Source organism: Sturnus vulgaris, chromosome 6 (assembly GCF_052056855.1).
Source record: "Sturnus vulgaris isolate bStuVul1 chromosome 6, bStuVul1.hap1, whole genome shotgun sequence".
NCBI lineage: Eukaryota > Metazoa > Chordata > Aves > Passeriformes > Sturnidae > Sturnus > Sturnus vulgaris.
The window spans coordinates 4,469,488-4,530,783 of record NC_142248.1 but is presented as its reverse complement, the minus strand read 5'-3'; the positions used below and the strand labels follow the sequence as shown (position 1 = coordinate 4,530,783).

The window sequence follows — 61,296 nt, the reverse complement described above, 5'->3', positions numbered from 1 at the left end:
GAATTAATTGCAAGAAGTGTTACAGCACCAAGCACACGTGGTCTATGCTGATGATACTCATAATTTTTTTTTTTTTTTAGAAATTAAAAATAGAGCAATTAAAGGGAAAAAATTGAGTAAACTTTGCTGAGCAGTGCAAGGTTGCTACAAAAAAGCAGGCCATGCTGCAGGCAAGCAGAAAATTGCAGTTGCAGCCACGGGCATCAGAATCACCTTGTATCTTATCACCTTCTTAGCTGAAGAAACACAGTTAGGAGAGGAGATAGAGCATTTCAGCAGTGCCTTCCACCACAAGAGAAGGCAGAAAATGTTCTGATGAGGTTGTTCTTACAGAACTACCCAACTGGCTTCTGTGGGTTAATGGGTGAATAGAGCCTGACCTAGATGTCAGTGTCAGGACCAGGCAGGATTATCTGTGATGTTTACACTTGCCTGCTAAACAGAGCCAAGTCAGGTTTAGCTAAGTTGCAACCATCACAGCTTTACATAGTTTTCATGTCTTTACTAAGGTTATCTGCAGAGGACTTAATCATGTTGAGTAAGCTCTCTGTCTTGATGCTTCCTAATTCATTACAGCTCACACAATTATTTGGAGAACAAAATAATTAACATCAGCTTACGTTCTCAGCTGACTGATACTCTCCTGATTTCATGTGTAGATGAAAACAAGGACTGGAGACGAAGATATGTACACAGGTACTGGTAGAATGAACAAAGGCAGATTTGTTCTTTTATGTTCTTTTCTTTTTATACAAATACCTTGATAGCAAAAGGCAAGATACAATAAAAAGATACCTAACAAGACATTTTAGGCTGCCTTTGTGCCTAATGAAAAACACATAGATGATTTTTCCCACCCAGTTACCTTCTTGTAACTGTCCACCTTACATTCCTATCCACTATTCCTATTCTAGCCAGACATATGTAGATATGAGTGCTGCTGATGGCTGTAGCTGATTTATTCTTTTGTTTTCTTTCTCTCTCTGCTGATATTAATAGATCTAAACGCTTCTGCTTTTTCCTCTCCTCGCCTTGTTTTTTGCTAGGTTTTACATTTCCTTCTGAAAGAATAACAACTTGAAATTGCATCATCAGGCATACAACACTAGAAGGGAAAATTCTGACCAGAAGTGGGGGTTTATTTGCATTGACACTGCATGATCTTCAGTAAGGGAAAGATTTAGTCTGTCGTGTCCATGCTTCTGGATTTGGTCCCATTTGTGGATTTGGAAGCTTTCAGCCACATCCTGGAAATTGCAGCAGGAAGGATTGCATGGCCGGGTGGGTGTGCCCACAAGGGAAAAATGTAGGAATCCCAGCTCTTAGCAGTTCAAAGAAGACTCTGTACTGACACCACTGTAGTCAGACAGGCCATGACCTACCTCCTTCTGGGACAGAGTAGTCTTCCAGCTGCTATCATGCTAAAATCAAACAAAGCATCTGATATCCAAGCTCTTGAAAGTGGCAAGTTCATTATAAATTCACAAACTAGTCATTTACAAACTGGCTGCCATTCTGCCCCGAGACTGGCACCTTTGCATTTTAATTACTTCCATGATTTTGCGTTTTTAAAAGAATCCAGTCGCTTTTACTGAGATGTATTGAGTGTACTTATTTCCCTCAGATCCCAGTATTTGCTGGAGCAGAGTGGACTGGCTGGTCCTCCCCAGGGGGGGCTACGTTGGCTGCGTGCTGGGGCTCCCATACAGAAGGGGAGTCCCATAGGGGACTGAAAGCTCTTGCTGGCGCTCCCCGGGGCTCTGCCCTTGTAAGGATATCGCTCACCTAATGCCCTGCGCCAGGCAGAACCCAGGCTCAAAAGACAAAACTCAGATGAAAGACCCTCCAGCCAGGGCTCCCGAGCAAAAGGAACCAGGAGGGAGAGCTGCCGCTGTCCTGCGCCTTCCCTTGGAAGCTCCTTCACACCCCCATCTGCACTTGCTCCGAGATGTGACCCCATTCTTGCCAGAGCCCAGGAGAGCCATTGCCTTGGGCTCACAGAGGGGGCTGGGGGCAAATCTCAGCTTTCCTCGGCGGTGCCTCCACCAGCAAACAGGTGCCCTAGGCGCACTCCTCCTCCACGGAGAGCACGCATCTCCCCGCCCCGTTCCCAGCCCCGGCTCCTCTCCTCGCAGCCCCCGAAGCTTCTTTTCCGCGGACGCTCGCCAGGCCGGTGGGACGGGAAACACACAGCGACGGCGTTTCCCGGCTCCTGTCGCAACCCCGGCATCGCTTCCCCGTGGGTCCCGGCTTCCTGCAGCCAGGCTCCCCCGCCGGCCCGGCCCAGCCCAGGCCTCCCCGCCCAGCTGCGCTCCGCCTCCGCGGGGCGTGCAGGGGAGCGGCCGCCGTCCCATCGCTGCTTGCCTTGCCGAGCGGCCGCCGCGGCGCCCGGCCCGCTCAGCGCCCGTCCCCGCCGGTCTCTGCAGGTGAGCGGCACGGGCTGCGGGCTGGGGCAGGGGTCGGCGGGGGTGCCGGCCGTGTGCCCGCCGTGTGTCCGGCTGATTCACCGCCGGCTGCCGCTCCCCTCCCCCTTCAGCCGGGACGCTCCCGCAGCGCGCCACCGTCCGCCTTCCTTGGGGCTGGGGAAGGAAGGGCAGCATCGGCGACAGGCGGACGGGCTCGCTTGGTGCGGTTTTAGCCTAAGTATTGTTTCCATTAGGTGGAGCACGAAGTTCCGTGGTGCGTGTGCGAGCGTGCCGGGCGCCGCTTCCTAAGCGCGGCTCGTCCGTGCTGGAGGAAAGGGTGGTGGGCGCGGTGCTGGAGAGTCCTGGAAAGGCGCGGTGTCCTTGGCATCGTGCTCGCCATTCGCCCCGGCTTGAGGAGTAGTGCCTTAGTGCTGCAGATGGGGGCAGGGGAGCGGTGTGACACACGTACACCGGGAGATTGGCTGGATCTGTGCCGCCGCCGAAACAAAGGTGACACCGGTCAAACCCGGCTTCGTGGGTTTGACTCGCAAGCGGGAGGAGTTCCGCGTCTGTGGAAGGGTCCACGCGGCGTGGCATCGGTGGTGGGTTTTCAAGTGCGGAAACGAATTTATTGTCTATGTGTGTGTGTGAGAGAGAGAGAGAGAAACTAGTCTATGTGTCCGTGTGATTCCAGCCTGTAAAACCTATAAAAACCGCAGTCACTACAAACTGCTGGAACAACAAATACAGGAAATGTAGTATCTTGTTCAAGGCGTGACAGGTTTACTGCATGAGAATGCTAATTAGACTTCTTGTAAAAAGATAGATCAAGATTCTTGCAGCATCACGGAATTACATTTTCTCGCCTCGTATTCCCGCAGCTTTGGTCTTTGCGCTATGTTCTCTGGTTTAAAATAGAAAACTGAACCTAAAATATTACTTGGGCTGTGATCCAGTTATAATAGATGTGTACTAGTGTTGATGAAACTGTAACAGGAAGCACCTTTTTTGGAAAGAGAAAAGTACAAAGTAGGACCAAGACAAACGTCTCATTCTTTGAACCTGGCAGTTCGTCAGCACTTAGAGGACAATCTGCAGTCTGAAGGAAATTGCAGTACAGAAAACTCTCGTTTCCTTTTCACGTGTGTGTAGGAGATTAGCACTGAAAATGGAGATCTAATGCCTTCGTTCTTCTTTCATTATGTTTTCCGGAGTGTCTGACGCGTTCGGTTTCCAGACCTGCTGACTCCTTTACGCTTTTTCTGGCCATCAGGACTGAATGCTACTTAAAACGAGTGTTGTGGGCTTCCCTGGTAACTAGCAGGTTCTTTTCCTCTTGTAAGCATATCAATATAAACTAATGATTGCCAGTTTACAACAGCACAGGTGCTGGTGTGTGGAGCTTTGTTATCCTTGGAAATGTAACTTCCCATGTTTACACAGGTATCGGGCTCTGTCACGGCCGTGACTTAGTTTGAAAGTTAAGTTGATCGGGGTGCTTTTTAACATTTTGGGGTGTTTCAGCCCCGACTGAAGAGCTTCTTCCAGGAAGAAATGGCTATTCCTTGTTCAAGAAAAGCCTAACCCTGAACAACTGAGGCTGGAAATCGAGCGCACCCTTTTCCCCGGCTCGCCGAGAGATGCGCTTGGCTTCTTTCACGCCTTGCGGTCCTTTTCTCTGGGAACTTTTGTTTGGCAGCGCCTTCCCGGCGCGCGTGGAAAGGCCTGGAGCGGCCGGGGGCGCGCGGGCGGGGCGGGGCCGCGGCGGCGCGACCTTTCACCCACTTCTGGCGGCGTCACGTGAGCGCGCCCGGGCAGCGGCAGCGCGCCGGGAGCGCGCCGGGGGCGGGGGCGCGCCCGCAGCTCGGGGACGGCCCCGGCTGCCCGCGGTGCGCGCTGGGGAGCGCGGAGAGGCTGGAGCGGCCGCGGGCAGAGAGGGGGGTCCTGTGCCCCCCGAGACAGCGAGCAAAGTCCTGTGCCCCCCCCGGGCAGAGAGATGGGTGCTGTGCCCCCCCCACCCCGGGCAGTGAGATGGGTGCTGTGCCCCCCCACCCCCGGGCAGAGAGATGGGTGCTGTGCCCCCCCCCCACCCCCGGGCAGAGAGATGGGTGCTGTGCCCCCCCCACCCCGGGCAGTGAGATGGGTGCTGTGCCCCCCCCACCCCGGACAGAGAGATGGGTGCTGTGCCCCCACCTCGGGCAGAGAGATGGGTGCTGTGCCCCCCCCACCCCGGGCAGTGAGATGGGTGCTGTGCTCCAGGATAACGAGCTCGGTCCTGTGCCCCCAGGACAGAGCGGCAGGGTGGTGAATCCCAAGTCTTATCTCAAAAGTCTGGGGTGAAAGGCTAAGATTTAAACAAATGTTTGTACTAAAAAGAGAAACAAATAGCACCCCCACCCCCCGAAGAAAATCCGCTAACAAAACCCCAGCCCGTCAATAAAACTCCAAAGCTATGCTTTTTTTTTTTTTTTAAAACATTTCAAGCCCGTTGTCTTTGCCCTGCAGCATGCTTGTGTCATAGTCCTCAACTCCACACATGTTTGGAAAAACACAATCCAAATGACTGAATCCACCTTCTTCAAGTCTGAACTTCAAGTTAACTTTAATGTGAATGTCAGTTTGAATATTTTTGCAAATCTTTGGAACCGGTTCTTCAGTCTTAGCTTCGTGCAAGCTGAAAGATCTTATTGAGATCTTTCAGCCTTGTGCAGTAAATGGCCATTGAGAGCAATTAACTCAGCTTGGTTTTTCATCACCACACATTGTTGTCCATCTTCCAGCATCTCCTAAGTCCTAAAATGTGACATCTTTTATGTCTCGTAAGTCCTGCCACTCCAGAAACATTTGTTGTCATAGGGAAGATATAATTCTTGTTTACTACAAGAGCACAGAAGCTCATTAAGTTCAAAGAGAGAGAGAAGGGTTCAATAATCTCGTATAATCTGAATGCCTTTTATAGCAGTTAAAAATAAATACCCAAGTCTAGAGCCTAGTTTTTATAAAGTGGGGAGTTTTCTGCATGGTATGATAACTATGCAGTGTTTTAGCAGAGTATGCTTCTCTCTTAGTCAGATTATTCTGGATTTCTAGAAGGTCAGAGGATGTAGCTTGCTGGGATGTGGACAACATAACGTGTATTGCAGTAGAGGCTAGAATGATCTAAGGGGCCTAGGAACAAAATAGTCCTGTGTAAGGAAAAAAAAATCCCTAGAAATAATCCAACAGTTGTAAAAGTTTCTGTTTTGATTTTGGAGAATGTTGGTGGTTTGTGTTCATTGGGGCGTTTTGGGAGGGTTGTTTGTTTATTCGTTGAAGTGTGCATTTCCATCTTCTACAGGAGCATGCTATTGGGAAGAGGAGAGAGATCATATGATCCAGAAATTGTAGGGATTAATATACCTTAGGGTTAGCCTAGTAATTAATTAACAGATTGTTTCCAAATCTCTGCTTTGCCTGTTTCCAGATCAGGTGAGAAGAACAACTTACTCACTATGGCTTTTCTCCTTGAAGTGCCAGTGAAAACAGTCCGTTCTCTGAACACCTCTCTGAGAAATCTTGATGGCATCTGTGTTGAGTCCAATGGGAGTTTAAAGCCTGCAGACAAACAATTGGTTGGATGTCTTAAACTGAACACTGAGCCTAACATTGGAGTCTGGCCCCTGAAATTAACTTGCTTGTCACAGGAGCTGGCAGTCACTACTGGAACCCTCAGAAATAAATGAGTGGGGAGCACATGAACTCTCTGTCACTCCACAGTTCCTCACCATCCTGGACATGTTCAGTGTAAACAGTGCCTTTCAGTGGAATGGAAAATAGTGTTTCAGAGCCACTGTCTGTGACTATTTTCTCCATTGGCATCAGTTGTTCTGAAATGGTTCCAATCTGATCCAGCCCCTCTGAGCTGTGTGTGAATCAAAGCTCAGAGTGCTTTTCTTGACTTTCTGTTTGAGAGCTGCAGCTGAGCGATTGCCATTGCTGTGCTGTGGTGCCTGTGAGGAGCTAGCAGCACTGGGCTGGGTCTGCCTCCTGTGGTGTCCTAACTTATTCAGGATCCCAGGGGCAGTGAGCTTCTGGGATGGAAGGTTTGTGTGTGACAAATAGATCTCAAGGCTGCTTTTGGGGAAAACAGCTGTTTGGGTATGTTTGTGTTGCATTCATTGGCCTCTTTGTCATTATCTCTTTCCATCCATATAGACCTGTTGCTCCAGTTTACCACCGAGGAAGGGAATAAGAAAATTGGCCCAAGATTCCAAAAGAGATATCTGCAGAGGTTAGTGGATATATTCACCCACAGTTGATCTTGGAAAACTGCTGAGGTCAGGATGTAAACTAATAGTGGGACAGCAAGTTACTGAAGACTTCTTAGCTGTTCTGATTTCAAACTCTCTCCAGTGGGTGAGGCTTGCTGTGGGTCCCAGTGTTGCTGTAGCTGGGCAGATACATGTATTCAGTTCTCCACCTTGGCTTGAACCACAGCATTTGTTCATCTCTTAGTTGTGAGAAATCCCTAAAGACATTTGCAATTCCAAGAGACCACACCTGTCAGGTGTAGGTGAGGATGGGAAGGATTGGAGCCAATGATTAGCAATAACCAAATATGAGAACTTGTCCCAACTAAAGTGTCATGAGAACCTGTCAGGTTAATTTTGTTTTCATCAGTGGTATGTTAATTCAGCTTTTAAAGGAGAGTGACTCTTTGGTTTCTGTTTTATTTGTATGCCATAGTCATTAGGTTCACCTGAGAAGCCTTGAGTGAGCTTAATTCTTGTGGCTAATTTTTGCACAGATATGATTTGGCTTCATTCCTCTCATATTTCTCGTGAAGATTTTGTGTCTGTAAAATATGATTAGTCATTGTAAGATAGCTGAGTTCTTGGTAAGACTTGAAAGCAGCGAGTATCTGTGTCATCCTGTATACTGAGGCATGATTAGACATTACTGAAGGTTAGTAGGCAAGAAGCCTAATTTAGAAGCAGAAATTCTCAAGTGAATAACTGCATCTGGTTAATCTTTATAGTAAGTTCAGAAGTCAGCACCTTGTGGAATGTTGCATGAGCTAAGTATAAACTCAATAAACTGCTCTTTTTAAGGCTTTGGTATCTTGATACCTTTTTTCATAAGTGCAGTATACAGGGAGGTGCCATTACCTAAGAGAATATCCAAGAAACAGAAATGAAAGGTCAGGCAGTCTTTTTGTTCATATGTTTAAATGTTTCAACTGCATATTTCATACTGTTTACTGAAGATTCTATAGAACAAGACCTGAATTTCCTTGGAAAGGCATAGAACTCTAGACAAATTTGCTGCCTATTTAGATTTCCCTTAAACTGAATACTTTTTCTATAGCTTTAATTTTGTTCAGCTATGCATCAAAGGAGCACCACATGCACACAAGTAAAAGCATTTTTGGCATCCTTTTGGCATTCCCTGGTTAGCTGCCATACCTTATTGATCCTCTTGCAGTAGGGCAGAATTTTGGCATTTGTGTGAGTGGCTGCCTCCCCACCACTGTTTGACCCAAGAGTGGATGGGACCTGGAGTTACTGAGTCAGTGCTGGATGCTGTTGTACAGTATATACTTCAGTGCCTGAAATCATTGTTTTTATAGCAAACCCCATGAAAAACCTCCTTATATTTTACTGAAGCCACATCCATTTTATTATTGATAATACAGTCATTTTTAGTTTGATAGGAGCAGTCAGTGTTTTCTCTAGAAAGGGGTATAAACATGTAACGTTGAATTTCAAGCTTATTTCTTTGTTAGGAGCTGTCAACTCTGGAAATCTACCTGCTGCCTCAAGACTGGCAGACTTTCACTGGGCAAGGCAGTGGTGTTCAAAATACCAATATGCATTTGAAAACCTTGTGTAATGGCACTTGGTGCCATTCAGCAAAGGCAAATTTACTGGAGTAATGTTGAAAAGCTGAGATGAATCATTTTCTGAATGGTTCATTCTTCAAAGACCAGCTTTTTTTATCCTCCAAACTACTAGCATATTTTTGTCAGTTGCAGAAAACTTGTTCTTTTTGAATATTTGGCTGCTACTACCAATTTGAATTTCAAGGAATGCTGTTCATTTAAAGCAATTGAAGCACGAGACTTCTTGTTCAGGCCTTAGTGCTCTGTAAGTTTATTTTTTGCAGCAGATATCTTATGAAAACTCCTACTTTAAATTTCTTAAAGCATCTCTGCAGGTTTGCTTCAAGCCCTTAATCCTCTTACTGGCTCTTCACTGGGCTCTCTCCAGTAGTTTCATTTCTCTCATTGGAGAGCCCAGAATTGGGCAGAGTTTTTGAGATGGGGCCTCAACAGCCCTGAGTGGAATGACAGAGTCACTTCCCTCAACCTGGTGGCAAGAGCCCCCCTAGTGCCCCCCAGGATTCTGTCAGCATCCTGTGCAGGTGTGCCACTTGCTGAGCTTTCCTCTCCAGCCGTCAGTGCCTGGTGTGTGGGGCTGTCCTCCCCACATGCAGGACTTTGCACTTCTCCTTGTCGAGCTTCACAAGCTTCCAGCCAGCCTGTTGCTCCACCCTGTCAAGGTCCATGTGGATGGCAGTGAAAACCTTTAATTTATCAGCCACTGCTCCCAGCTGCAGTCCCTGTGCTTCGCCAGTTTCAGTTTGGGGTTTTTTTACCTCTGGTGGCTGGGGGGTTTTTGTTGGTTTTATTTTTTTTTGCATCCACTTTCTGGGATGACTGTATAAGCCAGTTAAACTGTGGAAATAAACTAACAGGCTAGGAAGTTGAGGATGTTGGCACTGGCTTTGTTGTGCTTCACTATATATCATTTCACTGCAAGCACACTGTCCAGGCAAAGCCAGCTGCTTTTTAGTTTGTCTGAATACTTTGTGTAGGTGGTACTGAAGGCTTGGACTGACAGGACCATCAATAACAAAAATCCAACTGAAACATGTAATAAATAACGTGTGGAGAGATTGCATAGACATCCCAGTGTTTGGAATTCTCTTTCTTTTGATTTAGTGCCTTTTATGAAATCAACAGATAGGAGCATACAGAGTTCTTTATAAAGAACTGTATAAAACAAAACTGATCTGTATAAAGCAAAATACATTCATAGTTTTGTCTTTTTGAGAGATAGAAAATGCAAATTTCCATAGTAATGGCTTACCCAGCTCAGAGAAAATACTTGGTCACTGTCTCAGCACAAACACAGCGCTGCTGTTCAAGTGTTTAAATGCTGGCTTTAATTTCATTATGTCTGTCCTCAGACTCTTAAAATTCAGTGACCTACCCTAAAGTCAAAATATGTTATCACTAAACATACAAAATCAATCTTTTAAGTGTTTTCTTTTAAAAGCTGTAGCAAGCTCACCTCCTGAAGAGAGATCTAATGTGTGGACAGCAAGATACTGGATAAAATGTCTTCAATATTTTCAATATTTAGAGAGGTTTCAGACTTAAAGTTTTTTTTACTAGACCTTTTGGGAGCTCCAGAATTATTTTCTAGTTCTCTGTGGCTGCTTTTAACATTCAAACAGTAACTCTTACTGATTTGCATGTTAATAGAAATAGATTCCCTCTCCTTCACTTTTCTCTTTTAAATAAAGTGGTTTGGGGTCAGACCAAGACTTTGGGGTACTTGCTTGGTTTTCCAAAACGATTCTTCAATCAAGGTGTCTAGCTTTAAATGGAAATTTTAATATAGTTTTAAGTATGTTTACTTATTAAAATTGAGTTTAATGTACTCTCATGTGATATTTTTCTCCACTGTCATCTTGAAAGCTTCCTTAAAAAATGTCATTTTAAATAATTTAGATCACACTTTTCTCCTCCCCAGTCTCTATTTGAAACCATAGTGCCAAGCTAAAATTTGAAGTTGTAAGCTTATTTTAAGAAACGTATGAAAAATTCTTCTGGGTCAAGTTTCTGTTGCAGTTCATTGGGGTTTCAATTTCGTTTTGGGTTGGGTTTTGTTTTTTTTTTTTCCTTCTAAGATTGCCTAGTAGGAATTTGGCAGGAGTCAGAAGACAGAGCCTTTGTCATAAGATGCTTTTCCTTGCTTTATTGGTGGTGCCTTGTATCTGCCTGAGGATATGAGGACTTCCAGGTAATTTTGAATTTGGAAATGCCAAGGTACAGGTAATTCTGATTTCAGAACTGCCATGATAGCTGTAATTCTGCACGTCTACCCACCATCTATGAACACTGTGGCTTTGATGTTTGAGGGCTCTGACAGTATCAAACCTGTGTGTGCTGGTTCATAGACAATTCCTCAGAGAAACGATATGCAGCAGCCATTGCTTTTTGTAGAAAACTGTCGATTTTTGATTATCCAGGTAGAATAATTGGAGAGAATTGTTTTGTGAGCTTCGTTTGGTTACTGGCAGTCATATGCTCTGCATATTAAAGCTAATCTATAAATAGGTGTCAGAAACCTGGGAGGAGAAACTAAATTATCAATGTACCTTGGAAGTCAGAGTCATAGAATTAAGTCTTTCATCAAGGTTGTTTGGGATCAAGTGAATGAGATCTCTTCAGTTTTCCTCTGTGTTTGTTAACTTCCTTTGCAGGAAAAGAAACTATCTATGGGAAAACCGTTTTTAAGTAATATGTCTCTTTTTGTTAGATGTTTAGAATCCTGACAAGGAGAAGTGGCAGGGGTTTTCTATTCAAGAGGAAGAGGGCACGGGGGAAAAAGTGAATTGCATGATCCAAGCAATGTATAGGAAGCATGTGACATCTTCTTAAACATTTGTTTTGAGGCGTAGGTGGTAACTTTATTCTTTTTAACACTATCACTTTATCCATGTGAAGTGTATGAAATCTACAGAAAAATAAAAATATTCATACTCAATAGCGGTTTCCAGGAGTAAGTGCTTGAGGAATTAATACCTGGTTTTGTGCAGTGTAATGTAATGCAGTTAGCTTTTGTAAAAAAGCTTGCTGCTTTTTAAAATGCACATGGCAGTTCTTTTACCGTGCTTCAGAGACATTGCCACTGGTAACTTCTTGCATGCCTGACTTAAATGGAAGCATCCTGCACACAGGAGCTCTCATAGCCTCAGATTTTCCAGAGCTGAAGCCTTTATCTCCTTTTGGGATTGCAGGAGCATGTAAACCCTAACATTGACTGTTCAGTGCCTGCAACCTGAAGTCATAAGGTCTGTGAGTTAAACCTCAGTCTTTGTGCTGTAAATGTCCTGAAACTGCAAAAATAACAACGTGAGGATGCTTTCTGCATGGTAGATGTAGCAGCATTATTTTGCAGACCATCAGCAAAAAGGCTTTCTAGCGTGCAGTGTGTTTTCTTGGCTTAAAAGTGACATCCAGCCTAGCAGTGCTTGTTTATAACAATGAGGAAAAAATTGTGCTTAGTTTAGTTTGGCTCAAGCAGAGGTATGAAAAAGGAAGAGGAGAAACATCTGCAACTGTTACAGCATGTTTGAATTTAAATAAAACCAGATAAGAGCAAGGAGCAGGCAGCTTTCTTCTTTAAATAAAAGAAAAACTCGCAAACAATCAATAAACCAAATTTTAAGGGGCAAACCCGTGGGGTTTTTTTTAAGGTACAAGAGAACACTGAAAGGAACGAAAGCAGCCATTTCAGATTAGTTGTAGAAATTACTGTGCTGAGGTTGTTTGGTTGGTTTGTTTTTTTTCCCCTTTGAGTAAGTCTCTGCTAGCAAAGTCCAAATCTGCTGCTCTGTCGGGAAGGAGTTTAACGAGCGCACGCTGCGCAGCAATGCGCGGTCAGAAGGCGCGGTGGCGGTGGCGGATGCTGCCTGGGGGCCGCTGGCCAGTGGGATTTAGGAGCCCAAGGCTCCGCCCGTGCCCTTTCCCCCAGTTCGCTGGCGAGCACGTGGCGGCGCAGGAATGCGGCCAGGGGAAGCGCGGCTTGTGATTAAACCCGGCCTTAGCCCAGCCAAAACAAGCGCTCAAAGGCGAGCGGAGCTCGGCAAAGCCTTTGGTGTCCCGCCCTCGTCGTTCAGGGCACTTCTAAAAGATTTTTCTTAAGTAAAGGGAAAGGATATGAAAATAAACAAGCCGTTTTATTGTTTCGCCTCTTAACGTCAAGCAATACAGTCCTAGAACTGGACAGGGCTCGTTTGCTAAATTTTAATTCATTAAAATGTCGGGCTGACTGTTGATGCTTGATGCTGTTTATAAAATTTTTCTGCCTCGGGATCGTAAAAAAAGCACATGCTTAAAAACGAAAGGGTTCCTGAAATTCTTTCCATTCAGAAACAAAGAGGAGGTTAATTATAAATTTCTAGGCTGAGGAGTCACAGGGGAGTTGAAGGGTAAGGGAAACTAGCTGATCTTGTACTTGAGACACTGGCATTCCAGAATACAAAATTGCAGGAGTGAACTGAGCAGAACCTGTTGGTCTTCTTGAGACAAATCCAGGTGCCCGATTCTCTGCATGCAAATACAGTTGCATTCTTTGTATGTGTTATTTGGTGTTTTATCATCCCCGTCTTAACAGTGCCGCTAAACGTATGATAAAGTCTTAAACTTTGCAAACCCTGTTGAGTTCAGGTATATATCCTGTATTGCTGCTGCCTCTGCCTGTTTTATTGCTCTCTTGTCAGCTGGTGATGAGCAGTATGAATGAAAGAATGAATGGATGGACAGCTGGCTTTGACTTCCTCATACTTGCCTACAGCAGAGCCCATATAAGCAGTTGTTAGTGAAGGAGTCATTAAGCACTACAAATTGCAGCTGTTACTCGGGCACACAGGGCTTGTGTTAAAGCTTTTGAAACTGGAGCTCAAAGCCGGTTTGCATTGTTGCCCTTTGTTCTTCTTTGTTATTCTAATCACACACTACACACACATAAATCAATTGCGTGCTATCTGTAGGATACTGTGAGCTTCAGGTGCCTTGATTGACCCAGCACACAGCTTATAAAACCTGAGCAGTGGCTAATCTGTGAATTGCCATTAGGCACTGCAGCAGTAGTTGTATTGCAGAGGTGGATCACTGTAGGCTGCTCCAGGAACAGGCACATTAAATATTGTAAAGGATCCGTGCCTCTTGGCCAGCAACCTTAATGCATGATGTGCAACAGCACTTAGCTCATTCATCTCTGCCGAGTATTCCTTCTCTTTCTATATTGTGTATTTATTTCCTAAACCTGCTGTTGCTGCTGCATTCCAAGTGCCTGGTTGTCTGCTCATACAGCTTGGCACCCATTCTTTGTGTTTCTGATTAATTTGGTTGAGTATTTACAGACTTGAGGAGCAGCACTCCAGTCAGAACTAACTGCTTTTGAAATGCCCACCTAAATTGCACTGGTTAGTCCTCAGGTGTTGTTCAACAGGGGATGACAGTCTACCAGAATTTAATTACTAGCTTAAGGTTTGCAAACAAAACGTAATTTTCAGCTTTTAGGATTTTAAAAGGGTAAAGTAGTTGTACTTTTTTTTTATTTTGCCTACTGAGAAATGCCAGTGCCACCTTAAAACATTTGGTATTGATAATGTGTTTTGTACCAGTGAAAATCTCAATCTAAAACTTGCTCTTGAATCCTGACCTACAGATGGGGTAATAAATTCCACTACCGTTTAGTCATACTTCTAGGAGGATATTGGTTTTAGGGCTATGCGTGGATGTTTTGGTGAGCTAATAAATTAAGTTGGGCAAGAGACTTTGGAATCATGATGGTCTCCTCAGGAGTGCATAGTTTTGACCATTTCCATGTTATACATAGAGTCTGACTGCAGAAATCTACTTTCTATTTGTAAGTGCTCAAAAAACATTAGTCTGAATCAATAATTAGTGGGAATGACTTCCACGGTGTTTATGTATAAACATTGGCATGGTTGTTGATATTTGTTTTGGCAGTTAAACAGAGCTGCATTTCCATGAAATTTCATCATAATTTCAGATGTCTTTGGGAAGGTAATTTTGCTGACAGCTGTGATTTGTTTTCCTCAGCTCTGCATAGTTTTGATTTTTGCAGTTATTTGCCAGTCATGGCACTGAGCCACAGGGAGTATAGCCTCTTATTGCTTTGAGTAATCATAATGAAACTAGGATATGAAAAAAAAATCGGGAGAAGATATGGCCAGAAACAGCTTTGTTTTTCTAGCTGAGGTGAAAACTTTAGATACCTTTTGTTTCAAATAAAACATTTTCTGAATCTTCTTTGAAATCTAAGATGCTCTGTGATATGCTTTTTCTAAATGTTTTGGCTTCCTGTTCTGTTCTGATTTTTTTGATGTATTGCATATATAGGTGATATGCAGCTGTGATGCTTCCAAAATGCCTGAGTTACATGTGTGGGTTTTTTTTATTCCATTTGCAGGTGTTCTGGTTAAAAGTGGTGCCTTAAATTAACCTTCAGGACACTCAGACTGAAGTGCAAGCAGAGCCTGTAAGGAAAAGGCAAGTACTATATGTAAATGTTTTATACTTAGAAATCTTTGCCGAAATTACGGTGTAGAAAATATCTTGCTAGAAATGGACTAGTTCCCAATTCCTTTGGACAAGAAGGAAATATACTCTTTTTAAACTTTGTTTTTTTGACAGAACTCTCTCTGAAAATGGCGGAAGCTCATCAGGCAGTAGCTTTTCAATTCACAGTAACTCCAGATGGGATTGACCTGCGTATGAGCCATGAGGCACTCAAACAGATTTACCTGTCTGGTGTCTATTCATGGAAGAAGAAGTTCATCAGATTCAAGGTATGCTTCACTAGTCCAGTCCACCAAACTTCGGGGTTATTTAATGTTTTATGAATTTATTGAAGTTTTTTTAGGGAAAACTGATTTTTTTTCCCTTATGGTAAATAAAGTTCCTCATTGTGAAAGGGATTTTATTTAAGACTAGGGGGGCTGAGGAAGGTGGCACAGGGTGATACTGCAGAGACTGAAAGGGTACATATTTTTGATTTATTCTATGGAAGCAAGATGAAGCAGATACAGAAATTAACTCGAGCATCTTCATTCTCTTCATAATGCACCACATAATTATGTAATCTTTTAGCAGAAGTCAAAAATACGACTAGTTGTGATTTTTAGAGTCCTATGTCTTAGAGGTACAAGGCTACACTCTTTATTATAGCTAAGTATTACTGTTTCTGATGAGGTGTTTGATGTAGATTGCTATGAATTTATTGTTCTATTCATGGAATTATAATTCTAAATATCTGTTTAATTAGTAGCAAACTACATAACCTACAGGCTATCTTCAACATCTCTTTCAAAAACATAAACATATTAACAGAAATCTTACTAAATTTTACTTACAAAGCCATGAGAAGAACTGTTTAAATTACATAAAAAACATTAATGCTGGTTCTCAGTGTCTTATTCAGTGGAATATTTTTGTCATGTATTCCTGTAGAAACGTCTCAGTGTAAATCGAAATTATTGAAACAGCATTTGTTTTTAGAGTTGTTAGTTAGTTTCAGTATTTTTAGTAGGACTTGCAGCAGGATCAGTGGTGTCTGCAAGAGAATGTAAAAGTTCCTTTCCCTATCGATATCATTGTTACAATTTTCTGTAGTAATCAAACTTAAGTAAATCCATTCCCTACTGTTGAGATATGTACGAAAATGTTGGACAATCTTAAGTATTTATTTATAACTAGATGACTTCAGTACGTTGATTTTTGTTTCTTTCTGTGGTAATATGAAGTCAGTCACTTTGGTATGAAAAAAATTATGTGAAGGCTTTTCTTTCCAGAATGGAATTATCACCGGCGTTTATCCTGCTAGCCCATCCAGCTGGCTTATTGTAGTTGTGGGTGTGATGTCAACCATGTATGCCAAAATTGATCCTTCCCTAGGAATAATAGCCAAGATCAACAGAACACTTGATACAACGTAAGTAGAGTGTTCCTCTGGAGGGAAATCAGCTTTATTTGCAGCTACTCTTAAAGCTATTCCTGTTAAAATGTATCGGTTTTGGAACAGCAACTTTGCGGCATGGCAAGACAAATTGACAGATGTGGGAGGGTGTGAAATAGGGAGCTTGTTGTACCAGTATTGCTGCAGTTCTGGGTATTTGGGAAGCACATTTGGGAACTTTTATGGCCTTTGATGTTGCTGCATGAAAAGGTGTTTGGAAAGGAATTTATGAAAGCAAGCTAAGCAGACATAAAGCTTGTGTAAAGCCTGTCTGTACTACTGTTTTTTTATGTTTGCAATACCAGCCTCTCTTTGGAACTTAGGTGGACACTGACTGGCATGTGCTGGCTTTTGTTTTAAGCAGTGGCTATATGTCAAACCAAACACAGAACATTGTGAGTGGAGTGCTTTTTGGCACGGGGCTTTGGGTTGCCCTTATCGTCACGATGCGCTACTCCCTGAAAATGCTGCTCTCCTACCATGGCTGGATGTTCTCCGAGCACGGCAAGCTTAGTGCTGGCACCAAGTTTTGGATGGTAAGGCTTTGTTCTGTCTTAACTTCTACCTGATCAGTGTTCCAAAGCCTTAAAAGAAAATTTTGTAATTTTTGTTCCTTTCTTGTGTTTTTTGTGTCATGGGACGGGGGGCTGTCAGGTAGCTATTTCTGCTGTCACCCTTCTAATGCTGTAATGAAACTATTCATCATGGCCTTCTGGAAGGAAGAGTAAACACTTCAAGAATAACTTGTTAATTTGCCAGCACCTTGGGCCTGTGTGACTCAATGCCTACTTTTACTCTGTGTGCAAGTACAGCTTTAAGAACTGTGGCTGCAGCACCAAAGAATATTGTTCTCACAGAAAGTGCTCCCCTAATTCTTTGTTGTAATGTTAGGATTTCTAGTCATCCATTATAAAATTATTCTTATGCTTGAAGAAAATATTGCTGAGTGTCCTTTCAACTGACTTATTGGCATGCCTCCAAAAAGAGTTGGGGGAGAAGCATAAGGTGTAGGTAGGATGTTATGCAGTTTTCAGATAAGGGTGAGGTGAGAGTGGTATGTCACCTGTGGGCTGTCGTGGTGCTTTGGAAAAGGATTCTTGAAGGATATGATAAGGTATAAAGTGAGGAGATGTAGATGTTGGTGCTGCAAGAGATGAAGTGGGGTTTTGCTACTTGGACTCAGTCCTTTCATCTCACTTTTGCCTGTATTGTGGTAGAAATAGCTTAGTTTCTGTAGTGTGATAAAATAAAATCTCTGCGGCCTCAAAAATTCATGGATGTGTGTTAAACTAAGCCCGGGTCATGATTTACTCTGGGAGCTATTCAAGGACAGTTATCCAGAATGGTGTACACTAAAATAGAGTTTAATGTTTGTCTGTTACAAATGAAATTTCTAATTGCTGGTTTCTCCTGGAAGTGGTATCAGCCTCATGACTCAAATTGGTACCATCCAGAGGCTCTGAATGGTAAGGCTTTCTGTCAATTGCTTGGAGCTGTAGCTGCCTTGGTTTTTAGCATGTCCTACCAGATAGATACTTCAAAGCTCTTAATATTGCCTTATCAACCTTAAAACAGTATGAACTGTGATGCTACTTACCGTGCTGTGTTGCATATTGTATTTATCAATTTTAGTCTATCATATATGTTGCATATGTATTTTGTTGTGTATTGTATATTTTTAGAAGTGGAGAACACTGAAGGTGTATGCCCAACAGTGTCTCATCTACACCTACTATGAAGGTCTATTTAACTAGACCCAGCAAAAGAGAAGACTGGTTTCACTAGTGAAACACCTCCAACTACCTTAGCTTTCTAGATTTTTATAATCCTGTTTTCTCTTCAAATGATCATGCAGATCAAAAACATGAGCTCTAATTTTAGTCACAGTACAAAGTGATTTTTCAGACTGGTTGGAAGTCTGGTGGCACTTTTAATCAGGATATTTCACCTTGTAAAGTCAAATTTCCTGTACCAGTGTTAGGGAGGGAAATCCAAATATTAGTTGCCATTTAAAAAAAATTGAATTAAAAAATGGTAATTATGTGTGAACAGATGCAACATATGTTAGAATGACATTATTTGCTGTGTCTGCCTATGAAATCAGAGATGTAATGAAATGTGTGTGTCTGTCAGAGCACTTTATTGGCCTCACGCTATTATAAATTCTCTATTACAAGTTTTCTTAAGAGATAAATACTGTGAAATGTGTTTCCTGGTTTTTGTCAGTTGAGCAGGTACTCTCTTAAAATAATTTTAGCCTTTTCTGGCTTAAGAGTTTTTGGAATGAAATTGTCTCCACGTATGAAATTAGATTTCCAGATGAAAAGCTGAGCTTTTTCTTTCCCACCTGTTTCCAAAATTATCTTGTCCTGAAGCACGACTGGATTTCATGGGGCAGATCACTGTGGTGCTGCCCACGTACATCTGATGGTTCTCATGCACATCCATTTGCAGGGAGGTCTTAGTTGCTGGTAATACTCTGCAATTCCTAGTTGTTCTGTGCTGCCTAAAATTGTCTCCTCTGCCTGTGCTGACCCAGGAAAGTGAGAGGGAGGAAAAGCTTTACATCCTAACAGTTTTGTTAGGAGAAGTTTTCAGAGTTTAGTAGTGAAATGACATCCTTTGTTTTATTGTGTCTTGTCTCTTGGCTTGTATACACTATCCTGTGAACTGGAGCAAGATTACACTCAAACAGTGAAAATTCCACTGGATTGTTGGTGTAACACTTCACTGGACTTTGGTGCTGGAATGGGGTGGCAGTGTCCACGTCCTCTCATGAGTAGCCTTGAAGTTGCATGGTCTAGAATTTCAGCTTAGTGTGTGCTGCAACTGAAAAGTTGAGGTGGACAGAAAATCTGCTTCTGTTTGCACTCCCCTGTGGAACACAGGAGATTCTCTATTATCTGAAGCTAAGTTCTCTCTGGCTTTTTTGGTTTGTTGCTGGGGTTTTTTTATGTAACACAAGCACTGAGTATAACACTGGCATGCTTGCACAATTTGGTATGTTCAAATCATGCAGTAAACTACCTGAGATGGATTCATGCTTGAATTAACTCCTTGTAACATTGGCCCTGTTATTGATCTTGAGCTGTAACTTTTGGAAAACATTAAACCATGATAAAAAAGCATAATTATTATTCTTCAAGGTTACTGTAGTTATCTAGAAACCTTAGCTGAGTCACAGGCTTGATAATGATTGTGTTTTGAAGCACAATTTAGATATGTTTCTAGTATCTACAATGTAATATAGTAAAAGGTCAGCTGTAAACGTGGTCTTTTTAATCTTTCCAGGGGGGAATGTCTGAAGAAAAGTGCTAAGTACCTGTATTTGTGTTGAGATCAAGGTGTGCCCTTGCATAAACAGCAGTATTGCCTGTGACAGGATGATGACTGGGATGTCAGGAATGACCATGCCTATCTTGCTCTTCCAATGACATGGTGCTTAACATTTAGGAAGTTAGTTTCTGTCCAAGTCGTTTTTTTACTTGTGAAACCATGATAAATTTGGTAGCTTCCTAAATCTAGTACAGTATAATTTACCAGTGAAAAGGACTGTGAGTTACATTACACGTTTACTCTGGCATTTTTCTTTCATTGGACCTAATAATTTGGTGTGTTTATTTTATTTTTGCTTTTCTTCAGACCCTTGTAAAGCTTTTCTCAGGGCGAAAACCCATGTTATACAGTTTCCAGACATCTTTACCACGACTGCCAGTTCCAGCTGTTAAAGACACAGTTACCAGGGTATGTACACTCACCAATTCCTTTTCTTTAGTAGCACAGCATCCATACCTCGATGCCTTTTGGGGTGTTTTTGCCATGCCTCATGAGAAACTGCAGAGTGGTATTAAAATGGTGGAACAGATTCAAACTTCTGCGTGGAAATTAAAATAAAGGCTGTGACAAACCAGTGAAACTGGGGACAGTTTGGAGCCAGTGTGATTCACGTTGGATGACACGGTGCCTATTGCTGGAATGCTGTGCCACAAAGTGTGATTTCCAGGGTTTTTGAAGCAGACCACTTTTATTATCCTCCCCAGCTGTACAGTGTTATTAAACGTGTGTATTAAAACACAAAACCTTGTAGCAAAGTGTGTAAATATGGCGGTATGTCACAGAAACTGAAGGTTGGACTTTTAGAGGAGAAAAAAATAAATCTGTCTGCTACTGAAGAAGCAGCATGTCTTACCCTTCAGAGTGGAAAATCTTCAGAAAGTTTTGCTGGCAAATGTCTGAAAAAATATTTTATTTTTTGAAGTTTGCAGCAGATTTTTAGAAGATCATGTAGTCTTATTTTAAAAACATGGTATTTGCAGCCTTATGGCTTGAGACTGGATAATCTTTGCTGTTCAAGTGTTTTATGTAGGACTGGTGAGAAGCTACATATTAGTTCCTGTAGTGATGCTGATTCTTTTCTTGTGTTCTAGTATCTGGAGTCAGTTCGACCACTCATGGATGATGAAAAGTTCAAAAGAATGGAGGGTCTTGCCAAAGATTTTGCATTTAATTTGGGACCAAGGCTTCAGTGGTATTTGAAGCTAAAATCCTGGTGGGCCACCAATTACGTAAGTAGATAAATAGGAGGCTCAGTTGTATTTGTTCCCTGGTGCTCTTTTTGGCTTAAATCCCATTATTTCCTAAATGTGAAAGAAGGAAATTGAAACTGCTTAATGTTTTTAAAAGTACACGTGACTTTGCAGGTAAATAATTTGTGTGATTTAGTAAACAGTGTGGTGAACAAAGGTGAATGAAACTTGAAAAAAAAAAAGTCCTTATTTTGCGTTTTGTTATTCTGGGAAATTTTGCTGTTAGGGTTTGTTGTTTGATTGCTTTGGAGGTTTGTTTATTTCCTTGTTGAGCCTGGTAACTTAATAACAGGCCTGGCTACCCAGGTAGTTTAGAAGGGTGATTTAGAACAATTTTTTAATACAGAGCAGCTAAGGCATGTATAAGAAAAATAAAAGAACTGTATCAATTGAGTTGTTGGTCTATCTTTTTTTTTCTTACCAAAAAAAAAAAAAAAAAAAAAGAAATCCAACTCTCAACATCATAGTGAGAACTGTAATGTTAATTCTTTCTTGATATATTATCTAATGTGCCTGTACCCAGGTCACCTTATCTGTCCTGGCAAAGACTGTAAAGGATTCAGGAGATCAGATACATTTTAAATATTATGTGGAGATCATGACTTCTTTGAAACCTTATCAGAGAGATATAGCTGAATTTAATTTGGTTCTCTCACCCTTTTCTCCCCTGTTTTCCCTGAAGTCTGATAAAAATTAGCAGGGCAGGGATTATTGTCTTTTTTAAATAGGGAGGCAAATTAGCAGTTTCCTTCCTACTTCTGTGTGGAATGTTGTCTTGTGGAGCCATCAGCATAGAAGACATAAACTGTGGAAATGATGAGATTTTACTGCTTTTGTTTTTCCTTCCTGTGCAGGTTAGTGATTGGTGGGAAGAATATATCTACCTTAGGGGACGTGGACCAATTATGGTTAATAGCAACTATTTTGCAATGGTAGGTGAATCCTATAAACACCTTTTGTGCCAAGCACTGTAACATTTCTGGCAGGTCTCTTACTTCATGGTGTCTTTCTGCTTAGAAACCCATTGCCACTGAGGATGTAACCTTTGTTTTTCTTTCTTCTTCAGCCAGTGTCTTTGAGGTGCCTTCAAGTATGTCACATACTTATCTTAACAACCCTAGCACAGCCTCCACTTTGGCAAAGTCATGCAGTAATGACTTAAACAGTTTTGTCCTTCCTGTAAAAAGCAATATTCCAAAAGCTCCATGTAAAACTTCATGGGTAACACAGCTGATGGAGACGTGCTAGCTCATGCTACAAATGTACGTAGGGGAAGTGAAATTGTAAAAGACTGAAAATTAGAAAGAGAAAAAGAAATATGATGGTCTTGGACCAGGTTTTATGTAGCACTGTCTTTTCTACTCAAATGATTAAGAATGTTTAAGGAGATTGTGACTGCTGAAGAAAAGTTTCATCAGCTCACTACACTTGTGCACTTCATAAATTTTAAAGCCTTTTCTGCATTGTCCAGAATAAACTTTTAAGAATGTGGATGAGAAGTACTATCAGGTTTGGGTTGGTTTTTTTTTTTTTTTTTTAATTTAGCCTGGTAATCATTAACTTATGATTCTTATCTACTTTACAGGACTTCCTTTCTTTGTGTCCCACAACCCTGCAGGCAGCTAGAGCTGGTAATGTTATCCATGCCATCCTGCTCTATCGGAAAAAACTGGACAGACAAGAAATCAAGCCAGTATGTATATCAGGTTAAATGGCTTTTGGTCTTTTTCCAGCACAATCTCTGAGAAGCTGACCAGGTTTTTAAAATGGGAGAGGAAAGGAATGTCTTGCTGTCACAAATTTTTGTGATCCAGATCATCTTGGGTATCACTTGAATTGCACATGGGCAGAAACTACCAGCTGTCAAAAACACAGAATTGTATGGGTACAATACAGGAAAGGTCTGGAGGCCACTTGACACCAAGAATGGGCCAGTGGGAGCTCAAGATAGTGATAAAATCCTGTGTTGCACTAATTTCTAGGTGGCAAATCTCATTTGAGTTTCTGTACTATCCAGTGGCTGTGTATTGTAGTAAATAAATACTGTGGCAACAGTTAAGTAGTTTTTTTCAAGATCATTGAAGGGATGTGATTAATTGTATGGAACTATAAGTTCTGAGAAATGTGAACTTTTGTTCCTACACAGGCATAAAAGAATGAATTAAGGGGTAATGCATGCTGCATGTGTAAGTTTTGCATGCAGATCACCCATGGAGAGCTGTGGATTTCAGATGCTAGCTAGCTTCAGTCTTCCCTCCTGAAGGGTGAGCTTTTGGTAGAAGGGGAAAAAATAATGTTTCTGGAATGTCCATGGAATATTCCATATGTAATTCAAAGGAGAAAAAACCTCAACATTTCATCAATGTATTATATAAATCTTACTATTCTGAAGCCTTTGGTTAACCAGATCTTGGGGTTTTTCTTTACTTTTGAATTTTCTAATCGTATGTGCAAAATTACATTTTAATGTACATTTTCTTCACAGATTCTTCTGATGGGATCTACTGTTCCACTCTGCTCAGCTCAGTGGGAAAGGATGTTTAATACTTCCCGAATCCCAGGAGAGGAATCAGGTAAGCAAGGGCAGCCAAGGAGAAAAAGCACTTCGGTGGAATTCAGGGCTTGGTGTCTTTTCTACTAAAAATCTGGTTTTCCAGATAAAGATCTGATTGGCACAAGTCTATACATCAATACTGTCTTCCAAGACTTGGGATGTAATGGATTGCTGTAAAGTGACTAGATGTTTTTCATTTTAGGGAGATTTTGAAGCTTTTTTAGTGGATTTTCTCCTTTACTTCAAGATAATATTGTCTGCCCTGTTTTCTAATTTGTAAATAACTTTTACTTTTATTTTCCAAGCTTTAGATGATTTTTGAGGTCTTAATATAAAAAGTGGCATTTTTTTGTTGCCCTTTTTTTTTTGCTTTTCCTAAGTTTTGTCACTCTAAGTGGAGTCAGACTGCATCTAGAAAAACTTCCCATTTGCAATCAGCAGGTGGAAGAAAACATTGCTATTCATCTCCTTACTCTTTGAGAACTTCACAGCAGATTTTGGTGGAGACTTGTGCTGTTGTGATTTTCTACAAAAGCCTGAACTCCATCTAGGCTTCCCTGGTCATGTCCTGTGCTGAAGAGGCTCTTAGAACTGATTTCCCATGTTTACCCAACAGAGCATCATTGTGGCAGCATCACAGTGAAATACAAGCAGGAGTTATTGTTTAGTCACCTCCACTGGGAATGCACATTTGGGCTGCCACTTGAAGACAGGGAGGTTTTTATTTTACTTTCTCTGAGGCCTGGAACTCACTCTCATGTTTCCAACTGCCTTCAAACTTGTCACTCCCTCTCCACTACAGAATTCAAGGCAGAGAGTTTCTAAAGAGATGCGGGGATCTGCCCACTCTTGCCTGCTGGGGGCTGACAATTGCTGTGCTGTGAGAGGTTGGATAAGGGGGACAAGTGGCATTGGCTGGTGGATAAAGCAGTAGGTGCATGTGTCAGATAAGGACTTTGCTCTCACTTCTGCTGCTGGCCTTTGCTAGATTGTTGAGGAATTTTTTTTTCAGCTATGCCTCAGACAGCTTTATCTGCAGAGTGAAGGAAAGGACATCCCTGGTGTCATTACTCCATGTCATAACCAGCAGCTGAAATAGATGAGCAGGTTTTTAAATCTCTATTGGACAACTTCAGTCAATGAGCTACTATTATTTAGAATACTGCAATGCTTCAAGTACTAAGAGTGCAGCCCTTACCCCTTCCCTGTTGTCATTAAAATAAAAGATGTAAACAGTTTGCATTTAGCCTCAGATTTGGTTTTCTTTCAGTCTAAAATAAGTTTTGCACAGAAGTGTAGAAGTGGCTCATTCTAACTAGCACCTGATGAAAATACATCCTGTATATCTTGGTCGTTCTCCTCAGTTTCTCCTGTATAGTTTTTCAAATTAAACTACAGTCAATATAATAATTACCCTATTTTCCTCCCAGGCTTTTCACATTTCCCATTACACTTTTTCCATTTTTCTTTGTTTCTGTTTTTCTGAAGGAAAAGCAATTGTGTTATTCTGTATATGTCTAAGTGAGTTCCAAAAACATTTTCACACATTCTCATGAGCAGCTTGACTCCTTGTCTCCTTGATCTCAATTCAGTTCCTAAAGAAAAGAAAAGGAAATAAATTGTCTTTGTATAAATTGGTGGTAAAATCTTGATGAACATTGTATCCTGTCATTTGAGCAGTTGTTAAATAGTTACAGTTTTTGACAAAACATGCTGTGGGGTGAATGACTGGGGGTATGGTTTGATACAATGCCTTCATTACTAAGTTCAGGCTATGCCAGTTAAGTCATGAAAATAGTAAAATGAGGAAAAAATATGGCCTACTTTTCTGCTTCACATAACATTACACATTTTGGCCATATATTGAATATTCATTCTGCATCTGCCAGGACAAATGTAAACAAAGGCTCGTGGTATAAATTTTGAGTTTCTTAAGATTCTCCATGAGTTTTCTAGCACCTGAATGCAAATGATTTAAAAATACCTTTCCTGATACTCACCTGTTCATGTTCATTGCTGACTGCTTCACCAGACTACACTACCAATGCTCATTTTCCAGCTACAGAAATACAGATTTATTTGCTTAATAGTGGAGACTGGTGGTGCTATACATGCAAATGATTGTCAGATCTGGGTATTTGGCTGTTTGGTGTGGGAATCTCTGTGATGAAATAACATGGGGTGATGAAATAATTTGTAGTACACGCAATAGGTGTCTGATGTTCTTTAGTGCAGTAGTGTTTTGGGAGTTCAGCGTTGTGTTCACATAAGTGATTACAATTGTAGATACCCTCCAGCACGTGAAAGACAGCAAACACATTGTTGTGTATCACAAGGGCCGTTACTTCAAAGTGTGGCTGTACCATGATGGCAGATTGCTGAGGCCCCGAGAAATTGAGCAGCAAATACAGAGAATTCTTGATGATGATTCAGAACCTCAGCCTGGTGAAGAGAAACTTGCAGCTCTTACTGCAGGAGATAGGTATGGTGGTTATTACTTCTAAAATGAGTTTAGTGTTTAGAAATCATTGAATAACCTAATCATTGAATATTGGCTTTAGAATTTTAAAATAGTCTGCAGTCAGTTGTTTACACTTTGCTCACTGATTTTGTATATTGATGATGTGTAACAGTGCTTCAGCCACTTGTAATTGTGTGGAGTTAAAAAAACTTTGTAGCAGCAATCCTATATTATTTTTACTGTTGTCTTCTTCCTTATAATAGATCCTTTCTTTTGTTTAGTTTCAAGTGTAGACCTATGCTGTAGGTATTGCATGTGCAGAGATGCTGAGTTTCTGAGGATGAGGTTTTGCACACGTGTGATGATGAGTTGAATTGGTTCTTAGGATTCCACTGTACAAGTGTTGTCAGAGCTTTTCACAGCTCTCACGGTTTGAATGCAAGGAAAGCAGTTGTGTCGAATTCCACAGAAGTAGGAGGAATGTCTCATAGTGATTTTAAAGATAATCAAACATTGACAAATTTATGTAATCTGGCTATAAACCAATTTTCTTTTTTACAGAGTGCCATGGGCTAAGGCTCGTCAGGCTTATTTTAGCCGTGGAAAGAACAAGCAGTCCTTAGATGCTGTTGAAAAAGCAGCATTTTTTGTGACATTGGATGACGTTGAGCAGGGGTACAAGAAAGAAGACCCAGTGAGGTCACTGGATGCATATGCAAAATCACTGATACATGGCAGATGTTATGACAGGTACAGTGTTGACACTGTGGAAAATCCCTTCCTTTTTTTGTAGAATTTGGCTACACGTATTAATTAATGATGACTTTTAAGTTGATAAATTCCATAGAATCACAGAAAGGTTTGGGGTAGAAGGGACCTTCATCTAGTTCCAGCCCTCTCTTGCAAGAGAAGGGGATAACTTTCACTACATCAGATTGCTCAAAGCCCACTCCAACCTGACCCTGAGCATTTGCAATGACAAAGCACCCACAGCTTCTCTGGCCAATCTGTTCCAGTGTCTCACTGTAAAAAATATTTCTCTATTATAACACATCTAAATTTACTCTCTTTCAGTTTATATCTGTTGCCCCATGTCCTGTCACTATGAGCCATGACAAAAAATCTTTCTCAGCTTTTCTTGTTAGCCCTCTATCTATTGAAAAGCTGCAAGAAACTGTTCCCAGACTGAACTGCCCAACTCTCACCCTTTCTTCACGGGTGAAGTATTCCAGCACTCCTGCCATTTTCATGACTCTCCTGTGACCCAGTTCCATGTCCTTTTTGTGCTGAGAACCCCAGGGCTGGACACAGCTCTCTAGGTGGGATCTTACCAGAGTGGAGTAAAGAGGCAGAATCCCCTCCCTCACCTTTCTGGCCGTGCTGCTTCTTAAGCAGCCCAGGACATGATTTGCTTCCTGGGCTGCTCATGATGGATTTTTCATCCCCAAGTTTTTCTCTGCAGAGCTGCTAAATCTGTTAATCCATCAGTTTGTGGGTACTGGGCATTGTCTCGACTCAGGTGCAGGGCCTTGTAGTTCAAATTTCTGTCTATTTATTTAAATGTTCTCAAATAAAAAAGGCTAAGTCCTAGTGCATTTGAATGTGAATTTTACAGAGAGAGGAAGTTACAATACAAAAATGCTTTTGAAATGTGCAAAACCAAAAAGAAACCTTGATTTCTTTTGTAGGTGGTTTGATAAGACATTCACTCTTATAGTATTCAAAAATGGCAAAATTGGTCTGAATGCAGAGCACTCCTGGGCAGATGCTCCTATTGTTGGACACCTGTGGGAGGTAGGTGTTTGGTACAAAGAGCTAATGCAGGAGATAATGTGACCCTGAAGGTCAGCAGCTGCTTTCAATCCCTTGCATTCAGGTGGCTGATGAGTGACTAGAATTTGAAAATGATCCCAAACCCTTGCTTAAGAACTGCTGGTTTTGAAGGGTAGCATTTTAGTGAGCTTAGATGTCTTCACAGAAAGGTGATACAGCTCCCCATCTAACTTTACTTTAATGTTTTAAATCCACAGATATCCTCTTTGATATGGCATTGCATTTTTTGTATGTACATGCTCCTAAAGCTCTTAAGCTTTCTTGCACTACAAAACTCCTATGCTTACTTTCAAAATTTAAAAAATTGTACACAGTTTAATTTTTTGTCTAAGCATTGTTTGCCAAGATGCAGACTGATCTGCTGTTGACATTATCTCTTGTATTTATGTGCAACAAATGCAATAAATTCACTTTGCCATGTCTGTCCATCATATGCTTAGTTTAATTCTTGAAATCCTATTTGACTTTTTTCCTTTTTTGTTTTGAAGCTTAAACCTACAAAGAGTTATGTGACTCAGATCAATTAAAACTATTTCAAAGACATTAGTTAATTCTGATTTTGTATGTATTTGTGCAAATGGGTCTTGAGTCTAACTGGTCCCCCAAGTAATTTCTGAGCTATATTGTAGAAGTGTTTCCATGTGTATAAGTACAAAAAAAAATGCTCATTGCATTCTCCACCCAGGGAAGAAAGAAGGCCAGACTGATTAGAGAGTGACATGACAATGCACTGTAGACTATCTCAAGTAAAGAGGGATTTTTTTTTTTTTTTTTTGCTTTTAATGAATGATATTATATGCTTAATTCATGTGTCTGTACTATTAGTTGGTGCATTTTCTGCTAAGAATTAAGATGACTGAAACAAGATTTAATTTTCTAGAAAGTTATCTATTGTTAGCTCTTTACATCTGTTTTTAGAATAGAATGGACAAAGCTTTATTTCATAATTGTCATGTTCTGACCACTAAGTGAAATGAGAAAATGAAACTAAAATAAAAGACCAGAAATAAATCATCAAGGTTTTCCTTTCCATATTAAGCAGATTCAAATCTTTTGGCAATTCTTTGTGTCTGTATGCAAGTTTGTTGTTCCTGGATTTTTTCTTTTAACATCGAGGATGTTTGATATCTTGTAAGACAGGGCCTTTTATGTCTGTTCAAATTGTGTTGTTCATCTTGGAAATATTCTTCTTTCCCACCCAAGAACTCTAGTGCACATTTAAATAAACTGCAATTTTGAAAGGGATACAAATCTTTAAAATAATTGAGTTCTTGCAGGGGGTTGCACTTACTCTGAAATAAATTATTCCTAGATGAATAAGTTTTGACAAACAACAAACTTGATGAAATTTTCTAGAATCTAAACTGAGCAAAGATTGTGAAATCTGAGTTTAGTTTTTTACTTCTACTTAGTTTGAGGTGGGTTTTGAATTGAAATTTTTTTTATTAAATCAGTAGCATCTAACAAAATGCACCAGTGTAATTGAATAAGTGTTTGATGCACATCTGGTGTTCTTGTAAAACTGGGGGCTTCACTTGCAGTTGTTTTCAGTATTTGGAAATGGACTGTATATTTTATTTCTCTGTGTAGTGAAAATAGGTTATGCTGCTTTCACAATGAAATCCTAATTCCATGGCAGTAAGTAATGTGTTGGAAATTCTGAAGAAGTGTCATTCTTTGCAGAATGTGATGGCAACTGAGTATCTTGAACTGGGCTATTCAGTAGATGGACATTGCAGAGGAGATACCAATCCAAATATTCCTCTTCCTACCAAACTGCAGTGGGAAATTCCAGAAGAAGTAAGTAAATAAGATTTAGTGGTATGAGGAAGAAACTGCTCTCTTCCCCAGTGGTCAAATAATTTATGTAATTATAGATAACCCTATAAATCAGCTTTAAATTCCTTTGAATCCTGTGGGTTGTGTGCTTCAAGTGTAGCCATTACTCAATTTGCTTAGAAAGTCAGAGGTTTTTAATATCAATCTTTAAAAATTCTAACTGGGAAATGCCAACATTTTACTAAAAGCTTTTTTGGTTGGCAGTATGTCAAAAATAAGTGGCTACCTCTTTTAAATAGTGACTGTATTAAAATAAACTTTTACTTGCTGAGGTTTCATTACTGTTGTCACAACAAAAACTCTTGTCTAATAGTTCCTTTAGAATAACTATCCTTTTTTTGTGTGTTCATAGTTCTGTATACATGCCTAACAGGATTTGATTTTTAAGGAGTGGGGGGTTTTTTTTGCCTGAGTTTCTAGAAAAACTGCCACCACCTATTTGGATTTTAAAGCTAATGGTTCGTCATGTATTTAATTAAACATGTATGGGAGCTTGGAAGTCACACTAATATTGCCATTCTGTAACTGTAGGCCATTCTTTTATATTCTTCTGATCTGAACAATTTTGATGCTGGTGGGTTTTTAAAAGTTATTTTTGAATGTGTACTGACTTAGAACATTTTTATTAGCTTTTTGAATTTTAACTTTCTAGCAAAATGGCTTCTCTTCTTTCCCTAAAGGGAAATTATTTAGGTAATGATGTTCCTGGCATGCATAAAAGCAATCATTCCTGTTTATCAGTTAAAAATACTTGCACTTTTTCAAGAGTTCTCTCAAATACCATGAATGCATGTTTGTATACATACAGGTGTTTGTTTGTTTGTTTATTTAAGTGCCAAGAAGTGATTGAGAAGTCTCTGAGCACTGCCGTAGCTCTAGCAGATGATGTGGACTTCTGTTCATTTTATTTTGATACTTTTGGGAAAGGACTGATAAAGAAAGTGAAAACCAGCCCTGATGCCTTTGTGCAGCTTGCCCTGCAGCTGGCTCACTACCGGGTAAGAGCAGAACTGTTCTGGCTTACAGAACCTCACTAAGCTGGGTCTGACATGTTTGTGACTAAAACCTGGGACTACGTGGTTGTTAAAAGCGTGCAATGCAAATTGATACAATCCCTGAGCAGATTGCTAGCTGGAAACCACTCCTACAATGGTTCACCTACTGATACATTTCTAAATTTTTCTCTTCTGCTTAGTTGGTCTGTCCCTAGGCGTTTTGGACTAGAAAGAAGACATGAAACTTCTAATAGCTGTGTTTATAATCTAAACCATGTTAAGCTTACCTTTTAGATTAGAGTCACACATGATGCAGTAGTCATGGATACTCCCTAAGAGGATTAACAGAAATGCTTACCTGTATTTTCTTCCATTTAGTTCGCCTTTCCTGTAATGTGCTATCAGAAAAAAAAAACAGTGTAGCAACATTCAGCTGCTCTTATAAACTAAAGAAGGTTGACTATAAAATGCAGAGAGTAGCATTTGCTAGTCTGGTTGTTCTGTTAGTGTTTATCAAATCCTGCTGCCAATCTTATTTTTGCCTTTATTATCTTTAGGTAAGCTGAAAACTTCAATATTGAGTTTAATTTGTGGAGTGATTCATAAACCTGTGTGCTTAGCTTGGGCTGTTGATCAAGAAAGAGAGGCCAATTCTGCCTCAACCTTTAAGCTGTTATTTTTCCCTTTTCCAAGGACATGGGGAAGTTTTCTTTAACCTATGAAGCCTCCATGACACGGCTGTTCCGAGAAGGCAGGACCGAGACGGTTCGTTCGTGCACCGTTGAGTCCTGTCGCTTTGTTAGGGCCATGGAAGACCCAAATGAAAGTGTAAGTCCATGGTGTTGGTGCCTTTTGCAGCTGGGAGAGCAGGTTTGGATTGGGTATTAGGAATAAGTTCTTTACTGTGGGGGTGGTGAGGCACTGGATCAGTTCTCCCAGAGAAGCTGTGGGTGCCCCATCCCTGTCAGTGTCCAAGGCCAGGCTGGATGGGGCTCTGAACAACCTGGTCCAGTGGAAGATGTCCCTGCCCATGGCAGGAGGGTTGGAATGAGATGATCTAAAAGGTCCCTTCCAACCCAGCCAGCCTATGATTCTGTGATAATTCATAAGGCACATGAGTTACCACTAGACAACCATGCAAGTCCCCAAATAGTTTCTAAGCATTTAGAGTGATGCTTTGAAGGGCTGCATAAGGTAATTGTCCATGTTTTCTGTCAGTAGAGAAGAAATTCTTTACCAAAAAAGAATGGCAGAACTTAACCAAATATACCCTTATTTATCTGTTTCTGAACTCCAGGAAACTGTGATTACTTGGGAAATTTTTTGTGACTTGTAAAATTCAAACATAGATTCATGGAACAACTAATCTCATACCAGTTAAGCTTTCCTTTCTGACAGGGAAGGAAGAATAATTCACAGGAGGGAAGTAGTTGCTCTTACACGTTGATTTTGATGACCAGCATTTATGGACCTCTGTACCTTCAGTGCTGGCAGTTTGCCTTCTAAAATAGCACTGGCTGTTTGAGCATTCCTTAAACCACATTGAGATTTGCTCTTTTTAAGACCAGTATCTATAGAAACTATAAATAATGTAGTAAACTTGAGTTGCAATCCTGTTTGATTGTAGGGTTAGATAACACTTAAAGTACAAATTAGTTTTCATTATGCAGTTTCCAGCAGGTAATAGCTGTAATTAAATACATGAGGTTGAAAAGCCAGAGGATACTTTTGGAGTTCACTTGTCTTGTACTTGACCTTTAAGTGCTCAAGGCTTGACAGTCATTGCTGCACCTCCATCCTTTAATGCAGTTCACCTAACTGAGTTTTCCTCATCTTTTTTTTTTTTTTTTTTTTGCTTTGTTAGACTGAAAATACACTGAAGTTCTTCAGGCAGGCAGCTGCCAAACACCAGCACTTGTATCGCCTGGCCATGACCGGGGCCGGCATCGACCGCCACCTCTTCTGCCTCTATGTCGTGTCCAAGTACCTGGCTGTGGATTCTCCTTTCCTCAAGGAAGTGGGTGACTTTTATTGATAGCTCTTCTGTAAATAAATAGCCCTTTGGTCAGTTAGTGTTTTGTGGTATCTGCTCAAGATACTTGCACGACTCCGGTTTTCCTAAGGAAAAAGGTAAAAATTTCAGCTTGTGCTGTTTAACATCTGCTGATAAATTGTTTGGTTTCATTTTCCTTTATGTGTTCGTGTTAAGAGTTAGTAAGCTAGGAGTCTCTCTGAATCTTTCAGAGAGAGATCAGAGTGCAAAAATTAAATGAAAGCCTTTAGATGGGTTAAAGTATATTAAGTCACTTACATAAGGCAGAAGTAAAAGTTTAAGTTTTAACATAAGTGAGTAAGTTAAATAAGTTTTAAGTGCTTTTAGTAAGTAAAGGGTCTTAAATGCCAAAAAAAGTAGTACATATTCTAGTGAAAGTTAAAAAACATACTAGTGTTTCCTTAGAAATTCCAAAAACCTAACTTCAAACATAATAAAGTTAAAGTTAAGAATATTGCTTACATTTTTTAGCTAAAACAAGATAGGCCATGTACGTAGTCTAGTGTACTAAGAAACTAAAATTCTAATAAGTTAAAAAGTAGTAGTCCAAGTTTCTGTCTTAGCTAGTTAAAAAGTTTCTATATTAGAACATGCATCAGGGAGAGCTGGTGCTCTGTGCCATGGCCTTATGCCACTGCATTTTGCCATTGCCTTTTACTTTATACCACTTGCTTTTATGCCATTGCTTTTTACCATTGTTCTGCTTTTTTTACCTTTACTCTGCTTTGTTTTTGCCTTTAAGACTGATGTGCTTCTGCAATAAATAACTTTATAACAACTATTAACTTACTTTTTAAAAAAAATAATCCAACAGTTTCAGTGCCTAAGAGCACCCGGAGGTTCTCAAACCTCACATAGACATTTATTGATAGAACAAGAAGAATGCTTTCACAGAGCTTTTTAGCATAATGCATGTTACTTAGAATTGCAAGAAATATATAATCAATATTGAAAAAAATTGTTTTGCTTGCAGGTTTTGCATATTTTCAAGGGAGTGCAACAGAGACTGTGTTTTTCTTGTGAAACAGATAAATTCAATTCCTTTTAAGTTACTAATAGTTAAAGGAGCTGTATATGGCATTAATGTCATTGTTTATTACTTTTACAAATTATTAATTAAACTAGATTTTAAGGTTGGATTTTATAAAAATAATTACACTGCACTTGCTAATTTTTTCTGATTAATAAAAAATGTGTTCCACCTTGCTTCAAAAACAAGCTACTTACATTTGTCTGCTTGCTCTCCTAAATGTAGCTAAGTCAAGAATAAAACAACTTTCTACAGTTTCCACAAACTTCCAAGATGTGTTGTTAGAGATTTTACAAGCTTCTAACTTGATATAGGATCTTCCTGGGATTTGAATATGACTAATAATGGTCTTGTGAAAACAAGACCTTTTGTATGTGAGTTACAAGGCTGTAGACCAGATAACCTTGTTTGAAGTAGCATTTCTATTGAAATTCTATTTTTTTCTCTTTGAGGAATTGACATCACTTCCTCATATGTTAATGGTTTCCATATCAGGACAAGTTTAACCGTTTCATTTAAGCTTCTTAATTTTTTTCAATCCATTGAAATGGGAGTTATCCTTAATATTACTTTATAAAGTATTTTCTAAGAGTTTATAAAGCAATATTACACCTGCTGTAACATTTGTTATCTCGACTAGTTCTTGAGAAAGCTGCATGTTCTTAAGCAGTGTTTTTTATTTGTTTGCATCTCTTTCATGTCTAATAAAGGTTTTGTCAGAACCTTGGAGGCTGTCAACGAGTCAGACACCACAGCAGCACATTGATCTGAAGAAGAACCCGGAGATGTTGTCCTCTGGTGGAGGGTTTGGGCCGGTATGTTTCCCAAATACAAGCACCCACTAAAAAAGTGTTTTATTTTCAAGATGCCTGTCACAAAATTTCAGCTCTGTAATCCCTCATTGTCGCATATCAGAGGTGCAAGCTCATGCTTTTAAATGCAAGTATTTAATGCTTTCCTGTGATGTGGCTGTGCTCAGAAAAATCTGTGCCACCTTTTTCTGGTATCCCACTGCAAGCATGGATTATTCTTTAGGAAATACACAGTTATGAAATGTGGTACAGGGCTCCATGGCAAAGAGATCTGATGAAGTTGGGGTTCTTATCACGTTGCCTGTGCCCAGATCTTCTGTACCTCAGGCTGTTATTACAGTGACAAATGCCTTATTACCTAAACTACCTTTTAAGTATGGGATTTGTAAAAGTACTATTTACGCTTGACTTATTCTTTATATTTCCTGCTTGATTAATAAACGTGTTCATACATTCCTCCAGATTAAGCTGCTCACATTGTTCTGCTTGCCCTGCTAAGTGTGAGTAATGGCAAGTGAAGAATACAGCCATGTTCTATGGCTTCTGCAGACTTTCAATAAACCAGTGTATTGTTAGAGATTTGACAAGCTGCTTGTTTGCAGTGGTATTTTATTGGTATTTGAGTTTGGCCATTGATGAGAATATTGGTGTCAACAAGACCTCTTAATCAGCCTTTATGGGGGTATTATACTAGATTAATCTGTTTTCAAAAAGCATTTCTATTGAAGGAGGTGTCACAGGACTGCTCTTTGCCCCACAGAAATTAGGGTGACCAGTATTTTGGCTGGTTTGTCAAGCAGGAAGGAGGGGATGTGTTAAACTGTTTTTTATTTACTCATGTTTCTGCTGCAGCTTTCAGTAGTTTTTGAAGTTGGAATTAATTTGATCTGCAGTATCAAGGAGGCCTAGCTATGGCCATACTGCTCATTGTTGAGGAACTGGCTTCCTCAAGCAGATCATGAAGCCACTATTCCAAGTGCCCAAAAGGCAATAGAGAAGGGTTTTGGCTGCAGAAATTTCTAAAACTCTTCCTTTTGTTTTTGTTTACAAAAGTCTGTGCTTTGGTTTGCTGAAGTAGCTCAGAGATTCAGTACATCAGCTTTCCATGCATGTGTTTTTTGTTGGTTTTGAAGGGGTTTTTTTAAGCATGACATGGAGTTTATCTCTGTAGCACTAACAGTGAGAAGAGTGAGAAGAATGTCAGACTGCTTAGCAGCAGTGGCTGCAGAGGGATGGAAGGCTGTGATCCTTTGAGTTAGGAAATACACGAAGAGGGGTGACATCAGGATAATCTGTGTTTACCAGGCACAGCTGGAATATAACATCAAACTGAAACTCGGGACAGTTAATGCTCCTAATGTTAAAATTGGACCAGATCTCTATTTGTGATACAGGTGTTCAGAACCACATGTTTGCTTAGAGCCAGAAGAAAACTTGCATTTGGCAAGTTTTCATGATGCAAGGCTTTTACACTGTGTTTGTTTACATCTGCAGAATGATCCCAGGAGACTGATAGATTGTTTAGGTGTGCAACTGAACTATTTTATTCCTTGCTGCTTAAGCACTGAAGCTCTATTAAAGCTGGGAAATATTACAGGCAAATATTCAGGAAATGGTTATTCCATGCATTTCAGAAGAGACTAGAACTATTCCTTAAGTGGAGCCAATCCTCAGAAATTTTGCATTAAAATTAGAAGTTGGAGTTTTACTTGAGGAAATTGCAACTGATTTTTAAAACTGTAGTAACTTCTTAATTGTGCATAAGTTGATTGAGAATGAAGGAGAAAGAAATGGTTAAAATGTGTTTTTCTCTTCTTTCTTCCTCTAGGTGGCTGATGATGGTTATGGTGTTTCTTACATTATCTTGGATGAAAATTCCATCCATTTCCATGTCTCCAGCAAAATATCTTGTTCTGAGACGGTAAGAGTCAGTCCTTTCCTGTGGTTTGATAAATCTGTTCTGCTGAGTGCTTATAGAACTGTTCTACTCATTGTCTAAAATACACAGTAGAACTTGCAACATACTGTTATAATGTGTTTTTCCTTTCTCAATATGTGCTGTTTTGCTGGAGTTTTTTGTCTCCAGTTGTATAAATTCAACAGTTCCATGAACCAAGGAACCATGTTCTGTTTCACTTGAACTTTCAAGCATAAAGAAAACCCGTGGCCCAGGATCATCTTTACACATGTATTTCCCTGCAAGTCATGTGCAAGGGTCACATGTGTTCCCTAAAGAGAAAGATGGGCATATATGGATTTTTCTTATTACAGTTTTGATTGATTTGTCTCAGGCTGCAGTTGAGTAAAATGTAAGGTCTCTATTTAAGCCTTCCTGGTGTAAATTATACTGAACGAAGCTGAACCAGAAATTATAATCTGTGCTTATGAAACATAACTAATCAAAAATTTATTCAAATAACACCCATTATTAGAGTATAGTAGATTTCATATGTTGAATAGCCTGCTGTTGTGGAGGCCTGCTTTGAGTTCAATTCATCCTTCCCCTTTATATTTTTATAGCATTATTAAATATGCTTGAGTTCATTCAGGGTAACATAGCTGACCTAGTTTTCCTCTTTTGACCTTCACTTGTCCAGGAGATCATGGTGCTTCTGGTTAATCATTAAAGATTAGGAAATACAGCTTTGTTTTTATCATAGTTGAAATTGTTCTTCAGATGCCTGTTAGCTTGTAGTTTAAATTTCGCTCTGTTCTTTTTACTTATTAGTAAAGTCAAAGGTCCATACAGAAAAGGCAGAATTTTATGTGTGCAGCCTTGATATTAGTAGGGTCATTGTAGCAGATCCTGTAATGTAGCTAATAATTTACATTTGTGATCTTAATTTCTTTCTTGTACCATTCATCTAGCACTTAGAATAAACAGAACAAGTTCCTGTTTTGTTTACACTTAGAAAGTTGTTATTTTCATTTTCAATACTTTTTTCAATGGCAAATTATTCGTCATTTCTAGGGATAGGGACTCAAATAAAAATAATTTTTCTGCTTTTTCAGTACTTCTTGGTCATTAGTCATGCACTCACTGAACATTTTCTAAAAATTTTTCTAAAAATGAGCTTTTGCAAAATCTTGTAGGAAAAGCAGTATCAAACCCCAGCAATTTTAAAGTAGCAGAAAGCTGTGCATGCACCTGATTTCAAAAGGATATGATCTCATTTCTGACTGTAGGAAAGTAAGTGCATGATGAAGAACTCGTTGGTCAGTAATAGCATAAACCTGGATTAATCTGTAGAGTGTTGAAATTTCTGTTGTTAAAATCCCCATTGTATGGTAAAACACATGCCTGAATTCCATAAGCTCCAAAACTACAAAATATTAGAAAGTTTCTTCTTTTGCCTGAAAAATAACAGTTGATGGACAGTTACAATTATTTGGGTTTTTTTTGTTTGTTTTTTTTCTGAAGGATTCTCATCGCTTTGGACAGAACATCCAGAAGGCAATGGTTGACATCATGGGTTTATTTAACCTCAGCAAAAACTGCACAAAGTGATCTGCATTCGTGGTGCCAAGCAAACTCCTCTTGCTGGGATGAGAACTCTCCTGCACAGTGAACAAGAGCAAGGTTTGTTGAAGAGTAGCTGGAGAAGAAACTGAGTCAGCACCTTCCTGATCACCTATTAAAACCTTAGCAGTATATTAAATGTGTCTTTTTTGTTGTGGTTTGTTTTTGGCCTTTTTTTTTTTTTTTTTTTTTTTTTTGTCAATAGTGTGGAAGAGCTTATTTTGACAAAGGATGACTTTTAAAATCTTCTGTGTTTCTAGGGAGGAAGCCTAGCATCATTGCATGAAGTCATGTATATTCTAACTTCTGCAGTTTTCTCTTAATTTGTAAACACTTTCTCTTTTTTTTTTTAATTTTAAATTAGTTTACTCGTTTCCAGAATCAAAGGGATAAAACACACTGACCTAAATACTAGAAAAATTTGATTTGCTCTGTATTAATAGCAGAATGTTCTTCAATGTATCTGCTGCTTCATGTAAATGAGCAACAAAACTTGTGGCCGTTTGCCTTCCTTGGTTTCTTTGTAGTGGTAAATTCTGTAAAACATACCAAAAAAATCCCTGCTGTAACCCACCATAACACACTAAGCTGTAGAAATTTTTTGTTTTTTGAAAAGAAAAAAAAAAAAAAAAGAAAGAAACCCAACCATTGGATAGTACAATGTGTCCCCTCATTAGCAGGTATCACATTTTTCTTAGTGCTTACAAGCCTGTTTGTGATGCTGATTTGATTTCTGTATAAATAAATGGACCTGTGTGCTTGTTCATGCAAGTGCCTTAGAAAAACAAAAGAGCCCAGGAGAAAAAGCATATGCTGGGAGTTGTTTCAGTGGTGGAAGAGGTAAAGTTGTGGTCATGCAGATCTGGTTTTCAGATTACAAATGAGGATGAAGTGGCATAAGCAGACTTGAATATGTTGCCAAACGGTGCAGTCAGGTTTCAAGTTCTGATGAAATGCTCCTGTTCTTAATTAGCAAAGGTTGGTCCTTAGGAAGGGCAGGAGTACCTTTGTTTGGGATTCACAGCTATTCATGTGTTTGCTTTGGTGGATGGGATTGGTGGTCACTCGGTTTCTGGGTCCTGGGAAATGTGAACTGAGTGTTGGAAATTCGGCAAAGCAAGGCAAGGCTGCCTGTGGAGGCTGGTGCTGGACCACTGCTGCATTGCCAACATCTGCATGTCTGCTCCAGCCATGGGAAATGGCTCCAGAGTGGGAAAATCCCAAACCCTCTTGGCCCAGCAGTTTCTGAAGGATACCAGGAGGGAGGGGGAAGCTTTTTCACTCAGAAAGGAGCATTATGTTTCCAAGTGCTGCTACCAAATGGAGTAACTTTTGCATGATGCTTCTCTTCCCTGGGCTTTCTAGGTGTGGTACCTTTTCTACATCCTGCAGTGCAGTAAAGTGCACTTGTTAGCACAACCATTTTTTTTTTTAATTATTATTATTTTATATAAGGTACATGATGGTTACTAATACAGTGAATGATGCTCCTGGGCTCTGCTGAGTTTAAAAGACCCTTGGGGTGGATGGATATAAAATTTCTCATTAGACTCTGAATGTTTTCTGGCCAGTATTCCTTTCTATGCCTCTTCATGTTTATTTTTACTCTGATCTAGCTATTAAAACACCTGTGTATGTAGGCTTGAGGTGGAAGCCCTCAAAAATCCAAGGTGCATACTTAAGCAACTGCATGCTTACATGGATGTGGGAATCCTCACAGGAAGTGATCAAAGGCACTCATTATTTGATTAGGGTACAGTGTGTGGGAAAGGACACTTTGAAATTAGCCTTACTGCATCTGGCAGGCCTGGCACTTATCAAGCTTCTGCAACAATTTTGTAGTGATCTATTTTTGGAGCTGCAGAAATAATGCACTGGGGGTTTGGGGGATTATTTTTGGTGTTGGCTTTTTTTTTTTTCTTTTTTTTTCTTTTTTTTAATTGACCACTGACCAGTCTGTGTTTAAATTAACATAAGGGCATATTAGCTTGTAGGATTTGCTTAGGGGAAAAAAAAAAAAAAAGTTTAGATTTGACTCTCAGGTCTTAAGCGTTTCTAGTCTAATTGTAGTTAGTGCAGTTTTACATTCTTGGAGAGTAAGTATGATTGGCACAGAAAGCTGTTTTTTATTGTAAATGTTTAAAATGCTTTGTGGTGTTAAATGTATCTTTTTAAATTTTGGAATAGATATGGTTCCTAAACAGATAATATTTTATTTCTTTTTCTTTAAAATGTCAGCAGCATGTAAATAAAGTATGCTTTTTGGATGTAAATCTTAGAAATCCACAGTGAATGTAGGTTATTAATAAATAATTTAAATCTTGATGTTCAATATTATGTACATACAGTAAAACTGCTTGGGTTCTTTTTTTTGCTCAAAGCCATAGGAATGTAACTGAAATTACCTAGATTTGAATGGACCTTCTAGTACAGTGTATTTTATTGTAAAGTTTAATGTTCATATTCCAGTAAAACTAATAATTTGATACTAAAACCTTGAATCATTGATTCTCAATTAGTGATTTAGGAGATCAAGCTTCGGGTTGAGGAGGTAGCTAAAAGTCAGGTTGGATGATAATAATTTTTTTTCTGTTTATTAAATAGCAGTGTGGAATTGGTGGAATATACCTCGAATGAGCCTTTTTCAAATTTATTATTTCAGCTATTTCATGGCAGCAGTTAGGAAAGCATGGAGTCCATTTCCAGGGTGCATTGTTCAGGTTAATACAGTTGCCAGCTGAATATTCTTTTAAGACTTGAGGCTTTTGAGGGACTAGGGAAGTGCATGCCTGACCTTGAAAATCATGGTTCTAATTCAGCCTTTGTACCAATTGTTTTCTCATGTAAAATGTATTAATTTAAGATAGTGGATTTTTTTTTTATCTTGTTTAGTTACTTTACATCTGTTGTTGGTTATTTACATCCTACACTTTGTCTCTATTTTCTACTTTCTTCTGTGACTTCAAAAAATGAAATAAAATTTCACAATTACCACTACTTAGAACAATGTTTAATATCTTTTGTATTTTCTTCCCAGCTCCCTTGCTGTAGTCTCTTGAAATTCAGGACTTGTGAAACCATTGCTGTTAAATCCAGTTAGGAATAGAAGCAGTGAACATTCAGTTGAATTGGCAGTGATTTAAACATATCTTCTAGTTAATGGGGAATGTGTTAATGAACAATTAAAACTACAAGGAATTAGCTCTCCCAAAAGAAGCTGAACATACGGATTCACCCTTGTCTGCCATCAAATTGTGTCCATTTTCTTTTTTCTCTAGTGATGCCACATAAAAATTTCAGTGTTCTGACTTAGAGCATTCTCTCTCCAGAAGGAGCAGTCATACAAATAATGAAGATGTGATCAGGTGGAACAGTTGCTTTCTTGAAAGTTGAAGATAATGGAAGTTTGTTAGTCTGTGTATCAGGAGCTAAAAGTGAATTTAGAAAAATCTTTCTGACCAGCTCGCTTCCTCATATCCTTACACTATATATGAATATTTCCTTCCCTTGCCCTTTTCCTTAAAGATATTGGAGCAAAATTCTGATCAGGTTAAAAATAATTGTATTGAAATAAAGCTGATTGCTTGTTTCTACATTGATTGCTTACCTTCCTAAACTGCTCTCTATGTAAGGAGGAAGCACAGCACACAGGTGGAGACCAAATTGTCAAATTCAAACAATGTAAATTCTGATTTGAATCTAGAAAACTCACCTGTAGTTGGTTTCTGCCTTTGTTCCATTTTCTGTTTGGTTGGTTTATTTTTGAAAACACAAATGTAGGTTTTAAGTGTGATGCTATTAGAGTTGTAAATGCATCTGAACCAAAACTGTACACTGAACAGAAAAGGCAGAAACGATATTCAAAATATCTAACAGTATCTGGTACTGCTGGATGGGCCACAGTATTTTTATGCCTTATTGTGTTGTTATGTCATGAAAATGTCTGTAACTTCCCATTTTAATGTCACTAAGTCGTGTTTTTCGTTTGGTCATTTGGCTTTTTAAAAATTAATCATTCAATACATATAATAGTTATAAGTAAAAATTCCTTTTCTTCAGGTGTTCATATCATTCCCATCTCCAGTTGCAGGTAAGAATAAATGTTTTTGGTTTGAAGACATCAAACACCCAAACTGTTCCTCCCAGCAAGTCTTTTGCAAAAGAACATTAATATTTCTTTCACAAGAAGGTAATGCTGTAGTGACATCACAATGCTGCAAATTCTTGGTTCATCTTTTTATGAGCAAGACATGCATTATTTTATGTACTAGAATTCCCTCAGTGATATCTGTGGTTTACCTCACACTTGTGCTTCTGTGTATGATGAAACAGTAAGAATGCAGGCAAGGTTCCATGCTGGTTGGAAAAATCTGTCCAACCACTGAGTGTCTGAAGTGGGATTTATTCTAAGTGCCAGGGGGTAAGAGGTGCTTCCAAACACTCTCCTGTCTGACCTGCTCACAAAAGAGAGGCAAAGAAAAATGTTGCTCTGTCGATTTCCTCTATTGTGGAGCAAGGCAAAATAGCATCTGGATTTTTTGCCTGTGTCTGGTCCTCAAGGCTCAGGTCTAACCTGCTCCTTGCACATTTTTGATTCCAGTTCGGGACAATTAGGAAGGAATCTTCTCCTAAGGGCACCTGAGCCCGAACTGCCGAGTGGGACTGCACCAAAAAACCCTGGGCAGCTGATTAATTACTATGGGAGCTGTTTGTCCCATGTGCAGTGGATGTGAAGGAACAGGGCTGAGGATTCAGATCTGCCTCTAACATCAGCATTCCCTACCTATGCAGAGATGTTCTTTACAACTTTATTATTCTCTTAAAACTCTTGAGTTATTCAAATACAAATTCTGAGGTATGTGCAAGACGAGTTACAGAAATTTGGGCTTTTCATGAAAGATGTTTCTGAAAGGTACTGGAATTTTGTAAACAGGATTTTTAAGGTTGTCTATTCAGGGGTCAAAGTGTGTACTGAGAGCCTCAAGGCTTAGTCTAGAAGTGTGACTTTTGGGAACATGACACATAATCATAGAACATGCTGAATTGGAAGGGACCCATCAGGATCATCAAGCTCAACTCCTGGCCCTGCACAAGATGCCCCAAGAATCACTCTGTGCCTGAGAGCATTATCCAAAAACTTCTTGAGCTCTGTCAGGTTTGCTGCTTCCCTGGGGAGCCTGTTCCCGTGCCTAGCCACCTCTGGGTGAAAAAACTTTTTCTAATACCCAACCTAAACCTGCTCTAATACAACTTCAGGCCATCCCCTTGGGTCCTGGCACTGGTCACCAGAGAGAAGAGATCTGTATCTGCCTCTCCTCTTCCCCTCAGGAGAAAATTGCAAACTGCAGTGAGGTCTGTCCTCAGTCCCCTCCTTTGGGCACTCTCTGACAGCTTGATGTCATTTTTATATTGTGGCACCCAGAGCTGCCCCAGCTCAGAGCAGAGCAGGACAATCCCTGCCTTGCCTGGCTGGCCATGCTGGGCCTGATGTCCCCAGGACAGGCTTGGCCCTCCTGGCTGCTGACTCAGATTTCAGTTCCATTCATGGCTTGGTGGATTGGCAAGGCAGCTGGAAGGTTGGGTTGCATTAAGTGCAAGTGGCACCACATCTGTGATGGAATGCCACAGCACACAGTTCTTCATTTTGGAGCAGCCTGATTGATGGTACAGCTGAATTTTGTAGTCCAGTTTCAGATGACTACTTCTTACTTAGACTAAATCCCAATTATCCTCAATTTATATAATTCAAGATTGTCTTTTACATACTTGGTTGTGACTATTGCCTAACTTCTTCAGGGCCATTTAGAAATAAGAGGATGCTGCCTGGTGTTGAAAACACTGAATGCCTTGTTACTGTGCAGAATGTTACTGCTCATTGTCATTCTTCAGGAATATTTTTACTTGAAATACAAGCAAAAATCATTCTGCCATTGACAATTAAATTACGTATTCATAGTGTTACATTGAATACAATCCTTGCTCTGAAAAACATTATTTATGCAACAAAATTATGAAATTTATTGCATTTGTTTGGGATTTAAAGCAGGCCTGTTAAGATTTAAAACTTTCCATTCCAGTCTGAGGTAGGAGAGGCAGTCAGTGTTGTTACTGAGACAGCATTTCTTCAGACTACAAATGTTTACAAGTGTGACTGCAAGTTATTAGCATTGCACAGTGTAGTGGAGCAATCCAGATGTTCACACAGAAATCATTCCAGCCCGGTGGTAATTATATGCTGTAACTGATAGCAAAATTATATGCCAGAGAAAATGCAGTAATTTGTACCATGCTAGCATGGAAAGTCACACTTAGTAAATGCCATAAAAAAATAGTAACTTTGTTCCTTGAGCACTGTGAACAACCTTAATTTTATCTAGCTATGCTGCTACATATATATATGTATAGATATATATATATATACACATATATATAGTGTTATTTTATATGTATAAAACATGTTTACTTTCTATTTAACAGCTGGAAACAAACAAACAAACAAAAACTATGTTAAAATTGATTTATCCTAAGGAAAACTCTTGATTTATCAATCACAACTCTGTAAATGAAATTCACTGTTACAATGGCATGGTAATGAACTACAATAGGTGCTTCCAAAATTAAGGGTGAAAAAGCAAACATCTTAATGCACAATGATCCATTTGTTTGAGAGATTCCAGTCTGGGATTGTGAAGCTTTATAGGATAAATGGCACTCTTAGAAAAATCCTTATATGCTTGGAATTACTTTTTATTAGAATAAAACTAATCATTAGTTATTCATTCCAAGTTATCTTCCTATTTGGAAGTAGGTACTCAAATACATTTAATATAAACAGTTGTGGCACACAGAAGATAAAATTAGTTCATCTAATTCCTGACTATCACAACCAAAATAATTCTCTTCAATCAGGTACAATAAAAACGAACATTGTTTCTAGATAATTTGAAATTATATAGATACAGATTTATATATTTGTCTAGATAATACAGTGTCAGGTACTAGTATATCATAGATGGTTAATTTGCAACAGCTCGTGTTTGTGTTCTTAGGCAGCTATGGGGCAGATGAGCCAAAGGTAATGGAGACACCACCACTAATTATTTTAATTTACTTTTTAACTGAAAAATTGCTAGGCACCCCAGGGACATAGGAGCGATGGATATGTTAAAATTACTGGATGTTTTAATACAGATTACTCTCCATATAAATCACATTTAGCACAAGCCCGTGAGTATTTTTGCATTTACCCTCGTTTGCCACCAAGGGCCACTGTTTCTCTATAAATGAAGAGAAGCCTAGAGGGCTATGGGATTTTCTTCAGTCTTGGGATTTGGAATGGCTCAGTAATATTTAGTGACTTGTGATTATGTGAACTTGAAATGCCATCAAATTGTTTAAAAAAAAAGGGGGTTGAGGTGCTGAAGTTAATTTTATTTAGACACGTTTTCATTTACACTGCAACAAAATATTTGAGGTTCAGTTTTGATGTACATAAGTATTTCTTTACCTCAATATGGTTTCCTCAAAATATGCTTTATTTCATGATTTATTATTATAATTTTATATAGTCTTTCATTGTGATGAAAGTTGAAAGAACTTGTGTTGTGGCAGAAGCTGAAACACAAAACCTTTTCATATTAAGCACTATAGCAGCTCTTAAAAGGAGCAGGTGCTGAGCGTGGACATCTGTCAGCAAATGCTCCAGGTGTGGAGCCTGCTTGCTTTTATTTGTCTGAAGTCATCAGAAAGGTAAAACACACATTCAAGTTAAAGGTCATGTTCCTCTTTAAAATTCGTATTGTCATTTGTTTGCTGTAATGGCAGGGAAGAAAAACCTGATTATACGGGAATATGTTTTTATTTGCCTGAGCTTTTTTCTGTTCTACTCATCCCCACAGCAAGTCCAGGAATTGAGACAAGGAATTGAAATTTTCTTGGGATTATTCTCTTCAGCTTTCCAGTTGTCCTTTGGTTTCCTTCTTTTTTTCTTCTTTCCTTAGATGGGAAGGAATTAAATACAAGTTCAAGATTCACTTGCAATCTTACAATGTAAAGTACAACATACATTCCTTTTCCTCTTTTTAAAATGGGTTATTGGGGCTGTGTTACTGGAAAGTGACAATTGTGTGTATTTTCTAAGTATTTTGGCTGGCTTTCAGTTTACTTGCTGCATATAATGGTTTCTGGTTTCAACATTTGCTAGAATTAACACCAGAATTAAAAATGCAGTTTTCAGTAAGAAAAATGCATTTATTTCGCTTGTGAACCTTTAAATTTGGTATTATATAGATTATGCTGTTTCTGAGAACCCTTTTAAGACACTTTTGGGGTGAATAAAAGCACGAAAAAAGGAGAATATTTTCTTCCATTGAGATTTTTTACACATTTTTCTTTTAATTCAGGTTTCTCAGTGCCAATGCAATTGTGCACTTCATTTGCCTCAAAAACATTTCATTATCTTACTTAATGGAGATGTTTCTAAATCTAATTAGCATGTGTTTAGCCTGTATTTTTAACAGTAATGATTTCTTTTAATATTTAATCACAGATCATTTTTAAATAAGAGGCAGACTTGTTAGGTAGCAGCAATTAAAAAAAAAAAAAGATAAAAACAGTACTTACTGTTTCAAAACTATAGAATAATTTCCCTGTATTTGTACATGCTTTTTTCTCTTTTTTTCCAACCTGTGTAGCTTACCTTTTGTTTTAGGGGTTGCAAAGTCCAAGAAACCACAACTGCACAAAATCTCAGTGCCTTAAACTGTAAGTAAAAGTGTATCAACATTTAAGGGTTTCTAATTGCAGCGTGTAGATGGAAGGACAAACATACAGGACCTGTGCATTAGCACAGACATTATGTTTGTGTTAAAAATTATTCACCTGGTATTGAGATAGGAGGATCCACATTTGATGTAGATTTGTGTCACAGGAGCTCAGAATTCTGTGCAGGGCTGAAGATGACTGCATAAAATCCATAGCATGAAAAATAAGAAGTGAATCTGGAAGCATGCTTGGAAAATCCTACCTAGAATGCAAATGCTGTATGCTAAAATGATATTTCTCTGTCTTGCTGATGCTTTCATGCATGAAGAATGTGCACAGAGATGTATACACAATAATTAGATTTGATTCTTTAATGGACTAGGTATATTTTACAAAATGTAAATTTGATAGAGAGAAGCTCTGTGTTTAGATTTGTTCAACCAGTTAAAATATTTTTATGTTATTTTGCATGGTTGATCATAAATACTGTGATTGCTTTCCCAATGGTGAGTTTTGCAACAACTGCAACTGCACTAATTGTTACAGCAACTGAGTTCATGAAACTCAGTGATTAAAAGCCAGTAAGGTATAAAAAAAAAAGAAAAATTTACAGTATAAACTGGTATCAGCTTCATATATAAAAAATACAGGGGTTTATTTCCATTAGTTACAGTATTTGAGATACATTATTTTTAGCCTAAGCAAAACCGAGTGTTGCCTCTGTATTATTTTCCCTTAAAAAACGTCGGGATGTCATTCATTCCCCTCATAGAATCTTGGATTAAAACTAGCAACATGTTAACTGAATGATAATTTTTATTCTTTCGAGGAAGCATTCTACCCCAAATTTAATTTCAGGAAGTTTTTCACTTGAATGAAAAGATATAGCATCCCCAAGTCAGGCAATAATGAAATTGTCCTGTGAGGCAGGATCTGACTGGTGCATGCAGATGGAATAAGAGACTTTTTATTTAACCTTTCCCATCTGCACCCATTCAGCAGAATTGATATAGTTTAATTATGTAGTGAGAACACAGTCTTCCATGTGATGAATTAGGGAAAACTCAGAAGCAATCTGTTAGAAGCAGAAGCTACCCAGTGTAGAACAGAAATCCACTTCCTAAAATTCCCAGTACCATTGAGTTTCAGTAGGATCATTACCAGAAAACAAGAAATTAGGGTTAGGACTAGTGATGTAAACATGGATTAAATGTAGAAATTAGGAGAATAAATTTAAAATAAAATTTAAAATTACTGGGAGGAGTAGAAAAAGATAAATACACTACAAGGTGAACTTGAAATTCAGTTTTTCAAGAATTCTATGTAATATGCTCTCCTCATCAGATGCATCTTTATTTGAGAACACACAGCAAGGAACAATGCCATAACATAAAGTATCAAGTTATTAAGTTAAAAAGACAGATGAGTTCAGATGATGATGGGAAAAAACATAGAAATTTTGAGTATTCAAGAGGTGGGAAAATAATAAAGAGGAAAAAAATCATGGGGAAAATTTAAAGGAAATAATACAGAGAATAAAACACAGTCCACTAAATAAGATATTCACATAAAATTGAAAGCTGCTATTAGCTTCCCTCCCTATTAATTAGATTTTAAATTGGTCCCAGCTTGATTAGGCCAGGTGACTTCAGATTTAGTCAAGTATACTTAGTGTTCTTAGGGATTCAATATTTCCCTTTCAATGTAGGGATTATAAAAAATTGTAACACATTCTGACAGGAAACCCCTTCTCTTTTTACACTACCTGGTCCATTTGAAAAGCTGACATATATGGACAGAAAAATAAAAGGGGAAATGTCAAAAGGGTCCAAGTTTTAATAAAAAGCAGAATGCAGAGGAACATGAAGGGAAATGGAAATATGAGGGACCCTTCAGGAAGGAAAGTATGAAAAAATGTATGAAATAATCTTCTCAGGAAGAGTGTCAGCTGGAATAAAGTAGCAAGATGTAAGAAATTATATTCTAATTCTATATTAGTTTTGTACTGGTTTGAGGCAAGGGGAGCCAAAAAGAAAAATGTGAATTAAATGGTGAATCAAAAGGTCACCATCAGCTACCACTATTTGTTCAGATCATACAGCTATGGAAAACATTTATACTGTTCTAGGGAATACTGGAAAGTATATTTTTAGTAGAGGAAGGAAAATGTTTGTAGTATTTTATAAAATGCTGGGAAATCTCCATTTGGTTTACTGTGTACAGTTCTGGTCATCTGAGCTCACGAAAAAGAAACTTGATTTGGAACAGATGCAGTCCTCAAAGTCTCCTGGGAAAAATGAGAGAATGGAATTTGTGTCTTAATGGAGAGAAAAGGGGAGTTTGATTTAGTCTAGGCAGATTAAGCCTGAGAAGATATATGTTTCCTCTTCATAACTAAATTCAGGAAATCGATATTGAAGAGGACTAGGAGTCGTTAAAGGATACATATCACTTAAATTTAGAATGGAAATGAAGTTTTCTTAACTGTTCAAAGAGCAAGGTTCTGAAATGTTCTTCCAGAGAGGATAGTGTGAGCCAGGAACCTAAACTATTTAAAAATGGAACTTCAAAAATTGTGTAATTAAAACAGATTTCCTGGAGACAATAAATCTGAGATACAAAGTTTTGGGTGTCTGAACGTATTGGCACATTCAGGGGATTCTGAAAGGAAAGACAGTAGATTATGACATTTTTCCTTGCCTGAATCTCATACTTCAGGACTTTTACTAGTCACCCATGGCACCAAAAAAAACCACTTCACCTCATTGATGTGTCATTCCTAGAACCACTAAGTACTGAACACTAACACATGCTGAGGCAAAGTGCAGGCAGTGTGTGTTCACCTCCCTGGAGATATTGAATAGTCCTGTTTAAATGCTGACCTTCAATTGGTCAAACACTCTTTTGGATCATGAAGGAATTTTCACCTTCAAAAATAGGGGTTGGTTTTTTGTTGGTTTTTCTGGGTGGTTTTTTGTTTTGTTTTTTTTGGGGGGTGGGGGTTTGTTTCTTTGGTTTTTTAAATGATGATCTTCTGTGAGAGAATTGAGGATAATGTTCATGTTCTTCCAATTTAAAGACTTGATGTTGAAGCTCTCACTTTCTAATTCTTTCAGTGCCCTGGTGCTAGTTAATCTCTTGATCTGTGAAATAGAAAAGTTCAGGGAAGTGTCTGGGGAATGTGAAGCCAGCGTTCTGTGGTTTGTTTCAAGCTGCACACAGATGGTGCTCATGGCCAAAAAAAGGGACTGGGTTTGAAGATGCAACCCTGTGTGCCCGAATTCCACACCCATGACCTGCAGGGCACCTGGGCACGCAGGGCAGGAGAGCTTTGGTTATTGTAATAAGATCACTTTGGTTATTGTAATAAGATCACTTTGGTTATTGTAATAAGATCACTTTGGTTATTGTAATAAGATCAGTCTACCCTCTGCTAGTTGCCAGCTGAGTGCACAGTGACGAGGGAAGTGTGATGCCAAAGCAAGAATTCCAACCAGCGAGCAGGGATCAGCAGGGGATGTAACCAGGCACGGATGTGCTGGGGAAGGAGCAAGGTGTGAGCTTGGTGCGGCTCTGGAGGGCAGGGAGGAGGCACCAACAAGGCTTCCCCAGGCTCTTCCTCACTCAAGTCTGACCCGAGGCTGCAGGGATGCCCTGCCAGAGCTGGCCCCAGGAGGGGAAGGAGCTGGCAGGGTCTGCTGGTGCCTTGGGGTGCTGAGAGGATGGACAGAACGCAGGTTTGTTTGGGCTGATGAGGCAGAAACCTGCAGAGCAGCTGCTTCTTTTTTCACCCTCTCTAACAAACAGCTCATCCCCATTTCACACTTTTAATACTCCCTGTTTTATTGGGCTTTGTATTTAGTTTGGGGGTTGTTTCTCTTTTTGTTGTTGTTTAAAGAGTTGTGGGGCTGGGAGTTGCATCCTGGCTTGGTCATTTTAGTCTTTTATTAGGGACCCCAGTAAATCTTTTCATTCTTCACTCAAAGGGAGCTCAGGGTGTTCCCTTTCAGTGTTTTTAATCTAGACATTTTCTCCTTTTACAGTCATATTAATATAGCCCCACATTGGCCAGCTTCTGTTATCTGAAGAATCTGATTTTTTCTCACAACCTGTTGTGCTAACCCTGGCCAGGTCAGGCCTTCTGTATACATACCTTTGTAATTAATATTGCTGAAAGTGACTAATTTTGCACTGATATAGAATGAGAAGAATATTATAATTTTATTATGCTGCACTATTAGGGAGAGCAATCATTTCTTATTGAATGACAAAACTCTATTGTCATCATTTAATCCCGATGTTTAGGTGATTTTAGTTTGTTTTTCAGTTGCAGGAATAGCAAAAAAAAGGGGGGAGTGGGGAAAGACCATAGCTGTTGTAGTGATAATTCTGTGTGTGTTTGGTACTCCGGGTGTGTCAGTGCTTCTGTAGTAAAGCTATAGTAAGTCAGCTCATTCTGTAGAGCTACTTGTGAGCAATTGATCTTTACCCAAAAGGGTTTTCATTCCAGCTCTTGCAGTGTGGCAGCCTGCTGTGGCATATTTTAGAGTGTTTATTCACTAGGGTGGTTTTTTGCAATCATAGTCAATAACTAATTAAGCTATGTCAGGCCTGTAGAGGCGTGCTAATGAGTTTAAAAATGTACTGGTTATTTGCACACTACAGACACAAGTTGTGTGGTGTGTGGCTCAGGAGCCAAAGAGGGATTTTAAAGACCTGAGTTCACTTCTGCACTGTGTCACATACTTCTGGGATGGTCTTGAGGTACTCACTGAATTTCCATGGCTTTGGCTCAGGAAAATATTTAAGTGAATGCTGAATAATAGAGTCAGTCACGTTGACAAGAGCCTTCTTAAGCTAGGACTATTGGAAGTGGGAGGACTGGCCCCTACCTCCACCTTGTTTTCCTGTAGTCTGGCATTTAGGAGTCCATAACTCACCCAAAGTCTCCCTGTTTCCTTCAGCAAGCTGTGACTCTGGCTTTTGAAAGAATGGAGGATACCAGGAGCTGACCAGGTACCTCACAGAAAGGCACCCTGAGCCCAGCTGGGGTCTCAATTAGAACACGAATTACACGTTTGGAAAGAAAAGAGGTGTGCAGTTAATTTGCAAAACCCAGTAGCTGTCCTGTAACTACATGCCAAAATAATGCTTTCATAAATCTTCATTACAGAGTGGATATTTGCCATTCAGTATTACCCACTTCAGAGACCAAATGTGACTCATTATTAAATTACTTCAATCTGTGCTGATGTAGAAGCACCCCTGACACATCTCTTTGTGAGCCATTTCTTCAGAGTAATTGCATTAGTAATAGCCGATTACACAGCAATCTTATGTTCCTACAAAATTAAGGTAATTACTGTAGCTAAAAACACATCCCTCTGTATTCTGTCCTAGCAAGGAAGCTGGTAAAAGGCAGTGTAATGCTTCAATTCTTTGTAACAAGAGAAACATTAAGGTATAATTACATTATTGATGCGGCGTAGGAGAAGTTTTCATATTTGAAAGGAGCATGGAAACAAAATAAGAGTTTGAAGCTATAAAATCTTAGTCTGGAAAGGGGAAAAAGAAAACCATCTTTTGCATTTAGATGCCTTAACAAGTATGGAGGAAATGTATTTGAAATACATGAATGAGATTGTGTTTTGTACTTTGAGAGTATTAGATATCTCTCTTTGAAGTAGATTTTATTATGCAAAAGTGCAATTTTCTTGGTTCCAGAGGTTCCAGAGAAACCCATACCATGATATTTTTATGCAAAATAAATGCATATTAATTTTTTAATTTAATGGCAAACCTCCTGAATGCTAGGGTCAGATTCTAATTAGACTGTGTGATATAGAATTTTATTTTATTTTAATTGTCACCTTTCTTTATATCTTTGAGGAAAACTTGACATTTTACATTAATACAATATTAGAAGTTTAATATAATGGCTGAGAGAGAACAGATGGGCCATTGCCCGTCAATGTAGAGAAATAATTAAAACCTAAATATTCTAGGAGAGATACTGAAAATTTTATCTCTTCAGAGACATCATGCAGTGTCAAAATTCCTGCACAGAGGGTTCCACTGGGCCATGGGACAGTGGCAGTTTGTGTTTGGGGGCTGATGAGAGTCTGTTATTCCATGATAAAAGTATTCCTTGCAGATTTTGCTTTCTGTAGGATCAATGTGCCATGGTTGAAATGGTGATAACCCTTGAGTAGAGAATTGTTCAGCTGTGGAATATATCTTGCAATTTATCATATGCAAAACTCATGAGATTGACATGATGCTCAAAATTGTTTTGCTTACAAAATGAAGGTAAATCCTAGAAACTAAATATGGATTTTTTTCCACGGACACAGCAGAATATGAGAATGTGTCCGGTTAAGCTGAATTATTTTTATGCAAGTACCTTAGCAACTGTTGTATATGGTTTGCATCTATTAGGAATATTCATGGTGAAAGTAGTGGCACCTTTTAAAATGTTTACAAATTAGAAACCTTTCTGGATCAGAGTAACAACTTCAAAACCATTTTTTTGCAGGAAGAGAAACTATGGAAGATAAAACTGTATTTTTGTGTTACATACCAACAGCACTGGGGACAATGGGCAGCAACTGCAGCAGGAAACCATCCAAAACTACATTTTTTAAAGATAATGTGATCACTCCCACATGCTGTGTTGTAAAAGATGTTTTCCATCTGCTGTGTCACAAAGACAGTGTTTACATGGAGACACCTCAGTCCCTTTAGCAGCCAAGCATGTGAGAGTGACAGGCCCAGGAACAGAGAGAAGCTAAATATAATCATGGAGCTGAATGAGTATTGCTGCATCATGTGACAGGTTTTGGAAAGAGGCTCTCTGAGGATGGCAAAATCATATTTATCTGATATTTTCAATACTGGTGCTTCCCACAGACAGTTTTGGAAATGCTATGGGGAGCTTTTCATTCACTTATACTGTCTCATACACAATGTAAGGAGAAGAAAAGATGAACCCTATTAGTAAGCCTTTAGTTTTCATAACTCTCTGATGTAACTTTAATGAGATAAAATGAAGTTTGATCCTGGAACAAACTGATTTAACACTTTCTGGTCTTTAAAGAAACACTGTGACTTCACAATAGTTACATTCAGTTGACTTTTTTGATTATTGATTTTCAGCATGAGGAGAGGTTTGCAGCAAATATGAGGGAATCTTTGTTTTATTAAAAACGGCTTGTGTATGTATATTGTACTGTAAGTCTTCTTTTGATGTTCAGAACTTTCCTTGGTGTTGAACTCGGGGTTTTTTAGCCTAAAGCCCAAATCAGAAAAAAAAAAAACAAAAATGTATCCATTTATTGGGCATTCTGTAGAGAGCAATGCTTGGTGTCCATGGTTAATTCTCCTAACCTATTATTGCTGCTCTGAGAACAAGAGGTTTCCTCTGACATAAGCAGGCATTGGGCTTGGGTCCTACATCTGTACAGATGTTTATCCTACAAACCTGGGGTGTGGTTCTTGCTGAGCCATGATGGCATCTGTTCATCTAGTCCCATGCCAGGAGGTGAAACCCAAATCACTCTGTGCTTCTGTGATAATTACATTGCATCCTTGTCTTGTCAGGGCTGTTTCTGTTTTCTGCTCTCATCCTGCTTGCTGCTCTTTTGGATGTGGGAAATGTATTAAGCTTTTGTCAGCCTTTCATCTACTTCAGATACACAGAAAAATCATGAAACTTCTAACTTGGTGAGGTGTTTTTTTTTTTCCCAACAAATAATTGAATTCTTAGAACGCCACTGGTTTTGGAGGGAGAGAGCAGCACAGTGTGCTTAGTGAATTATGCTCTTAGAGAATTCAGATTGGCACTGGCAGCAGAGACAGAATAATTCAGACCACTTTGAAAAATCCTGACCTCCCTCTGTTATCCTGTAGATTTCAATCAGCATACCAAACCACGGAATGGATTCTCTTTAGTGTGAATTTTCCCATGTAGTTAGAACTACTTACACCATCAGACAAGTGTTTTACTTTTCATGTGATGAAAAGCAATGAATATGTGACTTGTATACTGGCAAATTATGTAGAGTTTTTCTTTTTAAATTGCTTTTGAAAAGCAAAAATCCTCCTGAGTAAGCTTGTGATATTGTTCATCATTATCAGAGGCCATCTAGTAATAATGAGGGCAAGAAACAAACTCTTCAGGAAAACTATTTCACCAACACAGCACCCAGCTCAAGGCAGCAGGTATTAGATTGCCTGCTGGTGGTCTGCACTGCTTTTCTGCCAGCACAGATGATTCAAAAATGTGGAGGAGATTATAACTTGCTGCAATTCCATAAAGTTTTTCTGACACCTGGGACAGCTGTGAAGAATCATTTCCTCCTTATCCTGGCATTTGCTGTTCCAATCAGGAAGAAATAACTGGAATATGGCATTATTAACATCTCAATTCTAGACAAAGGTGATCCTACTTTGACTAATAATAATTCCATGGCTGGTTAAATTCACCTCAGGATTAATGTATACACATCTTCAAAGTATTTTGATTTCAAGTTGAGCTGCTCCAAGATCATTGTAGTAATGTCTCAATCTAGAATAACACTTCTTAGGCAAGACTGACTAACTTTTGAAAAACCAGAGGATATCTGGTATTACAGGGGTGACTGCTGGATCATCACTCACTCCTTGAAATTGTTCCTGAGGTATTGTACATAAATCTTAAAAGTCAACAGTAGGTCAGATATAATCTACAGCCTCTAGAGAAAATGCCACCTGAATAATGTCTGAAGTAGGTGTAGCATTCTCTGTTCTTTAAGTGACTTATTAATTCAAATGTCTTGGTTTCAAAGATATTTTAGAGGGGCTGCCTACTCAGTGACATTCTGTTGTCAAGCAGCAGCAAACTTCACATTCCACTCAATCATTACTCACAAGCACCTGTCTTTTTTCAGTTAATGTAATAATATAAGAGTCTTAATATAAGAAGATTACATGCCATGTAGATTCCTTTAAGTATCAATTAAAAATAGATTTATTATATCAATATAAAATAAATACATATATAAAGAAAATATCAGTAAAAAATACCTACTTACTTGGTAGCCTTAAAAGTCCTCAGAACTGGTGCTTTAAACACTGCAATAAGGTGCATAGTTCTGTTTCCTGGTAAAAGAACAGGTAATTAATTATGTTTGTCTGGTTTTGAAAGCTTGACTACAAGCAGAAACATAAAAGATAGGGTTTAGCTATGTGCTCATGGTGATCTTACCATTCTATCACATCTGCTGGCACTCCCTTCTGTCATTCAAATGCTGCCCAAGTATTTGACCAGTAAAATAGCTGAAGGTCATAAAATATATAAATCTCAGTTCAGGTGGTCTTGGTCCTTCCCGGATTTCTGTCTCACAGTGTTTGTGTGCAGATTAGTTTGTGAAAATTAGGTATAAAATACGAACCTACAATTGTGATTCTGTGCCAGGCTCCATTATATCAGGGTAGTAAATGGTAGTTGAGCCCAGGAGATCTGGAAATAATCTGTACCTGAAAGAAAAGAAAAATCACAGCACAGGAGTTGACTAAATGTCAGCCATTCCCCCTGTGTTTTAGGGATGCTGTGTGCTGATGAACAAGGTGACACTCTGTGCAGTGACAGAACACTTGTAAATAGTGAGGATGGTTCTGTGTCTTAACTGCAGCAAGTGAAACTCTGCAAAGCTTGGAAATACAGGAATATCTTCCTCCCAAACTTCCCACAGAAGTGTTGTCTAGCTGAAGTTCTGAAAATGAAGAAAAGAACTTTTTTTTTATTCTTTCCTGTCTTTTCTTAAGCAGACTGTAGTGATCTGTAACAACTTGTCCAAACAAGCTCCCATAGGTCATTTCAGTCTCAGCTTTGATAATTTATTAAAAATTTAATCTCATTCAAATCCATCCCACACACTAATGATAACCTAATTATTACACAGAATTGGCAGGACTTTTCTCAGTATCCACTCTTAAATTCTTCTTTAGGTTAATTATTTTTTGATGCTCTTAATGCTGGATTGAAATGGCCTTGATTATGTTACTGTGATGAGTACAGAAGGAACATCAGATGAGTTATGACAAAGGAAGACACAACTTTTTTTAATTGGTTTCTGTGAACTAGCTATTTCACAGCATCTCTATTGGGATGACCATTTCAGGACAATAAGAACTCTAATAACATAATGTGGCACAATACCAATGTATTCACTGCACAGAAGAAAGATGTGGCATTTACCTGTACAGAATGTGCTTTTATCAGGAAAGAGCTGAGGGCACCCACACCCCCTTTAATCTCTGTCAGAAGTGTTGCACCCTGAATGAACTCCACAGAGCTGTTGTTTGGTTTAACCTTTTCCAGGGAGCCTAATTTGAGTATGTATGGACACAGTGTGCAATAACATTTATGTTACAGGAGAAGCCTCTGCCTGAGCAGTTGCACACAGGCCACCACTGATTTTACCTGCTGTGACCTGTCCCTTTGCACTTCCTCGTGCTACAGACTTGACCCTGGGTCCCCAGGAGCAGAATCTCAAGCGTTGGATTTATAAAAAGAAATAATTTAATAGTGTGGTACAGCAGCAGGTCAGCTCAAGCTGGGTGCCTCTGCAGAGGGACCCAGAACAAAGAAATAATTAAGGCAATTATACCCAAAACTCATGTACCCACCCCTCCTCTGCTCTTCAAGCACTTTGCTGCATGTACCTCAATTTTTGGTCTGGGGTATTTTAACATCTTATTGGATTTTTTTTTTCTCTGTGCTCATGCAGGCAGGCTGTACCCAGTTCTTGTCAAGCTGAAGCTCCTGCTGATGGTTACAGCTTCCATATCTTCCTGCTGTGCTCCTGGTGCATCTGCTTGCTGGTAGAGCATGGGGAACTAAAAGCAGCCTAGAAAATTAACTCTATTCCAGTTATTGGAATATATAGGTATATATAGATATTCATATATATATATATATATATATATATATATATTCCTATATGTAATATATCTATATTCCTATATATAATATATCTATATTCCTATATATAATATATCCTATATTCCTATATACACCTAGATATATCTATATATAGATATGGAATATCTATATATATCTATGTAGATATTCCATATCCATTCCTAGATATGAAAACATATCTAGGTATGAGCTCAGTTTGCAGCCTAAAGTTTCAGCAAATCCCACTACTCCTGCTGAGCAAGTAAAGTTAAGCAAAGAACGTACAAAATCACACATTTTATAAACCTATGTAACTCATTCCACTTAAAACTTGCTTATGCTAAACTTTATTTCTCAACATGTGGGCAGCTCTGTTTTAGTAACAAGCAAAGGGATTATACAAGCTCACTGTTACTAAAAGCAAAGAACTGAACTTGGTGAGCTAAGAAGTTTTTTTTTTTTGCACCATCCCTGAAAGTAAATTTGTGCTGTGCAATCCTGCGTGCCCATTGCCCAGCACTGATGTCTGACTCTGCCTTGGCTGACCTAAAAGTTGTTTATTCTTGCTGCAGCTGGCACTCCTGAGAATGAGAGATCCTTGTTCTCAGAACCAGTCATGGAGTTCAAATTCAGGTGTTGGACACCCCACAGGTAGTCTGGTGTCTCCCTGTTTACAGGATTGAAGGCATTGTTTCTTCTTTTTCAGAAAGAGGTGTTGGAAACCTTAGGGTGGTTAAAACCAAGGTCTTTAAATGGGTCAGTGAAGTCACAAGAGAAAAAATGGTTACAAAATTATAATTGAAACTTTTAAAAAATAGATGATGGAGGAGAAACAGCGTGTGTGAGGTCTTTTTAAGGAGATGAGGAGAAAAAAGAAAGCCTCATGATAAAGTAGGCTACATGCTGTCCTGTTATATGCTAAGGGAGGATCTCTTTGTGCCAAGACAAAAGAAAATTGCTGTGGGTCAGGGTAGTATGATTTAGTTTTGTTTTCCACTGGCTTGCTACTTTCTGCAAAGGTGACAAGCATAAAAGTCACATCGTTTCAAAGTCTGCTTCTTCTAAATGAACTCCCTCATGAATGGACAAACATTTATGAGTTGAGTCCTTTTGGTGAAGGGTGCAAGAAGAGCATTCACTCACCATGGATTAGACAGGCAGAGTGAACTATTACTCACATGATTCAATGATCTAAACATCATAGGTAATTGATGCAATCCTTCTTCTTTATTTTAAATTAAAGGATAAAAGGCCTGATTCTCAAACTTTTAGTGGAGGTAGTATCTAGTTGTAGAAATGTTGCCTTGAATTTGAAACTCTGGACTCAGAAGTGATGGTGAGATTTAAATTCTTAATTTTCCTTTTGTTCCAGCCTGTGTAGAACACTGTGCTGAGAAGTCTGCCTGGCTAGCAGGGTTTAAGTGGAACACAAGAAGAATTACAGACCCTTTGTGAAATGATGTGAAATAAATTTGAAATTGCATTGCAAAAATGTTCTTCAAGTATCATCTCAGAGTAAGTAAAACCTTGTAATGAAATTGCTTCCCTACATAATAATTGCTGAGCTGTGTGATTAGAAATTGTGTCACTTTGTATGTGTCACAGTCTTTATTCTGCATGAATACAGCACACATCCATCATCTGGAATTTTTTTTTCATGCAGCTTTAACACCAGGGTGTTCCTTGGAATCCACAGATGTATGCTATGTTTTAGAACAGTATTCTAAATCGGCAGTGTTTCTGTTGATTTATGTGAATGATCAGTCAATTGCTTCATGCCTGGGACTGATACACTGTCTACAAGCCCAAGTATCCAAATTCATTACTCTCTGAATCAATAGGTTTGCCTTAGATAAAACAAATATACATAAATAAATATATGTTTTATATTTTATATATATAGGATTTTTTCTTGTGCTTTTGAGCCCTGAGATGTGTAAGCTCTGCTCAGCAATAACAAAAACAGCTCTACATTATCAGCCCTGTGTTCAGCAGAAATCCAAAGCACAGCCTCGTATTAGCCACTGGGAAGAAAACTGACTATACCTCAGCTCAAATCAGGAGAGCTATAACCTCACTTATTTCTAATACAAAACTTATGAGTGGTTTTTCCCCCATTATTTCTCACTAAAACCTTGGCAATTCACCCAGACAGCCACTGCACGAGTGTGGTGGATTTTATCACCTGGCTTTACTCCCATGGTGTTCTTAGTGTTTGTCATGCTCCTACGAGAGCATGTTTTAAATCAGTTTACTCACTGAGCCAGGGCATTTCTCTCGTAGCCAGCACACAGTGTTCTGCTGGAAGTTTTCACTTCCTCATTCCCCAAGGCGCTGCTGTTCTTTGTGATTATCATTCCTAGCAGATCAGGCACCTCTACAGAGTTAACCCTGCTGTGCTGGGCGCCTGAGCTCTGCCGTGAAGAGCACTATTACCACCTTGTGGCTATCTAAGCCGGCTATGGCACTCAGAAGAGCAGTGCTGGAGTATACTGCAGCCTTCTAAACTCTCTGCTTGATCTTTGCTTTCACCTGCATGCACAAAAACCAAAGAACTAAAGCATTTAGAACAGCCCAACATGTTCTATATAATAATTTACATCAAAGAAAACAAAAAACCAAAAGAAAGCTGTAAACCTTGATCCTGCAAATACCTGAAACTTTTCTTCTGGGAACTCTTACCATACTTTCTCCAAAGTTTATCAAGTTGTGTTTTTTTACCCTTAGGAACAAAGTCCAAAAGGGTTGTGAGACAGCACACAGTAACTCTCCTCAAACATACTGGTGTAGTAACAGCAAAGGGAAAAATTATTCCCATGTTCGTGGCCAAAAAAATAAGTGCTTGATAGAAAAGTCACAACTGAACAGAAAACGAGCCCAGGAATAGTTTACCTGTCCCCTCTGGTTGTGGTTTTGCTGGCAAATGGCACCAGGGAGCTCAGAGGGAGGTGCCACAGTACCAGGAAATGAAGAAAGTTGTGCACAGAGGGTTTCCTGCCTCTTCTCAGACCATACATGGATATTCAGTGTCCATCTTTTTATTCATACCTTCCTTCTTCTAAAGGAAGATCCTTCCTGCTGTAAGCTACAGTTTCAACTTTTAATGGGATTCTAGGATTATTAATCCTAACAGGAATTAAAAGTTCTGCAAAACTTTTTCCCAGTCTGGATGCCATAAGGGTAAGGTTTTCAGAAGGAGGTGCAAGTCCCCAGCACCATTTTCCAGCACAATTTTGAGCCCTGTGGTGCCAAAGTCTTGTAATAAGCCAGAGGAAATTTGGGTGATGCCTGCATCATCCAGTGTGCTGCCAGGTGTGGGGGCACAGCAGTGCAGGGTGTCCCCTGTGCAATTGTGCTGCCATGGACGTGCCTTGGCACTTTCCTGGCAGGTTCTTGGCCTTCAGATGTTGGTGAGTTCATTTTATTTGCTGGATAACATCATATTTTTGCTAAACCACAGCCAAAATTTTCATAGCATAAGTTAATAGTGTTCTCCATGCTTTCACCTATAGAGGGAATTTATTTCAGCATCCTAAGAGTGTGTAGAAAGTTGGATTTATAAGAACACATAAGTTCTTGCTTTAATAATGGTTCATATTGCATATAGATAATTAAAACTTCAAATAGTGTTGGTAATTCAATACTTGACTTCCTAGTCTACTAGATCCAATCAAGTGTGTTTCTGC

The 61,296-nt window shown here is 39.2% G+C and overlaps 1 protein-coding gene across 5 annotated transcripts; it reads left to right on the top strand.

Annotated features, from left to right (window-relative positions):
* Nucleotides 1–2,313: 2,313 nt before the first annotated feature.
* On the top strand, nt 2,314–38,044 carry CPT1A (carnitine palmitoyltransferase 1A). 5 transcript variants are annotated; one of them, XM_088166774.1, is made up of 21 exons: nt 2,336–2,426; nt 6,600–6,675; nt 14,678–14,757; nt 14,902–15,056; nt 16,059–16,198; nt 16,587–16,758; nt 19,865–19,966; nt 20,650–20,787; nt 21,663–21,740; nt 22,394–22,501; nt 23,294–23,381; nt 25,649–25,844; nt 26,385–26,573; nt 27,512–27,617; nt 29,340–29,456; nt 30,329–30,493; nt 31,184–31,318; nt 32,355–32,507; nt 34,284–34,388; nt 36,214–36,306; nt 37,807–38,044. In XM_088166774.1, the coding sequence occupies exons 4-21, from the start codon at nt 14,916–14,918 to the stop codon at nt 37,891–37,893; spliced, it is 2,313 nt and encodes a 770-aa protein (XP_088022900.1). In that variant the 5' UTR covers nt 2,336–2,426; nt 6,600–6,675; nt 14,678–14,757; nt 14,902–14,915; the 3' UTR covers nt 37,894–38,044. The 5 variants fall into 5 exon arrangements, with proteins under 5 accessions (XP_014729036.1, XP_088022898.1, XP_088022900.1 ...); XM_088166771.1 differs by having other exon boundaries at nt 16,584–16,758; XM_014873550.2 differs by lacking the exon at nt 6,600–6,675 and having other exon boundaries at nt 2,314–2,426.
* Nucleotides 38,045–61,296: the final 23,252 nt, after the last annotated feature.

Coding starts and splice junctions, on each gene's coding strand:
- CPT1A (XM_088166772.1), top strand. CDS start 14,916: ATGGCGGAAGCTCATCAGGCAGTAGCTTTTCAATTCACAGTAACTCCA. Junction 16,759..19,864: donor CTGGCACCAAGTTTTGGATG/GTAAGGCTTTGT, acceptor GCTTTTCTTCAG/ACCCTTGTAAAGCTTTTCTC. Junction 31,319..32,354: donor TGGAAGACCCAAATGAAAGT/GTAAGTCCATGG, acceptor TTGCTTTGTTAG/ACTGAAAATACACTGAAGTT.